The sequence below is a fragment of the Lottia gigantea genome (genome assembly GCF_000327385.1).
Source record: "Lottia gigantea unplaced genomic scaffold LOTGIsca_11, whole genome shotgun sequence".
In the NCBI taxonomy this organism is placed as follows: Eukaryota; Metazoa; Mollusca; class Gastropoda; family Lottiidae; genus Lottia; species Lottia gigantea.
Window position 1 is genome coordinate 4,080,151 of NW_008707001.1, and position 61,171 is coordinate 4,141,321.

General features: G+C 32.6%; 6 protein-coding genes across 6 annotated transcripts; 3 read left to right on the top strand and 3 right to left on the bottom strand.

The window, feature by feature from the left end:
• Window positions 1–9,568: 9,568 nt before the first annotated feature.
• Window positions 9,569–13,014, top strand: LOTGIDRAFT_185446 (hypothetical protein). Its single transcript, XM_009047269.1, has 3 exons — window positions 9,569–9,630; window positions 9,910–10,132; window positions 10,418–13,014. The coding sequence occupies exons 1-3, from the start codon at window positions 9,628–9,630 to the stop codon at window positions 11,542–11,544; spliced, it is 1,353 nt and encodes a 450-aa protein (XP_009045517.1). The 5' UTR covers window positions 9,569–9,627; the 3' UTR covers window positions 11,545–13,014.
• A 55-nt stretch (window positions 13,015–13,069) lies between these two features.
• LOTGIDRAFT_109899 (hypothetical protein) lies at window positions 13,070–14,808 on the bottom strand (the record flags this gene model as incomplete). Its single annotated transcript, XM_009047270.1, has 4 exons — window positions 13,070–13,257; window positions 13,582–13,641; window positions 13,956–14,060; window positions 14,124–14,808. 4 exons carry the CDS (start codon window positions 14,806–14,808, stop codon window positions 13,070–13,072), a joined length of 1,038 nt encoding a protein of 345 aa, XP_009045518.1.
• Window positions 14,809–17,426: 2,618 nt separating this feature from the next.
• Window positions 17,427–21,555, top strand: LOTGIDRAFT_109963 (hypothetical protein; the record flags this gene model as incomplete). The annotated part of the gene is made up of 7 exons (XM_009047271.1): window positions 17,427–17,553; window positions 17,832–17,910; window positions 18,150–18,193; window positions 19,989–20,111; window positions 20,398–20,615; window positions 20,850–21,078; window positions 21,356–21,555. Coding segments are annotated over 7 exons (1,020 nt in total), but the record flags the coding sequence as incomplete, so codon positions are not given.
• A 3,349-nt stretch (window positions 21,556–24,904) lies between these two features.
• On the bottom strand, window positions 24,905–27,319 carry LOTGIDRAFT_110263 (hypothetical protein; the record flags this gene model as incomplete). The annotated part of the gene is made up of 6 exons (XM_009047272.1): window positions 24,905–24,980; window positions 25,414–25,493; window positions 25,945–26,054; window positions 26,386–26,458; window positions 26,724–26,807; window positions 27,254–27,319. The coding sequence occupies 6 exons, from the start codon at window positions 27,317–27,319 to the stop codon at window positions 24,905–24,907; spliced, it is 489 nt and encodes a 162-aa protein (XP_009045520.1).
• A 2,510-nt stretch (window positions 27,320–29,829) lies between these two features.
• Window positions 29,830–36,214, top strand: LOTGIDRAFT_212244 (hypothetical protein). Its single transcript, XM_009047273.1, has 13 exons — window positions 29,830–30,059; window positions 30,400–30,573; window positions 30,992–31,171; window positions 31,569–31,683; window positions 31,915–32,025; window positions 32,234–32,459; window positions 32,961–33,098; window positions 33,332–33,535; window positions 33,796–33,894; window positions 34,290–34,419; window positions 34,759–34,942; window positions 35,233–35,351; window positions 35,614–36,214. The coding sequence occupies exons 1-13, from the start codon at window positions 29,965–29,967 to the stop codon at window positions 35,819–35,821; spliced, it is 1,983 nt and encodes a 660-aa protein (XP_009045521.1). The 5' UTR covers window positions 29,830–29,964; the 3' UTR covers window positions 35,822–36,214.
• Window positions 36,215–43,213: 6,999 nt separating this feature from the next.
• LOTGIDRAFT_110451 (hypothetical protein) lies at window positions 43,214–57,428 on the bottom strand (the record flags this gene model as incomplete). The annotated part of the gene is made up of 11 exons (XM_009047274.1): window positions 43,214–43,346; window positions 44,515–44,610; window positions 45,068–45,271; window positions 52,098–52,211; window positions 52,531–52,592; window positions 53,089–53,190; window positions 53,913–54,071; window positions 54,852–54,916; window positions 55,665–55,716; window positions 56,067–56,233; window positions 57,308–57,428. 11 exons carry the CDS (start codon window positions 57,426–57,428, stop codon window positions 43,214–43,216), a joined length of 1,275 nt encoding a protein of 424 aa, XP_009045522.1.
• Window positions 57,429–61,171: the final 3,743 nt, after the last annotated feature.

Consider the following 61,171-nt stretch of genomic DNA (forward strand, 5'->3'; position numbering starts at 1 on the left):
GGGCTTTAACTATCAACATTGTTTCTAGGATGGCCTAGAGCTAAGATCGTTTCAAGAATATGTAGCCAGGAGTGTATTTTTATTGAAAAAAAAAATTGATTTGAGCTCTGCTGCAATAATTTCAGAGTGAGAAGCATTGAGTGTGCTCAGTCTTTAGCACGACACGTTGATGCTACTCGGTGATCGTGTTAGTCATTTCTTTTATTGGACTTGATTGGTGATGTGGTTTTTGATGATGAAAATAAAAAGTGTTAGTTATTGTCATTGTACTGAAATATTAGATACCAACCCATCTCATTTGAAGAGTCTACATTGTGCATTTGATTATATCATTTCAGGACCAATGGTAGATGACAGTGATAGTGGTCATGATAGAACTCACGACAGTATCAGTAGTTTGAATTCTACTCCACGCAGATCCAGAACTCCCAATCCAGACGCGGGAATGGAGAAAGAGAGAAGATCCAGACCAGGACAGGAATATAGACCAGATCCTAATAATGTACCCAAACGCACTGACAGCGATCATCGTAGACAGCCATCTTTCTTAATTGCCATGTCTGGGAAAGAACGTCCACGAGCTCCATTGAGACCTGGTGGTAGTGCTGCTTACCTGGACAAAGAGAACATGGATTATGGCTACAATCCTAACATGGCATCCAAACATCAAAATGATGCTCAAGGTCAAGAACCTCATAGAGGTCATGTGGACAATTATACGCTATCAACTAGGGATCAGTATCGAAGACCTTCAATGAATGGTTACGATTCTAATGGGGCATCAATTCCTCCTCAGAACTCTCAACAGAGACCAAATGAAGCCCAAAGGAAAGAGCCAAATAAGAAAGGAGCCAAACAAGTTCGAGCGGATGTTATTCGATATGTGACCAATCCTAATGATTATGGACCCACAGGCTTCAATGGCCCTCCTCCTGGAGAAGGTCCACCCCCATATTCGGGACGACAACCTCATCACCAAGGTCAGAATTTGGATGATTCCCTCAGCATCCATTCGGATATCGTCAACCCAAATCAGCATCGACTTGTCAAATCTTCATCTGGTAACGTCAACTATGACAATATGAACAACTCCTCACACACGCCAGTTGATGTCGGAATAGCTACATTGCCTAGAAATAAAAAGAAACAAAGCCCTAGCGAACAAGGTTCAATGACTCGACAAGCCTCAATGGGGAATCTCTCAGTTCAAGGAACTCATTCTAGACAATCTTCGAGAGATTTAGTAGATGGTCCTTCATCAAAACCAGAACCTCCCAAACCAAAACAAACTCGGAAGACCGTAGCTCAGGTTAAAAGAGCTTCAGATAAGAAGAAGCCTCCACCACCCCAAAGAAGCAATTCTCTGCCAAGAGGAACTGATTCTGAACGTCATCCTGAAGAATTTGTTGATGACAAAGTGGTTTATATTGATAGAAGGATGGTGGCCAACATTCTTGATTATCAGAAGCAGAAGTCTGACCCTACTACAAGTCATAATAACAGTAATGGTAACGACAGTCTTATGAACAAGTTACTGGCTTCAAAAGGACTGAATAGAGAACATGGCTTAAGTGTTGAAATACCTTACGATAACGTATCATTAGGTTCCCATAAGGACTCAGGCTATGGTAGTAGCGATCGTAACAGCTCCAGTTCAACAGGAAGTGTAACCATGGATCCCTACAACCAGTTTTTCCTGACCCGTGGTATGATTGTTCCTACTCCAACTCCAGTCAACCATAATTACTGCAACATAGATGATGTTACTCCACCTAAAATCATGTCCAAAACTGTACCAAATGTGAAGCCAAATGGAGGAAGACAATATGGTAAACTTCCAGGAGACATTCCTCCACCAGTGCCAGTTAAAAGTAAGTGTTTTTCGGTATTTCTTCCTCAGTTTTAAGTCTGTGCACTTGATGGCTGTAGGACAAAGAGATCTATGCCATAGATAAATGTAGGCTACAATAGGAGGATTACTGGTAAATGTATAAAAGCTGAGATAAATCAAGATACAGTGTGTTTAGACACTAAGAATAACCTTTACTTTTTAGATTACAGTGTAGAGAAAGAATGTCCACAGTTAGATATGAATAAAGATGTTATACCAGGCTTGGAAAGAGAAGGTAGGCTAATTCTCTGTTTCACTGAAAATTGGGTTGATGTAATATTTAAAACCTCATTACTGCCTCAACTTTTAAGTGATTTTTATTCCAATAGATATGCCCATAGATATAGGTGATGACTCTCTATGAGTCAAAGAAAGATCGTCCAATTCTGAACTCCGAATTCTTAAGATTTAAGAATATAATCAACTTCACTTCTCCTCACTGGTCATGGTCTTGCATATTCACATGTTCATAGAAATTTTGTGTTATTATTTTGTAGCTATGAAGAATGAACAGTTTATGTCGTTAATAAGATTTTCAGAGGAATTGATGGATCAGTGTATGATAGCTGAAGCAGATAAAGATTTCTCTTCTGCTAAACATTATTGTGATACAGCTATTGGTAAGTTGCTAATTTCATCTCATGTCTAATCTGTGCATCAAATAGTTTTCCCTCGGATATTCTGCATGTTCCTTTATCAATTAATGTGAAAATATGACGTAATATTTTTTTTACAGGTTATCTGAAGAATGCTATGGGATTAAAGAATTCAACACATCAAATGTTAACATTTGCCTCGAATCTCCATAGTTCGTGTGTGGTAAAAGCAAGAAATCTTCATGCTATATTGTCCTCGAGATCCGACTCTAAACTTTCGCCAGCAAATGATTTAACAGGATCTACTGATAATAGGTATTTAGCTCGTTTATGTTTAAGAATTATAGAATTGTTAAGGTTAAGCTAAGGAAGGCTGATCTTCGAAAGCATTGGCTCTAGCACAAGAAATCTTTGGGGAGATTCAAACCTTAACATCTAGCTGAGAAAACTTCAACATGCTACCAACAGAGCTCTCCTGTTATTGTATAAAAAAAAAAACCCAGTGTTTGATTTGATGGTTTTGATGCCTGGTTTGATCATGGTCTTATATCATATCTTTTTTTTTCCCTTTCTCCACCTCATTTCATTAAGATACCAAATTGCTGACAAAAGTCAAAAATTCTGATCTTGAGAATGTTTCATTATTATTTTCTTTGTAGATCAAGTATCAACAGTACAGATTCTGATATTTCTAGAGCATCTCAAGACAGGACACGTCGCATCAACAGTTCCACAGAGACGTTAGATAGTCAAGATAAGGGTTACTCTGTTTCTCAATCAGTGAAACATTCTCCGTCTGGAGGACCTTTCAATACTGACCTGGATAGAACAAGACTACCAGATAACTCTCGCAACTTGTCTCGAACATTATCTGATCATAATTCATCTAAAAGTGCTATAATTCATTCTCACACAGACAGTAACTCATCTTCTCGAACTTGTGTTCCATCTGGTCACGTTAGTCAGGGCTCACGTGACTCCACAATTTCTGGTCATATGAGTCAAAACTCTCGTGACTCAACCATATCAGGACATTTGAGTCAAAGTTCAACATTATCGAACAATAGTGAAATGTACGGATCTCTGCCCAGACGGACAAAAAATACTCAGTTATCAAAAGAAAATCAACAAGACCTATATCAATCTTATTTAAGTAAACAAAAAGCATTAAATCAGGGTGTCGAACATTCGCGGACAGGATCTGGGTCAAGTACTTCTAATTCATTAGACGGAAGTGTTCATTCGGACAATAGTGGTTCAGATCCACAATTGCGTTCACATCTACGCAATCAACCCAGAATGAGCAAATCAGACATTCGCCAAATGTTACAGAAAAATATGGCAATTAGGCAAGCAAATGGTCAGGGTCAAAACAATAATGGCATCAAAAGTTCTCCACCTGTTCAAAATATTCGAAATCAACAAAATGGCAGTCCAGTTCCAAACATGGTACAGCAACAGTTTAGACAGCAACCACCAATGCGACCATTAGAGGTTGGTAAACCCCAGCAAGCAACCAGTAACACAACAACTACTTCTCTACCTTCAAACAATTTACATCCTACTGGTTTAAAACGTGGAGGACCAAAGCCACCAGTGTCTATTAAACCACAGACACCATTGAAACCATGTCTCAAACAAAAACCTAGTAAATCGATGTCGACTAATCTGTCGAAGAGTTCCAACTGTTTGAATGTGTATGGTGGGAAACCACTGGAACGTTGCACGTCTCAGCCAGATTGCCAGAAACTTGTAGAGAATTATTCCTATTATAATCACCCAGGTACTTTACTAACACTGTTTATATCTTAAAACAAGCACATCAAGTAATTCGGGGCAGAGGCTATTTCACAGAATCGTATAAATTTTATCAGTCAATTCTCTTCCAAAACAATTTCATTGATTTCAAATTTAGTTTCATTAACCAGTTAGGTTGTTGGATATTCTTAAAATCTTAAAATTTCATCTTCAAGATTTTGTGAAATTGCACCCTGGTCATTCGTCTTTTTACAAAAAAAAATTTTGACCCAAAGTTTTGAATACTTAATGTGCTAGTTTTTGTTTAAGTTTAATCCAAAGTTGTCTAAAGTCAAGTAAGCTAAAAGCTCAATTGCTTAAAGATCGATGCTCAGAGCTCATTGGATTTAACTTGAACAATGTTGAATGAATTATAGTTTAACTGGATGTTTTTGATGCTAGTCCAATTGCATGTGATCTAAAAGCAGAGCTGTTCATTTGGTTGCATTTGCAAGTCTTGTCTGATAGAACCTCCAAAATGTAATAGTTCTTGCTGAAAGAGTAGGAAGAATTGAAATGCATCATGATGTAGTTATTAAGGCTAGAAATATCACCCCTAACATTGAAATGAACTCGTCTAGACATACTTAACACTGTACATTATTGATTGAAGCAAGCATGCATGGAAGAGTTCATAGATGAGTTGAGGGATGTCAAATACTATTTCCAGCCTTGTTTGTTATTTTGATTGTCTTTCTACTAACATGTTCTCTAACTAACTAGCAATAACCTCATATATTCATAGATATTATCTTAGCTAGCTTAAAATATAATATACAGTATTATGCGCTAGGTTAGCTTAGAATTCTTAAAAGGCCCAAAGCTTAAAAATGGAAAAAAAAAAGATTTATATTTCAAATGAAAGCATTGTCAAAATTTCTAATTCAATACTTTTTCCTTGCTTTAGGGGATAAATTCTCAAATCCATTGTTTTTGACACGAGAACGAGGACTACGCTCCTCCTCAGCAGTAAGTATTTGATATCTGCATGTTTGCTGTAGTCATTGCCGCTTACTGCTTATTGGTTATTTTGCTTCCTTTTTTTTATGGCCAAGTTTTATTTAAAAGGAATTTAAACTTTTAATTGTATGTATATGTGTGAATTTATTTCTCTTATTTTTGGTTTTACCATTTATTTTTAAAACCAGGCTTTCTTAACATTTTTTGAAAATTGCAGATGCTTATTTAAATTTTTTTTTGAGTATCAAGAAGCTTTCACCCTGTCGTTTATTGCATGCTATGGCTTTTATTATAACTGTTCTTTTATGTTGTCTAACATTTAACATAGTCCTTTCTGTTTATCTTTCAAATGAGCCCCTTTACCGCATTGATAAATTTTAAAAACAATAGATGTGGGGTTGAATACTTGAGCCCTTTTTGAAACAAAGATGTGAGACACCCTTCCCATGTGTTCCATACTTTTCGACTCATTAAAGGGCACTTGCCACTGGGTTTGTTTTAACGACCCATTTGATTTCATTTTTGTGGTAAAGGGTCACATTTCTAACACCATTCATACAATGTTTCTGGCATCATCAGCTGGTAGGCTTTCAGTTATTTTTATTTTTGGATTATTCCCCTTTAACCAGAGGATGTTCAGGTTTGAGAGAAGTAGATGTTTTAATTACCTTTATTAATTAAATAGTTCATTAATCACCATCACTGCTTTGTCTCTATTTTTTAGCTTTTAAACTTGCTTTTTAAAGCTTTATTTGTCTCTAATACATGTTTCATTTGTCTGAGTAATCATTTCAATAATCAGTCACAAATTGGTGCAGGGATTTGGCACTTAAATTATGAAATGAGAAAAGAAATATCTGACAAAAACATTATTAAATTCAATCAAAAAAATTGAATTTTCAGTTTTTTTCTCTTTTATCATGATTAATGTGTCAAATCCTGTCATATTTTTCAATATTTAACAATAAGGGATATGCTATGATGAGGATAAACAGCTCCAAATAGTACCAGTACTTTAATGAATTTAATTGCTTTACTTATAATTTCATTTTATTAATTTCAGAGTCAGCCAGATCTTAGAAATATAGATGATGAAAACTTTGGAAGAAACGGATTAAAATCAGATAACATCATAGACTCAAGTGATGAGGATGCTAAAAAGTTAAATGTGCGAGCATTAGCATCACGATTCGAGACCACCACTAGTCTGACTACGAACTCTTCTAGTAAACCTGCGACAGACAATGTGAGGCCACACGTTGGTCATCGTGTTCGCAGCAAATCAGAATCCTCATCGACAGTGAAAAAACCTAAATCAGTGCTATCGAAAAATAAAAACAAGAATTCACGTCCGAGAAAATCTGTGACATTTTCGGAAAATCTTGCTTCAGTAGCAGGGATAGACTTCAGTGATTACAACACGGAAAAGTCGAACGCTTTGGTAATGGACGATCATGCGTATTTTAGTGATGATGATGATCGAAGGCCATTAGGACATCATAATGATGAAGATATAGACAGTAACAATAGTGATGAATCTCCCCCAATTGGCATGGGGCCAGGATTCTGTCAACTCTGTCAGAAAAAAGGAATTGAAATTGATGAAAATTATTGTTCCAAATGTCGTTTTTATATGCATCGCTTTATGCCATCCAGTTAAATATTGTGCCTTTTGTGGAATCTTTCAAAAATCGTCATTTCGTCCTATCAGAAATTATTCTTCGAATTTTTACATAAATTTTCTATTTATTGAAATTAATAAATTTTTACTATGCTACTGCAATATGTTGTGAATCCATGTTTTCTAATTTATTAGAGACTATTTGATAGCACTTGTTATTTTTGCACTGTGACTGTTTACTGTCTATAGAAATTGTATATAGTTTGAAAAATGAAATAGTACATGCCTGTAGAAGGGAGTTGGAGAGCCAATTGGACTAAATAATGTGACATTATATGTTAGGATGAGGGAATGATAACTAGCCAGTAATTACCCACCCAAACCTTGGCCCCTCATCTCCACCGTCAATATCCTTTAATGGGCATGTAAGATCTGGATTTAAATTCTGCTTGATAATTTCTGATTTTGAACAAAACAAAATGAAAAACCATTCAGTTACAATTAACATCATAAGAATAAATCTCAGAATTGTTAAACTGAATTGAAATCTGGGTCTAAATATGTGGAATCTTCTGCATTGACTTAAATTAAGTCATAAAGAACATAAAGAACACTATTTATCATTAATATATGTTTTGTTTTAACATAAAACATGTCATTTAATGACTTCATTCATTGTCTTTGTAGAAGGCCAAAGATCTGAATTATTGTAAAAAGGATGTAAAACTCCATTTTACTTCATTTCAAGAATTGTACATATCATCTTTTCAATTTGTTATATTTTGTGTAATTTTTGTCAGATTTTTTGTATAAATTTGCTAAATTTGTAAAGAATGTAAGTTATATATTATAAGATATATTTTCAGACATATAGATCATAATTGTTAATCAATTTATCAATGTGATCTAGTCTATGTCAATCTTTTGTCCTTTTTGACAGAAAAACGTCCAAGAATTTCCATTATCATTTGTTGGAGTGAATTTAAATTATTTTATTTATGTTAAATAGAAAAGAGAAATGAAATAAAAATAGAAATACTCCATTCTAAATGAAATCAAAACTTGGGATATTTTGTAACGTCACTTTAAAGAAAGGCAGCATTGTCCGATAAGGGCAAGATTAAAAACTTTGATCATCTAAAAACTGCCATTCATTCAAAAAATAATGTCATGAATTATTAAGAATAAGAATCATATCATTATTCAGCATAATAACATCATCATCGGGCTAAATTCAAACCTGTTACACGCCAAAAATGCCCTAAATATCACAAGTATGTTCAGACAGTTTTAAACTTCATTCAGACTCAGCTGGCAAACAAATGGAAATTTACATTTCAAATTCGAAATTTCTTGAAAATTCAAAGAATGATCCAAATTTTGATTCACATAATGGATTATTCCTTATATAAACCTTGTTTTTCATTCATCCATCCATTCATTCATTCCATGTTATGATCATTCCAATGTGTTCTGTCATATCATATTATCATATCATTATTATCAACCCAGCTGTTAGAATTTGTTGCTTATTTCAAATTTATAAATAAAATATATGAAAAATAGCCTACAGTTTGTTGTGGTTTTTGCAGATCAAATAAAATGAAAATGCAAATAATGAAGATCTGCCCTTTCATAATGAATATCCAATTTTAATGGACAAATGGTTCGAAAAGCAGCAATAAATTTGCTCCTCTCACAGAATAGGAGAGATTTATCTAACAAATTTCAAACTCAAAGGCCAATCTTCACTGCCTGCTCCAACTCTATATACAGTGCCTTCTGTTGGATAGTACCTTGTTACCTTTCAACCACACTAATCTCTATATAACTTCATTTACTTCCCCTTCATACTATACAAGAAACTGTCCAAATTACAAATCTAACTTTAAACTCTTAACTAAAAATTACCCACTATGAGTGAATACAGTTATACTGAGTTATACTTTGTCAGGGGGTTATTTCAGGGTTTTCAACCTTTTTCTTTCTTTTACCCCTTTCAATAGGAAAAGGTTGAAAACAGATTCATTTAACTGTATTCACTCACAGTGGATAATTTCTTGCAAAAGAAATAATTTTAAATTCACCCAGGTTGTATTAGTAAAAGATGACAAGTTACCCCAGGCTGAAAACCCCCCTTTACTGAGCTATATAGTGATTACTTTAGCTAGCAGTATAAGGGAGATAACTACATTTAATTAGTTAATTCCTGAGCACTAAATATGCATGAAAGTGCAGGATTTGATTTTAGCACTTAAAATAGAAAATAGCTCAAGAATAGCCCCAAAATAGCCTCTATGTGAGAAAACAGCAGAAAAATTGCAAAATTAGTTCAAACTTTTCTATCTATAGGTCAATTTTCAGCTATTTTTAATCCTTAGAATTGAAACAGAATCCCTACTTAATGATAATCAATTGTTCAATTGGACATGCTGTCATGTGTGATTGATATTTTTCTCGCTTGTTTGGGAGAAACCAGAGCATGAACTCCCATCATATATCAAATTTGATTACAGGTGTATAAACATAAACACGAAACAAATATATGTAGCTTTTGTGAGTTTCAATGACGTGTGACATTGGTCTTAGTTCCATTCGGTAAGCGAGGTTAACGAAGGTTACCAAAGGCACGCGCAAAATAGCACGTGACCTAGTCGACCTTATAAATACGACCAGCGACAGCGCACAGTTTAGTTCACTTTACACTCAAGCAGGCTTTCTCATCTGAAGCTACCGGCGAGGATATCTGAGTATTTTTGAAAATGGTGAGTTTAGGAAAGCATCCATTTGAAGACAGATGACTTACATCGATATTTGATCGTAGTTGAATAAACTTATACAGTGCACCGTATTGGCCAATATACCCCACCCGGCCTTTCTTTCAGATACTGTGGTGTCAGACAATAAGGCTCAATATTCGAGGCTGTCGATCAAATCGGCTTCATTATCACACTCCTCTAAATCATAATTTCATGAAATAGAAGGCCAAATCGTTTGATCTTTTGATAAATAATAAGACTATGAAATGCATACATTTTTTTCAGCGTGAGTGTATCTCTATCCATGTTGGCCAAGCTGGTGTCCAGATGGGCAATGCCTGTTGGGAGTTGTACTGTTTAGAACATGGTATCCAACCTGATGGTCAGATGCCTTCTGATAAAACTATTGGAGGTGGTGATGATTCCTTCAATACTTTCTTCAGTGAGACTGGAGCTGGTAAACATGTTCCCAGAGCTGTGTTCATTGACTTGGAAGCTACAGTTGTAGGTGAGTTCAGAAAATTATTGTTGGAATTGGTCTCCAATGGATGAATGTTCCTATGACTCCGGGCAAGTTCACCTAAATGAGGCTTTGATCTGGATTTATCAACTCAGACTTTTTTGTAGAGATTCCATTTATAGTTAACATATTTTTGGTGTGTTTGCAGTAAATAATAAATGTATAGCTCACAAAGTATGTATTCAACAGAGGGAATTTCAGAAAATTGGCATATCTAGTGTCTAGACCTTGGATCTTGTTATATTTCTATATAGGTATTCTTTTATTTTTTAGATGAGGTTCGAACTGGTACCTACAGACAACTCTTCCACCCTGAACAACTCATCACTGGTAAAGAAGATGCTGCTAATAACTATGCTCGTGGCCACTATACAGTTGGTAAAGAGTTGATAGATGTTGTCCTAGACAGAATCAGGAAACTGGCTGATCAATGTACTGGTCTACAAGGTTTCCTCATCTTCCACAGCTTTGGTGGAGGAACTGGTTCTGGATTTGCTTCCCTCCTGATGGAAAGATTGAGTGTTGATTATGGAAAGAAATCAAAGCTGGAATTTTCAGTTTATCCAGCACCTCAGATATCATCTGCTGTTGTAGAACCCTACAACTCTATTTTGACCACACATACAACATTGGAACACTCTGATTGTGCATTTATGGTGGATAATGAGGCCATCTATGATATTTGTCGCAGAAATCTGGACATCGAACGACCAACCTATACTAATTTGAATAGATTGATTGGACAGATAGTTAGTTCCATCACTGCATCTTTACGATTTGATGGAGCTCTTAATGTAGATCTGACAGAATTTCAAACCAATCTTGTACCATACCCAAGGATTCATTTCCCTCTAGCAACATATGCTCCTGTGATCTCAGCTGAGAAGGCTTATCATGAACAGCTGTCAGTATCAGAAATCACCAACGCTTGTTTTGAGCCGGCTAATCAAATGGTGAAATGTGATCCCCGTCATGGTAAATATATGGCCTGCTGCATGCTCTACAGAGGTGATGTGGTACCTAAAGATGTTAATGCTGCAATTGCAGCCATAAAGACTAAAAGAACCATTCAGTTTGTGGATTGGTGTCCAACTGGTTTTAAAGTTGGTATCAATTACCAACCACCAACTGTTGTACCAGGAGGTGATTTAGCTAAAGTCCAGAGAGCTGTTTGTATGTTGAGTAACACTACAGCCATTGCTGAAGCTTGGGCTCGTCTTGATCATAAATTTGATCTGATGTATGCAAAGAGAGCTTTTGTTCATTGGTATGTTGGTGAAGGTATGGAAGAAGGTGAATTCTCTGAAGCTAGAGAAGATTTAGCTGCTCTAGAGAAAGATTATGAAGAGGTTGGAGTTGATTCTGTTGATAATGGTGAAGAGGAAGAAGATGAATATTAAAGGTGGCAACTACAACTCTTTCGCTTTCAGTAATTAAAGAAATTTATATGCATTTATAATCTTTGAAGTAATTTTGAGAGTTTTCTATCCTAGCTTTTTTCATGTGTATTAGGGCACCCTGGCATCCATTTGCACCATTCTTATTTTAAGTCTTGACACCTGTGCCTTATAATTCCACTAAAACTAAACATTTTATACGTAGCTATGGCAAAGGTCCCAAGATATCCCAATGACAACTCTTCCTTTCTTGATACCCCAACATATATAGAAAAGACTTAGAAAAAGAAAAGAAATTTCTAGTTTGAAGTATATTTCTATTCTACAATTTAAATCTCAACCCATAAAATGTCTAAGAATTGTAAATTTGAGGGGGCAAATATCTGAGAGTTTACATATATAGCTCATTGAATGATCAACACTACCAGTTCTTCAGTTAAACTTTCCCCTGAATTAATTTCGTCCAGTGATTAGTACAAATGAATATCCCAAAGAATTTGAAGCCAGTCTAGACAAAGGGAGATAATATGGGAACTTAAAACTAAACGACCAGACAATATAACAATTGGTAAAGAGCAGTATATTAAAATGAAATTGTAAAGCATACCATATATAAATATAAAACAATACACAAAGGATGAAATTAATATATGCACTAAACAAACAAAACAGTTTTCATCTGTAGGACTCCTCTTCACTATTTCAAGCTATTGCAACCTTTGGCTTATATTGTTACTCAAATAGCCACCTTTCTTGTGTCACGCAAGTTTATGGATGCAGCAATTTAATTGTACGCTAGCATATACAGTAAGGCCTTGAAAAAAGAAAGTCTAAACACTAAGCCATGATGTTTAGTCTTTCTGTTGAGGGCACTGATTGGCTGTATTCAATGCTGTACAATCTAATTGTTGCATTCAGTGATAAGAAATGCAGATATTTGAGTTAAGGTATAAACCGAAATTCGAAATAGCTTGACATTATGAAGATGAGTAGGACTGAACATACTAGTGTTCAGTTAAGATAAAACAGTTCAAGATGATATCATACAGACACAGATTTTGCCACATTTTCAAATTTTTACTTCCCATGGGGAATTAACCTAAATTGTCATGTCTAAGTTAAGGACGTATCAAATAGACTAAAAACACATAGAAATAATGACCACAGCTACGTAAAATGCAATACACATTAGTAGATCAAAATGTGTACATGAATTTTGAGAGATTATCCAAAACTGGATAATATGGCTGTCCCAAAAGCACTTGTTCATTCATTCTTTATTAACCTAATGCACTCAATAGATCAAACCTTGGCAGTGAAAAAAGACCTCATTAAAAAATCTTTCCCAATCTGGGACACTTAGTATGTGACAATATGGATAAAATCTCTTATCATGGTCATAATTCAATTTCATTCTCTTCACAACACAATTTCACATACACCTTCGTTAAATAAACTCATTCCACATTCTCTATTTCAGAGTACCTTGTATATTAATGGTAATCCATGAATTCAAATTTAAATCGTCTCAGTTTTTGTCTCCTGGTTTTCTAGGAGGCGCTGTATCTTGTCTCTTATAGAACATTTCTAAAGGTTTATTCACTTTCCAGTAACGTTCATTGACTTGACTTAATGTCATACTGCCACCTAATACACTGTAGTTGTAAGGGGAGGAAGCAATATAAATGGAATATTTATCGTCTGGAGTTGCTGTTTCTGAAAGAAAAGGACACTAATTAAACAAGAATTTACTTATTGACAACAGATGACACAGACATTAAGCTTATAGAAGAACTCAAAGGTATCTGAATAAATTTGAACAGCATTCATTTTAGCAACTCAAACAGGCATATCTGTAACGGTACCTCAATATTTTCATATTTACTACAATACTTAAAATATCTTACGAGGTTAAAAATTTAAGAAATAAGTTTGAGTAAGGCGTTTTTGTCTTCATGTCTTCAAGGACAAAATTCACAACCCCATATTTTGGAGTTAATTATAACTGTTCAAAATTAATAAATACTAATTACTTACTACTGTCACTGGACTGTGCTTCCAATGAGAGACGAATAGCTAAATATTTAGACAGATGATCAACTGAAATTAAAAGATAATATTGAATTAATATTTTAGATTGAAAATTCACATAAATCAAAACTAGAGAAGATTCTAAATTTCCCTTTATAGCAGCTTCAATACCTTGCTTTTTTAGCACTAGGGTTCAACCCATTAGATTCAGCCAGAAGATTGATGGCCTAATATAAATAAGCAATATCAATTTTAGGACTATGATGGGCCTTCCTAGAATGCCTAAGCATATCAACTTAATCCATCATGTGCCAAATATTCCCTCTTATTTTGGCTTTATTAGTAGGCCTACTGGTATTTCAAAATGTCTAATGTCTACAAACCTGTAGCATTTGCTGTAGTTTTGATGTATCTTGTCAAATTTTCGTCTTCTTCTTCCTCCTCATCTTCTGAATCTGGATATGGTTTAAAAACTAGTTCAATGTCTCCTACAGTTGTCTCTGGGGGTAACTCAGGAACTGTTTCTGAGGTTGTACTTCCTTCCCCAGCACTTGAATCATCAGAGTAAATTTTAGCTCGCTTCTTTGGTGTTGTATCATTAGATGTTGAACCCTCTTGATCGCCATCCATGTCTGTTTTATGGCTGTGACTTGGACTTGAAGCAACTTCTGCATCAATGCTTCCATTTGAAGCACCATTGATGCCATTTTCTTCAGGCATGGGCTCACTCTCTCCGTCACCATTTTGACTGACATCTGGTGCATGTTTTCTCACTCTTTGGGCTCTGTTCATGGCCTGCAATCTCAACCCTTCTTCAATACTGAGGGTGAGGGATGCAGTGTTATGATGTTTTCCAATATTTGCCAAAACCATCTCTTGATGGGCTTCATATTCATCTCTGCTAGGATAGATCTTTGATATCAATGCATCAAAATTTGGATCTGGTCGCAAGGATCTCTTGGATACCAATTTCTTTCTGCACGTTGGGCATTCCTTATTTCCACTTCTCAAGGCTGTAATGATGCATTCTTGGCAGAATCTGTGTAAACATTCTTTTGTGGTCATCGTACTTTTCAACATATCCAGACATATTGGACACATTAATTCACTATGGAGACTTCTTGGAGAAACTGCTATCTCAGTGTTATCGGTAATTGCTTCCTGTGGGGTTCTATGAAGCTCATAGAGGCTTAATTCCCATGTTTTACTGGGAGCATTGGCTATTTCGTTAGCCATTTTGGATTTGTTGTTTTCGTCGATAATGGTTTGGAGCTTTGTTGACGGGGCTAATTCAAAATAACTTAAAAAATTCCTTCAATAAACTGAAAGAAATTCAAAATTTTTATGTCTGAGCATAATATAACACTGTATAAATAATGTGGCATTTATACAAGACAAATATTTCTTTACATTTCCATTAACTTATTAATGAAGAGGATTTATGAATAGTTATTTTTGAATTGCTCCCTGTCTATATTCTGACGGAGATTGACGGAAACTCACGCGGAAAGCAAACTTACTTCGTGGTTGTCGCAAAGCAAAATTGCCATGAATGAGAACGACATACCGAAAAACGACGATTTGAAGGTGTTGAAAGCAAGAGGTAAAGTAATGTAGGCGAAATCAGTCTTCTTCTGAGGTTTTTACAATTAGAGACAATTTATGAATGATACCATATTTAGAAATAAACGACCTTTCGTTAAAAAACTGAAGAACAAAACAAATCGGCCATTTTGTAGGATAATTTCATGTTATCGTCACAGCCACACTTGAGGTAAAAGTGACTGTAATTTGCCTACCACATCTGGTGGTAAAAGGCCTTCTGACAGTAGCAAAGGGCAACATAACATTCTTTTTTTTATCCCAGCATGAAGTATCTCCACACAATTACAGAGCTGTTTCCTCCTCACATTTCATGGTGCATTTGTTCTGTCTTGATTACTGTCATCTTAGAAGACAGATATGGCCATTTAGTTCCTCTAGGCCCTACCGGCCTACCCTACTGTAAAACTTAAACAAAAAAATACTTCTGTCTTGTAAAAAAAAACTTTAGAAGTTGTGTTCCATCGTCTTTAAGAAGTTAAACCCTAACTTTGATGGCAATAGAACAGGAGCTCTTGAAATTAAACCTGTACTATTAGCCTATATCTTTATTGTTGACAGGATAGTAATATTTTTTCATCTGATTAATCATTCAATTTCAGGAATTTTGACTGATGATGAAGATGACGATGAAGACATTCATTTTTGTAAAAAATGTCAAGAAGTTTTTAAAAGCATTGAGTCGTATTTGGAGCATAAAGTGAAACATGATAACTTTAAAGTGATCTACTCCAGATGTAACAAAGATAAAAGAGTTGTCCTTCCCAAATTAATTCAAAAAAAGAATAAAAAGACTGTCGCTGAAAAACCTATTACTTCAGAAACGACAGATGCAGAGGTTTTAAAGGAAAACAGACAGAAAAGTATGTGATATTGTCACTGTATTACTGATGGATCAGCAAAATTAAGGTTCTTAGCTATCTAGACTCTTTGGTAGAGATATGTTGGCTTGGTATAAGGTGCTCTGTAAGGATGAGCATTGCTATCCACTACTGTAAGCCCACTAATTTTAGTAAATCTGGAAATACATTTCAATCCTATGGTATATCTAGATAATCTAACAAACTGTAACAAGAAGATATTCAATGTGAAGAACATGGAAAATCAGACAAGAAAAAATGAGTTGTTCTTTATCTTATTGATTGAAATATATTTTGTATTTTAGAAAGAAAAAGAAAAATATCAGATATTGATGTGACCCATATTGTAGAAAGAAGTACCTATATCTGTAATGTTTGTGATAAGAAATTTAATAGGTAAGAGTAGTTACACAAAATATTTCAGTTTTATGGAAGTTTTGGCCTTTAATTGACCTTAAGGAGATAGTGTGCCTTAACGAGGTTATTTAGGTGTCCCAGGCTGCCAAGCTAGTTATGCAGATTAGATGGTTTGACAAAGAGGAATATTTTTGTTAAGGTATGCTAATCCCACTGACTTGGCAACATTTCTTTCATTGGTCTCTGCAAGGCATTGCCCATTTTTATTAGGTCACTGACTGAAGCCTGTATTGCATTTCACTTCATAGGGAACAAAACTAAAGCAGAAACTTAGGCTTCAGTAGGCCATTAAAAATGGGCAATAAGTTTCTGAATTTATATCCCCATGAGTTCCTACGTATTCTTATGTATTATTTAAGGGAAGCAACTCTGCGATGGCATATGAAATATGATCATGAATCTAAAGATAGTGAAGAAGAAGAGGAAGAAGAAGAAAAGGAAGAAGTAGTTGAAGATGATGAAACAGAGTATATACCACCAGTAGCTGAAGAAGAAGGGTATGATGAACCAATGGTGGAGAATGATCCATGCCATACAGAACGGATACAGTTAGATACAAAACGACAGAAATTATCTCAGGAAGAATTAGCTGTTAGACCATTTCATTGTGAAACTTGTGGGAATAGATTCAGAGATGTAAGTTTAAAGTGTTCAAAAATTTATGAGTTCAGTGTTCATTTCTTTGCTTATTTTTATGTAAAATGGAAATGATCAGAATAGGGTGTATTGGTTATCAATTTCATAACTTTATCATATTTCAGTTCAAGATAAACTCTTGACAAAAGCATGCAAATAGAATGATAAATCTATTTGTGAGTTTTACTTGTTTTATCAAGCTCAAAGTTACTGTCTCCACTGCTATCACTCAGGGGGGGGTGCAAGAATTGAATGCATGAATTAGAATTTCAAATTTTTGTGCTGTAAGGAGAGATAAATTTACTCCTTTTTAACCAAATTGTATTTATTTTTATATAGGCACATGTTTTGAAGTCCCATGTTTTAACTCATATAAACAGGAGAGACTTCCCATGTACTATAGAGGGCTGTGAATATAAGTTTAAAACAAAAGGATCATTGAAAAGACATCTGAGAAGACATACAGGTAAATAAGCTGAATTCCCTTCATTCCATACTCTCTGATATTGCCTGTCTTCATTAGCTCACAAAGGTAGAGTTCAATGTCATGGTCAATATGTTTCATTAAAGAAAAATTATGATTTTAACAACTTTTCATGTTCTATGAGGCAATATTTCAATACTATTTACCTTACAACTTACATATTTTTAGTCAAATTTTTTCTGTCATTCACATAACTGAACTAACACCCGTAAAACCACCTCTTAATTCATAGTTCTATGAAGTTTTTGTGTATTTTACAGGAGAAAGACCATATGAGTGTCCAAAATGTCATAGAAGATTTACTGAGTCTGGAGCATTGACAAGACATTGTAAATCAAGGTATGGGAACTGTCATATTGCTCATTCTAGTGTGTATATTAACATGTAATAGCATAATATTATGTACAAGCAAAAGGCCTCTTTGTTTGATGTCATTTTCCATATTTTGGGGAATTTGATTTCATTGCCTGAATGTAAAATGTGTAATGCTAAGTAATGTGTCAGTGGTACTACCCCTTAAGGCCTATCCCTTTTCTAATAACAGTTAAGGTATACAGTATATGTTTATAATTGTATAGGACATCATGTTTAGAGAAGAATGATTCAGATCTACCAAGATATGGTAAACAATGGAAGCCAGACCAGAATGTATCTAGCTCTGTAGGGGCCATTAAACAGGTTATAAAAGCAGAGGAGGGAACGTCTACATTGGATTTACAACAGGAAGTAGAATTGGGTGAAATAGCAGGAGATAGTCAGATAATTGGTGGTAATGAAACTATACAATCAGATTTAGTTACACAGGTTCGTTCTTTTATCACCTATCTATCAGATAACAAAATAACAAAACACAACCATTTTTTATAAGGGGCATAACTTAGGTTCACAAGGATCCCTTCCACCAGGATCTTTTCTGGATTTTCCACATCTGGGTCAACTGGAATAATGAGGAAAGATAACTCATTCTAGGTCATTTTGAAAGTGTTTAGCTTTGTACAACAAATTTTTATTAGACATGGCCCTTGTTTCCTGTTCCAAACCAGTTTTATGTACAGTGTTTTTCTATATAAAACAAACTAAGAACAGACTATTATAATTTTTCACAAGATCTGATTATGCTAGTGTTATCCAGTGTAATTCTGTTGATATTCTTTTATCAAAAGACGTAAACTAATATGATTTTAACATTTCTGTTTTCTATCATATTTTAGACAGCAGAAGAGTTAGTGACTTTAGATGGTGATAATTTAGTAGGGTTAGATAATTTAGCTATAGAAATAGAAAATTTAGAACCAACACAATGTCGTGTAAGTATAGTTATATATCCTATGATGTAGTCATATATTTGCTTTACTAACTAAAAGAGCTGAATTTTGAGCTATCTATAGCATTTTTCAGAATTTAATTAAGACGTTCAGTTCTTGTGCATCACTGAAATCCAAACTGTCATTACTAATATTAAATGTTATTATATGTAATGCCATATCACTCTATGTTGTTGTATGAATAAAGAAGTAAGAAGACAATGATGAAAGCCAGTAGAATAAATACATTAGTCACTCTTAAAAGGTTCTTCTTGCTTCTTTTATTAAATGATATTAAAAATTCATATTCAGATATTCTCGATATCATGGAGCCATTGGTCTTAATCCTTACTTACTACTAAACATAAAAAAAACATGTATTTTTCTTCCAGGTTTGTAAAGAAGATTTATTATCATTTGAGAACCTGATTGTACATTTACGGGTACACGTAGCTGATATGCCTCATAGATGTGTTTACTGTCATTTTGTAGCAGAAAGAATGGATGAATTGAATTCTCACATGCTTACTGTACATCAAAAATCTATTAAGGTAAGTTGTTGGTGGTTCATAGTTAAGGAAATACTTTATTTGAGAAAACAATTCATATTTAAATACCCTGTGAAAATATAATAAGAGAAAATGGCTAGTTTGTTTTTACAGCTCATAAAGACACAATATTAAAATTGATAATTTTATACTCTTGAGTTCTGTATTGAATAATTTCAGGGTTATGAACATCTACAGAACAAATTAACTAACAGTATTATAGCAGCTACGGCTTCTCCGGAAGAAGAGAAAAAGTAAGTCCAGTTTTAAATAAAATTTTTACCATGCAGGCCTATATTACTAAAGAAAGTCCACTGGTAAACAGGAATTTGATGCTGAAAGGTTCTGTCAAGAAGTAGTATGTGGAAAGGAGCCCCAGTTACATTGAGCTCATTTCATATTCTGCTGTCAAGTGCAAGGGCCTGTGAGTGTCAGAGTTGTGTCCCCTCTAAATCTCTTCAATGTTATGTATACTGTTAGTTATTTATTACATCTTATTTATGTTACATCTGTTTCCTTTGTAGAAATGCCCAAATAGCTGTTCGTCAGTTACTAGAAATACCAGGTGCCTTGTCTCTAGAGGAATTGCCGATTCCTGGAGCAGATAGAAACGGTTATAAATGTCCAGCTTGTGAGAGAATATTCAGGGGCAGTACTTACCTTAAACAGCATATGAGAAGTCATGCTGGTGAGTTGAATAATTTCATTGAGCTCCCTGTGTTTTTGTTTTCAATCAATCCTTGATACAAAGAGTAGATTTTGCTCCAGATGAGTAACCCTTTATATGTCATGAAATCTAAGTCAATTTAAGCGATCAACCAATGATTTGAATAACAATAAAATTCTCTTAAGTTTGGTATTCGACAATAGGACTCCTGATGAGAATTTGTATTTGAAATTGGTGTCGAGACAAGAGATGAGCTCTTGTTAATAAATACACCAAAACATCATGAATATTGTATCTTTATTTCCAGGTGTGAAGCCTCATAAATGTTCTCTATGTGAGAAATGTTTTATAACTAAAGATGCTTTAACAAAACATTCTGCAGTACATACTGAAGATAGAAATTATAAATGTGGGGAGTGTGGAAAATTGTTTAAAAGAATCTCTCATATCAGAGAACATCTTAAAGTTCACAGTTCAGATAGACCATTTTCTTGTGAACATTGTTTTAAAACATTTAAAACTAAGGTAAGATGTTTAGAATGTTGGTTTAAAAAGTAGGCAAATGGTCGCTTTCCTTGCATAATTTACCGTATTACTCACTGCATGGTGTTGTCTGTCCTCTTTAGTCTGAACAGGTGCAGAAAAGGAGTATGTTGTAATGCCATCATCAAGACAGTAATAAACATTAACTTTCTAATTCATCAATACTAAATTAAATTTTTATGTTTGTGTTTCATATTTCCTCTTTCTGTTTTTCAGAATTCCAGAATGGTTCATCTTAGAACCCACAATGCAGTCCTGCCATATCAATGTAGATTTTGTGATAGATTCTTCAGAGAAAAGGCTTCCTTACAGAGACACATTAGAATGCATACTGGAGAGAGGCCATATAAATGTGTACATTGTGGAAGAGGTTTCTCTGAACAAGGCACCTTACAACGACATCTTAAAGCTAAAGGTAGGGTAATTCACTTATTATCTTTATTCAGTTCAGTTTGTGAGGTTCGATTGCTCAGTTGGTTAGGGCATTCTTCACATGACCTCATGGTGGTCGCAGGTTCTAATCTCAGTCAGCATTTGAAAGTCCTATGACTTTGAATAAGTTATCTTCACTCATAATTCTGGTCAACCAAGCTGTAAATAGGCATAGGTAATCCACAAAGTATCAATGCAACAAGATTTGGTCAAAGACCAGCTCGTAAAAAGGATCCTTTGTGACCGTGTTGTTATCCGTGTAAAAATATAGTTGTTTCTTTCTGTTTCAGTTCCATGTACAAAAAATCTGTACTTGACTCGTAAAGCTGAATTAATAACAGAACAGTTGGCAGAAGGGAAAAACCAAGAGGAAGAGCCCACTGTATTAGCTGAGTTTTCTTCGGTGGTGGCTGATACACAGTATATTCTACCTGATGGTACAGAAGCTTTAGATATTTCGGTAAGATTTCTCTATGGTTTATCAGTTTAGGTTTATTGCAGTTTTGCTGTCATGTGACCCCATTGTAATTAATCAGTCCCAATTTAATCAACCATTCAAAAATGACGTCTACCGGGAAATACCCTTCTGATGAATTTCCACTGCTTTCTTCAATTGTCATATTGATCTATTAGTGTATCTTAGCTAGTCAAGTGTGTAAGTGTGATTTTAGACCTGGCAAAGGCTGAGATAAAAATTTCTGGATTTGTCAACCTACTCTTTGTCGTGATATAGGTCAGAGGGGAGTATGAGGAAAAAGGTTTAAGTTCCAGGGTTGAATAAAACCTAAGCCATTCTTGGTTATAAAGATCAAACATGTATTGATAAAGATTAGGCTAATACTCTGGCAAGATGTCCTTCATTGCATACAATTTACACACTAATTTGTATCTCAATTGCAGGGTACAGAGTATGTAGTTGTTCATGCTGACATAGAAAACAGTGAAACTATACAGAATCTAGAGATTGTAACAGAAGGAGAGATAGATCCAGCTATACTCCAACAATTAACTGGAGAAGGGTGTGTTCTAGTCAATGAGGAGGGTCAGAATTTACGTATAATAGACTCCGAATCGGGTTCCACTATCTCAGTCTTAAATCAGTTATCTGATAAATTGAATATGCAAATGGATAATGAAATAGAAGCAGTAGCTATGGCACCGTTGTCTGAATCTGATGCTATTCAACAAGCCATGATGGAAGCCCATGTGGTAGATGATCCTGTTGGAGTTTCTAATATTACTGAGGTCCAAGTCAGCGAAACAGATAACATTTAGGGGACTAAAGTATTTTGTTTGCTTCCAACAATCGTGGCAATTACAGTTAATGATAGCAGACAGTTAAGAATCTCCAGGACAGTTAGTATAGGAATACACACTGTAAATCATCCTTGTCCAGTTCTCATCCAAATTTTACTATATGGAGTTATCTTGACCATTGTCTATCATAGTAACAGATATGTTTCAGATATAATAGCAGTAATATGACACAATGTTTTATGCTTTCAAAATTTGAGACATTGCACACTAAACTTCATTTATCTTCAGGATAGCTAATTTATGGTTAAATTTCCAATATTTGGCATTAATGTTACTTTTGTTATATGTTCCATGTTTTGATAAATATTTATATTCAAGAGAAACTTGTTTTCTTTACTTGTGTAGTAGTGTCTGATTGTGCAGAAATATCTCTGCTAACTTATAGATTTGGGTGGCACTTGATTGGAGAGTTCTGAACAAGTTCTGTCAGTTCCAATTCTCCCACTTATCGAATGGTATGAAAGTGTATAAGTAACATGCAAAGTTTTCTTTCTTCATCATTTGAAAGTTTGTCTGCACCTAATATTTTTAGCGTTCTGAACTCTTGTTCCAACTTGTTTTATTGCACATTCTGTAGAATCCATGAATCCCTGAGCGTGCAGTGGAGGCCCCCAGTTGCTGTTCAGTATTAAAGTCTCTCAATAATTAATGACTTAAATGATATGTTGGACTGGTCCATTGCAAAGTTAGCTGTTATGGCTCTATGACCTTTCAACGAATATCAAGCTTTGGATGCAAGTTTAAGATATTGGGCCTTAATTTTATTTTTTTTCTTACCCAGTCTTAAAAGGTGGGGGAATAACAGACTGGGCACTGCAATACCACTTTTATCTGAAGGGTATTTAACCATGAAATTCTGCATCAATAAAATAAAAGTCTAAAATACGCGATAGATTTTACTGAAGTTTACAATAACAAATTATTAACAGTAAATTTATACAGAAATATTTGGAATTACACTGGTAGAGTCCCTGAATATAATAATCTTATGTTAAGTGTTATGTTTATATTATAGTTAAACAGGATATTTCTACCCATCTGAGTACCATTTATAACAAACACGGGCGGTCCACTTCTTTTTAGGTAGTGCAAGTAGTAAACACAATGTAAGTATAGTGTGTATAGTTTCAATTACTATTTATTCTACCTAAAATTGAAGTAGACTGCTTCTGTTTTAAATAAGACTTATATGAGAAGAAATATCTTAATTCAAACCATAGTACCATCTGCAACAACTTGGGAACCTCGAGATATGCATGGCACCTCATATTTATCATATGGTATATCAGTTATCCCTAGATTGTAGGAAAAAAGGCCCTGAAGCCTTATTTCATATCAGACCACAACGAAACCTGCCTTTAATTACAGGCAAAAGGTGTGCAAAATAATCACAATCACTTTTTGTATTCCATTTTTGAAAAAATTTTACTAAAAAATTATGACATGAATTGGTAATTCTGCAATAAAATATAAATATACAACTGAACTTATTCCCAAATCCTTATTTATATTATGAGGAAAATGATATTCATTTATATACAAAATGAATCGAACTGGCTACCACAGGCCTGTAAATGTGATGATCTCCATTTTGAAATATTAACAAATGATGACATAGTGCTGAGTTATTTACAAGTGTATCAACGATAAATATCCAGCAATCATGTAAACAGAATGTGCAAAAATAGGAATTCTAAGCATTTGTAATTCGTACAGTTTAGGGGAGAACCACTAAAATGTTAGTAAAATTGTACAGTTATGGGAGAACCAAAATTTTGGGGAAACCCCACTTAAATGTTGGTAAATTGTACAGTTCTGGGAATACCACTAAAAATAGCACTTTTAATTAGAGAAGTCAGTACACAACCAAAAATCAGTTGCGATCTGGTGAACACTGATCCAGATATTTTATTTTATGCTGATTATCAAATTCTATTTCAAGTTTGAGACTAGAAAAGAAATGCACTGGATGATTGAAAATAATTTGTACAACACCACAGATCACAATTCTATTGGATTATGTCCTTTTGTCCATCAAAACTCCCTTTTATACACTGAAATGATTGCTGCAGTATGATTCTTTGTTTTCTAAAAATTCCGCTTCATATTCTTCCTGTATCATCTAGTAATTTGATTGCTTGTGCTCGTACTTTTCTGTGATAAGCATCTCTGTCTTGACTGAAAAAGAAAAAAGATTCATTAGTACACATGTACTAGAAATAGGCTAACGCAAGGTGTGTATAGTCAAGCCAAGATATTTATGCATAATGTAGGGTTCATTTTATTTTGAGGTAGGAAAAGTAGTATTGAACACAATACAATACAAGTCTGGTTTATATAGTGCCAATAACTACTTGTTCTACCTAAAATCAAATTAGACTGTTCTTATTTCAGTTTTGAATAACACGAGATGTACATAAATATCTTCGCTTGACTAAAGAACAATAACTCGTGCTATAAACAAGGTGCTATCAAAACCAACTGTTCATTTAAAACTAATAATCCCTGAGAATAGACTAACTTCAAATTCCTCCTGAATCATCTAATAATTTGATAGCCTGAGCTCGAACTCTCTTTTCATATGCATCACGATTTTGACTGAAAAAGAAATGACAATACAGCAAACATGATAACAATTTCCCCTTGATATCAAATGAATTATATGGTGTAGAATAATATAGATGATGGTATTTTGAAGAAGGAGAGACATTTTGTCCTCTCGATTCTCAGTGATGCTGTGTTCCATACTTTTATTTCACTTACAACTGGCCAATTGGATAACAAATTAAAATACTATTTCGCAACAGTAATGTTGACTGACTGATGCAGATTAGCCAATTACATCAGACCTAACAGACTATCTAAATTTCAGCATTATGAAAGGAAATATCAGAAGCCATAGTCAAATTGTCCCTTTGACGGTATAGAGAGTATGAAATAGAGCATTACTTGAAGAAATCTAAGATGGACAAACATAGAGACAATGAAGCATACAATATTTAACCAACAGTAAATAAGTTAGAATACATACCAGTATATAGTGTAAGCTTCTGCTTGTGCTGGATCTTTTATATTTGGTTCATTTAATAACTCTTGTATTCCTAATAATATCTGAAATATGAATCATTTTATTAGCTATTTTACCTTGAAGTACCAGGATTAAATAGATACTATGGAAAGTAGAAGAAGCAAATACACAAGGCATGGGTTTGGACAGGATACTATCACATCATCAATACCATTTGCATCTTAGTCTAGGCAAACAAGTAATTATATTAATGAGGTACAGCCATTCAAATGTTTCTCTTGTCACCAAGTTCTTCATGCCAGAATCACGTCATTCAGATTTACAAAAGAAATTGTACTTTTGGAGTTAGATGCTTGCAGGAATACTGGCATAATACGGTATACATTGGACATTTTTATAGTCTATGATGCGGGCTGAAGAGGTGGACAGTTGGAAGTGTCTTGTTAGTCAGATTACAGATAGGACAATAAAACCTGGCCCCAACTACAGGCTGTGTACATTCAACCAGGGTTCTCAAATAAATAAATATCCCACCTGTCTGATTGTAACTGCTGGCCTCCAATCTTTATCTTCATCTAATAATGATAAACATACTGTGCCTGATGGATATACATTCGGATGAAATAATGGAGGTTCAAATTTACCTGAAAATAAATAAACATATTTGAAATCAATAATTTCTTTCATAACTTTCAATATATCTTCATGAATCAAAAATTATCGAATACAAATTATCTATCTCTCGTTACATGACCAACTGGAACAGGTGTTAACCTTATAAAGGTCTAATATATGAAAATGTTGTCCCAAACACATGTTGCAGGTCAAAATCAGGTTCCATACCAGTTGACCAAAGAATGAATTTTTCCCTGAAGATGAAACAGATAGAAGCTATTTTGTCTTACAGATATAAGTGAAAACATTCTCAGAAATAAAAGTGGAGATAAAACTAGATGGCTATATATTTCTACCTACATTTAGGTGGGGTACTTGGATAATCTTCTTTAAATAACATTCTTAATGAATATAATCCTCCTTCCCATGGTGTCTATAAAACAAGGAATTAAAAATCAGTTTCACCTTCATAGAGTCATTTTATTATCAAACTTGAAGTTTGTTATCAGCCATGCAAGAGGTTTCATTATGAGTAAAACTATTACTGAACATGAAGTGGTTATTGTGACTTTTTGAATAAGAGTGTCTTCCCAGCCTGAACAAGCAACAGGAAGCATTTTTTTGTACAGAAGAGAATGAGCATACAAGCCTCAAAATTGAGAATTTGCAATAAATATTTTCATTTAAAAGGTTCTTACCCCTTTTTTTCCTGGTATTTTGCATTCCCAGTTTAATAAATTTAGCGAACCATCTGGATTTTTTACTGGTTTAGCCACAAAACCCTGAAACAAAAATTAAATATTTAATCAACACCAAATTAAAAGTTCTGTTAATTATATAAAGTAGACCTCAATACATCAATACCAAATTAATATAGAAATAACAAAACAGAACCTATAAAACATGTTTTTAGGACTCAGAGTTTCAAGCTATGCGATCTCCAGACAAGTGACCTATTTTCAGTCAGCTGAAATATGACAAATAGAACTTATTCTTAAGTCTACATTTCGATGACAAGTTTGGAATGTTTGTTTAGAGAAAAACGAGTGGAGTCAAATAAAATTTATAAAAAATTGGGCTATTAAAATATCATTTAAGCTTCTAGGCAAAGGTTTAACCTGAAGCTAAGGCTCTATAGGACATGATTATGCAATTATTCAAACTAAAAACATCCTTTAAGACATAAAAACATAAGACAAGTCATTCTTCAGAGATGAACAATACTTACAAATGGATGGTCTTTCCTCCAAGCCTTTCTTTCTTCTGCCAAACGACCAAGAGCAATTCCTGACATTTTCAATGTATCATTCAATTATAAACTATCACTAGAAATAGACAATTTTGTACAATATAAATTGTTGCCATTGCTGCCTGTGAATAAACTTAAAGGGAATGTAAAGAATGTTTTTATACTTTTTATGTCTACCGGTATTGCTAAAGGCCTTAGATCATATAAGCAGATATTGGCATAGTGAGTCAGTTAGGAATGGTGCAAATCGATGCTAACAGTGTCCTCTATACACAAAAATAAGTTAAGAAAACCTAAAAGAAAAAAACCCTTTAAAATCAAACTTTTCTAAAAGATTAACTTATTAAGTAACAAATTCATAGAAAATTAGGGTTTTTAAAAATTGGCTTCAGGAAAATAACTCAGAGAACATTAGTATCTTCTGATCGTAAACTTATTGATCCAATAAGCATATTCAAAAGTTTAAACTAAAAAAAAACAATGGCACGTAATCAATTAAAATCCTTTTAAGCAAATTTTTTTTTAAATATTTTAATATACAGAACCAAAGAATTTTAATAGCTTATCTACAAAAGAAGAAAAAATTAACACACAGTAAAGCAATCTCATCAATTGATTTGAAATATATTTTAAATTGCTGCAAGCCATATCATTAATTGCTTGAAAATTCTAAAAATTAATTCCCTTTTATTTTTCATAAATTGATTAATATTTCAGTCTAGATTGTCTGTTCAATAATAATCCACTAGTCTAGAACTAGCCTAGCAATCAAACTCAGTTTTAGGCCTAACAAAGTAATGTTACTTAGTAATCTATAGGCCTACTAGTAATATACTAGATCTATCTTTATACAAGACTCAATACTTGATTACTTCACAGCTAAAAATAGGCCATTTAAATGAATAGTCCATTTGCCTAGCCTGTAAAATAGTCTAACCTAGATCAGAAGTAAATTCTAATCATAATTCTTTATTTCTATATTAAAATTTTAAACATACTTGACCATTTCAAAGAGAAAGAATATGAAAGATACTGACCGGTTTGAAGCCACCACAATAAGAAATCATACTTTACTTGCTAGTAAAGCCAGATTACTTGGACGAGTCCATTTAACCGGTTTACTAGTTGAGTAATCATTTCTCGCAACCGGTCGCGATATAATAATGGCTTCGACCGATCATTGATGATAGAGTGAAATGATTAGAGAAATCCGGAAAATTTAACACTGGATAGACAATAAACAGAAGGAATACTCTTTCACAATCCCTAAAAATAAATGACAAAGTAAACAATTCATAACTCACATTAAACTATGAATGGATAATGATCAAATCATGGACATTTACTAAATCGTTCAGTCGTACCGCTAGTTCTATTTTCTCCCACGAACCGCGAAATGTCGAGAAAGAACGAAACCGGTTACTTAAAATTCATGAAATTCTCAAAATAAAAGAAAAAGAAACACGAAATAATGATTAAGAAAACCAATATCAAATAAACGTCCTCTTAGTAATACTTTGTTTGAAGTCGAATAAATAAAATAAATTTCAGAATACACGTTTTTATTATAAAGACAAATACAAAGAATTCCAAATTTGTAAAACGGAAATTTAAATATTTCGTTTCAGAAAATATTATCTATTTTAGGAAATTCTGCCAACATGGCAGCGCCCATGCAACATTATTCGTCTGCTCTAAATGATTTTGTAGTTAATTACATCAACAACAATTTTGGGGAAAATCCCCGAGATATATTTAAAGCAAAGGACCTTTACAATGACTTAAAAGAAAAGAAAGAAGCCTTGGAGAAGAAGGTATTTGAAATTTTTTTTATGCATAGGCCTACTACAAACTTTTAGTTTTGCCACCCGGGTGGCGAATATCCTCGGCCCTAGTTCTAACTATTCTTACTCATAATATTCATAATCACATTCATTATTACATTTACGGTTACATGGACATGGAGACATAATAAACAGGCCTGGGCTTTTACTAGAGTTTAAGTCTGTATTCATGATTGCCTGATGCCACTGATGGTATTATTGACATTTGGTTGACATGACATTGAATCAATGCCATAATGCCATAGATCTAATGAATTTTGTTCAAGAAGTGATTTTATATGAAAGTGTAATAATATAGGAAATGACTCGTTATTGCACTTCAGCAGTAAACTTGAATGCCTTATGACTTGTTTAATGTAAGGTTGGGGTGACCATATTTTGTTACAATGTAGCTCTGAGCTGCCTTTAGGTTCTTTGTTAGGGTTAGTTTTAGGGCACAGTTCTTTACTACTGTCTTAAACAAATGCAAAAGATATGTGTTTGTTGTAATCATAGTAAATTAACTTCAAATTACTGCTTCTGTCCTATCATGTACCTAGATAATAAAACAGTTGTAATGTATTCCATTTAAACACTTGGGATGCTGTTGGTTTAATGAGATGCCACTCCGATTCCAGACAATGAAGCAAATGCTGGTCTGGTATTGATTTTAACCTGCTTTATAATAATTTCTAATACCAATACACGTTTTGCTTGTAGGTTTCATTAGCCAGTACAGAAGTTCCCTCCGAAATAAACAAAGCTATAAAAGTAGCAGAGGATACCAATAAAGATGTCAAGAAATTGGGAGAAAAACAGGAAAATCTTCATCACAAAATCCTTGATAAACTTCGTGATGTTGGTCCAATGTTGGATCATTTGAATAAATTAACTTATCAAGTTGAAGAATTGGAACAGTACTCTAAATATTTAACAGTCCTTTCAAAAATTGAAGACATCAGGTACTATAACATACTTATTTCTCACACTAATTAGTAGCCATCCTAATTGTTTATAATCTTTGGGATTTCTGAAGTAGAACTCGGTCATTTCATTGGTAGAAATACAAAACCAAAATTACTTATATGAATTTAATCATATTAAAGGACAATAGTTCAGCAATTTCAAAACTAATGAATTAAAATATCAGTAAAATATAGTTTGTACTTTAAGACAAACATCTAAAATATGAAATTTTAAATAATTAACACAATTATCACTAGGTAATTCAATTTCTTGTTTTATTTTATTGTATATTTGATACTTTATGTCAAAAAAACATTGTATTAATTTTTGTTTCAGCCATCAATTGCAAGCAGCTTTAATTACCCAGACCTCTCAACCAGCTTTAAGTAATTTTACTGATCTGATATTATTATATAAAAGTATTCAAACATCAAAATGTAGCAGATTACTGAAATTTGTAGAAGATACAGTTATATTCTGGAATAATATTATCAAATCTAGAATAGCTCGGTATGAACCTAGATTATCATTTTCTCTTTTACTCAGTGCATTTTAAACACTGATTCAGTCAATTTAAGATTTTCTATTAATCAGATCATGCCAAAATTGCAAGATGAAAGCAAATAGACAAATGTATGAAGACATTTTGTTATTTAACACTTGATAAAGACTTGAAACTTTTGAACTTTCTAATAAAGATATTCTCAATTTGATTTCATTTGTACTCTAGAGAATTGAAAAAGTAAAAATTAATTGCATTTGCATTGAAAATTTAAATTAAAAAAATTTCATCAATGTTTAATTTAGATTCATTTTCATTGAATGCATTTGCTTGAAGTTTGAAATGAAATTTCCTCCCTGTGTATATCAATAAAATTTAATTTGAATTAAATGCGTTTGCAATATTTTGAATTTTTTTTATTTCCAGTGAATTTGAAGAGGTATTAAAGTCAATGAGATGGCCTGTGGTTACATCAACAATCCAAACACCAACACCACCCAATATAGGTGATATCAAAAAACGAATGGAGATCATGTTTAAACAGATGCTTCATTTACAACTTCCATATCCTTTTCAAAATCATAATTATCAATATTTGGTATTTGAGTATCATTGAATTCAGGGGAGACTTATCTACTTTACTACCTTTACACATGCTATCTTTTATAAATGTATATAAGTGCAACTTCTAATGAATTAAGGTCATTAAGGTGTAGAGACTACATTGAATAACAATAAGCACAATATTTTGATATGCTATTGATTGTATGGTCAATCCATTGATCCCAACCATGCCCGTGTTGTTTTAGGAACTCCAGGCATAAAACGTGACGCTAAGTCATAAGTTACTTTAGAAACCGTGGTTAACACCAACAGTTTTGGAGAAAAAAATGTTCACGGCACACTTTGAAAAAAAGATCAGAACATTCCAATTGTTATATCCTTAACTCACTCCAACTGAAAAAATCAGTCCAGATAAAACTATTAAAAATCCAGAATTGAGGAAAATTGTAGAATTACCTCCCTTGGCCTACCCCATGCAGTTGATGTTGTTACCATTGAGGAAAAGATTCAGATTTCATTTCTATGGCAACAAACAAACCAACAGTTTAGACAAGGTTAGATAACTTATATTATATCAAATATATTTAGATCTCAGTATATTATTTTTATATTTAGACCATGCTTGGTCATAAGGTCAATTTTTCGTAGACTGTAGGAGTCACTTTCTATATTCTCCACCACACATGTTCTACAATCTATGCTAGAATAGATGGGTTTCTCTGCACTTTCTATGGTATAAGATCTTAATTAAAAGTAAATTATGTTTTATTTTGTAATTTTTCTAGCCTGAATGGTATTTTACCCAAGTTTTAACCTGGATTAGAGATCATGAGGAATTTCTTGATAAAAACATTCAACCTTTAATAAAAGAACAGGACAGTCAACTTAATGTTAAGGTAAATTATGTCTTTGAACTATGTGAACAAATTTAAACTTAAAACCCTCTTTATACAAATCTTTCATTGCTGGTAAGTAAGAATTGGGATGCTTCCTGATGACCAAAGAGAACTTCTGAAAATTTAAAACTTGCTTTACCTCCTTGTTACTATCCTAATGTCTTTTCTCAGAACAGATAAGATAAGTATTATCCTATGTAATTTCCAGGTAGAGTTTATGAGAGGATTAGTACAGTTAGTAATGGAGAAGATATTACATGATGTACCAGAATTATTATACGATGATCATCAAATATCTCATATGATAGATGAAGCCTTGATGTTTGATAAAGAGTTAAGATTGACCTATAGCTACCCTTATGATGAACCTGGTTGTCTACATGTTTTAGTCAATGGGGATGTTTTTAAAAAATGGTTGGTCATTGAAAAAAAATGTAAGTTAAATATTTTGAGGATTCCATCTTCTCGGTGGTTTTGGCAATTAAAAAATTCATGACTAGATTATGACGTCACTATCACTAATGGAATGGTTGAGGATTTTAGAATAACAGGATTCACTTGCGACTAGAAAACCTCTTTACAATCCCTTAAAATCAAGTTACAAACTGAAAATAAAAGTAGTCTCTTGTTGGAATTGTCCAAGAATGTGAAGAAGTCAACTATATTAACCTGTCTTTGAATGATTTTATGATATTTAATAATAAGATTTAACAGACATTTTGAAGCAGAGAGCATGTATAACAACACAACAAGAATATATCACTGCGTGATTCACTTCTTTAATAAAAAAGCACATAACAGAATGATCAGATTATTTAGTCAGGTATAAAATGTGTTGAAATGCTATGTGCAATGTTTATGAAGAAGTGTGATATACTATTATATATTTCTCTGGTTTTTGGTGATGTTTGATAATAGTTGGTTATATACTGTAGTTGCTGTAGAGAAGATAGATGGAATGTTATCATCACCTACAGCCTGGCTATCACAATATAAAGATATAGTAGATATTGAAGAATTAAAGGTACCAGAATGTGCTGAAAGTTTCATGACTTTACTATTAACTATCACAGGTAAATCTTATCGTTACAGGCACTCAAAATAAATTCACTCCAAAATTCCAAATAAGCTATTTAGTAGATGAAAAGCAGCAGGTTTATTTGATCATGAAAGTTTTGGAAGAATGGAAGATCATGATTACACTTGTTGGATCTACATATAGCATTTGACAACTTAAAGTCTGGTCATTGTCAAGCAGATATTTAGAGGAATTCCTTGTAATTTTGAATGAAATTTAAATTTTCAGATCGATATAAGCCTCTTCCCACCCCAACAAGTCAGTTGAAATTTTTAAAACTACAGCTAGAATTATTAGAAGAATTCCGAGTTCGTGTGGTACAGATCATGAAAGGATATACACATAGCCCTGTTGGTGAAGAATTTACAGCAATATTAAATGGTGTTCATTATGTCATAGAGGTGCTCCGAGAGTGGAGTGAATTAGTGGTAAGTTATTTGTGGACTTAAAACCTCTTTAATTATCTCCCTTTAGCCTTAAATATTTCTGCAGCTTTTGGTTCCTCTAAACCTTGGAAATGTATCAGCCAGTCATATCCAAAACTTTTATGATTGAAATTATTTGCTTCAAACTACCATAGTACATGAGGCAGGGAATACTAATATTTCAGAAATCCTGATGCCACTCTGCACTAGACTTGATTGTCAAAGTAAACATAGCTAACAGTTCTCAAAACCTCTCTAATTGATTAGAACTGATGTTTCAGATAAACTATCTTCATTTGGGTAGCTTTATTGAAAATTTAAACCTTTCTAAATTGGACTATCATATTTTTTTGCAGTTTTTTCTGCGTCTTCAGTACTTTCATTTAACGAAGAATTCAGAGTTAGAAGGCACCAAAATGTATCATTATAATCAGAGACTCTCTATATCTTCTGCTACAGATTTAACAGAAGAATTCAAGGTAAAATTTTGGAAATCAATGAACAAATTTCCTTCAATTCATTGGAATAAGTGTGTGAGGGACATTTGTAAGATTCCATGCAGATTTTTTTGGTTCCTGTAATTTCGTAATAACTTGACTAGATAATGATATTTTTGTTGCAAATACAATTCAAGCCAAGTTGGTGTCTGCACTAATTTTTTTGCCAGGGTAAGAAATGGTGCGCATGCTATTTACAATTAAACAGTATTCTCACTACATCACTTGTCATCTGTTAATTACAGGAATTTAACAATGTACCAGTGTTTGAAACGACTGTATTTGAAGATGTTATAGAGAAATATGAGAGTTTGAAGAATGAGATGATCAAGAATTGTGTCAATTATATAGCTATGGATATCCAGGCTCATAGTCAACCTTATAGAAAAGACAGGTAAGTCAACCTTTAAGCTATCTTTTGCTATATTTTAGAATAGTATTGATCTATGCATTGGCTCTTTTATTTGTCTTATTCCATACACTTAACAATTGTGTTCAATTTCACCGAATTATAGATATATACTGATAAATCTATTTTTAAGATACTACTTTTTTTTTCTTGAATTAGATAATTGCTGAAAACACGCCCATCTATTGGATGAATTCTAACGACCAGTAATTTGAATCAATGAAACAACAAATTAACATTACCAAGGTGGGGTCTCGAAAGAGAAGTCGATGACTACTTTGTGTTCATGGCTCAAACAAAAATCATGCTTCTTTTCTATTCCAGATGGTTGGCATTACCATCTCAGAAAGAATTACAGACTACTTTAGGACTGTCAGCTTCAGCTTGTGATATGTTCTTAGTTTTGAAACAACATCTAGCCATCATGGATCAACTGTTATCTAAACCATTATTTAATAAATTATGGCAAAGATTGACTGGTAAACTCAATAAATTCTTCATGGATGAGGTAGGAATTATTTTATTTATTGTCAGTCTCTCTAACTTTCAGGTTTCCACAAAGCGGTTTGTCCCTTGCTTGAAACATTTTGAGGTTGTGCCGTTTCTAATAAATGCAGACCTGTTTATTTTCCCTCAGTTTGATCTACCCCATAACAGATGAGTTCTCTGAATTTCAGAATTGTAAATGAGGCAAGATGGACGATGTTTGCTTTCAAATTGTTATTTTGTTATTCATATTTATATACATGTACTATATAACGATAAATGTATATTTTGAAAATTGTTTGTATTTTGTAGGTGATACTGTCAAACCATTTTAATGATGGAGGTGCTACCCAACTACAGTTTGATATGACCAGAAATTTATTTCCCTTATTTGGAGAGTTTACACAGAAACCAGAAAACTACTTCAGAGAGTAAGCATAAATTAAATAATCTTTCCACAAACATGTCCTTTATTGTAGAAAATGTTTTATTATCATTCATCATTAGCGAGCAGGGAAAATAGGAAAGGAAGTCAACGGTGTTAAGCTCCTTCAATATAAACTTTTACCCTTCAATTTTCCAAGATTTATCTATATTAAGTACTTAAAAATAAAACTTGGGACCTTCTTTTGCCTCCATGAATAATATCTACCTGCCTTTCATATTTAATAAATGATTTCTTTATAACTTCAGAGTAAAAGAAGCCTGTATATTGTTGACTTTAAAACCTGGTTCAGCCATTTTATTAAAAGAAGTTTTACAAAATGAAGGAAAGGCGAAGGATCCTAATTCGAAACATACTGATATTAAACAAACATTGGGTGAAATGGGTGTACACAGACTGCCCCCTATGACAGCTGGAAGAATACTGAGTTTACGTGCTGATTTAAATATATCCTGATGTCCTATATATAATACATTGTGATTCCTTGTGTGTGATACGAGAATGCCAGTAGCGAAATGAACCCTTAAAGACAGGTGTGTGCCCATACTTAGTGCATGGGACCCTCAAGAATGGTGTGTGCCTGTAGTACAAGGACCCCCTAAGAGTGAAGTGAAAGAGTAGGGGCTCCTTTAAATGTGTGACAATCCCTAATATTTTTACAATGGGTTCAACCCATTGGGTTGCGTTTGTAAAAGATTAGATCATATGATTATTTTTGATGCTTTAAATCTTTAATTTCAATGTAGCTCATCATTCCAGACATGAGATTAGAAATGTTTGTGCTTGACAAGTCTGTGGCTTTATTGTTGAAATTTACTGTTTGTTATATTGGTGATAAGTACATATGTGTTAATTTAAAAGCCCAAACCTCAGATTTTCAAAGCAAAGAAGAAAATTCATGTCTCATATAAACTGTAATTAAAAGGTGGTGGTCTATTCTGTAACTTAAAAGATTAATGATAGTGTTTATGAAAGTACCGTGGTTGATTCGGCAAGGGTTTATAGAGGTGTCATATGAACATAACCCTTTATACAGCAAGCTGAAATTCTTACCACTTATTCCATTAATTCAAAATTTTAATAAGAATGTACATCCAGGGTCAAATAGTATATTGTTTAAATGATGGGTGGCAAAGTAATACAATAATGCTTTATGTGACAAATACAATGCTCTTTGTAAGGCCTATGCAATGCAAAATTTGACTAAAATTTTAAATGGTTGTATTCAGAGAATATCTGAATTATCAGCAGAAAAAGATTGTGACAGAACACAGCTCGGAACCCGCAACAGTTATAATATTTCTATATCGCTCTACAATTGATGCATTTAACACTATTTTAACAGTGAAATAATTGTTACTGTAAATAATAGAATATATTATATTCAGCTTGCCATGTTTATATGATAACAGAATTATCTTTTATTATCAAATAAACTATTTGAAAATTATTGTAACAAGATTCTTTCCATCTAGTCAATATAATTGTCATTAATTTCAAAGGACTCCTCACTCTAATGCTGCCAAGGGAATATAACTCTTCCATTACGATTATCATTTGTGTCTTATCCTTCTAACAAAAAGTACATTCTAAAGGCATACCTGACATATTGCCCTTTCTAGTAGCGTTGAGAAGGAATTGACAGAAACAGGCTGGGGCTAGGACAATCTGCATCCATATCATAGATTAAGAAAGAAGATAAATTATAACTTGTGTTTTAATATTACACTCTGTTAATAATGAAATAAAATAAAGCCATAATTTATAATATTGGTCAAATTATCTGGAATTTTTTACAGAAATATTTTATTCTACTGCATTTCCCTTGAAAAGAACGAATCTTCCGACCAGCATCAGTGATAGGTTGAGAACAGGGTTGAAAATCCAAAAGTATTATTTCAACCCATGCCAGGATTGAACCCTGGACCTTCAGGCTAGCGAACAAACGTCCTATCACTGACCAACTGAGGCCCTCGATACATATAAGAAATGAAATGAATTTTACGTCCTACTCTTCTGCACCAATGGGGCTAATGAAGACAGGCAATGCCATGCAGTGCGCTATAAGTATACAGATACGAAATATATTAAAAATTATGGCTCATGTGCATTAGTATCCTTTCTCAACAATAATGTCTAGTAATAATAATAATAATAATAATAAATTCTCTGAGAAAATTAAAGAACTACTGTGTAATAAACCTAGTGGAATGTACAATTATTGATCAAGATGAATTAGTGAACTTAATTTGGTGTGATATGTTAGAAGGTCCCCAAGCCAGAAATTCTGTGGACTCGAAGAATTACAGTAATCTGATTGGTTGATGAAGTTCAATTTTTGTCATCGACCAATCAGATGAGCAGAATACAAATCTTCAATTAAGTTAAAAGAAAATTCTCTTAACTAAATAAACCAGAAATTTTGAATTAGAAAATGCATTTTTCTTGTACTTTTCAAATGACATTTTAAGTTCTCACACCTAAGAAAGAAACAAGAACAGTAAACAATTTTTGAAATATTTGAATTAAGAAGTCTTTATGAAAAATTCTAAATTCACAATAACTTATACAATCTTTAAAATATCACTCTAATAGAAATGACATTCAGAATTAAAAACAGACTGTACACGTATAAAACTAGAATAAAAAACAAAGAATACTTGGAGAAAGCCCTGGGTTATGCTAAAATATGAACAAAACATTAAATATTCTTTTTAAATATACCTCTTGACTGTGTCTTGACTCAAAAGAGCTGTGCTGCAGTCTACACGTTTTAATAATGGATTCTTCCGAACATTGGAGACTTAATTTCAACTTTAAACCCAACCTTTCAGATTCTTGGGACTTTTTTCAAACATTTTGACGCCACTGGAACATTTTGACAATCCACCTCACCAACTTGAAGCATGGTCATTTAGAAGACTGAAATATCTGCCTCCCTTACAGCCTCTAATTGACAATTGTCAGCTGGTGTAGAGACGGAAAAATTAGGCTCTATTTTGTGGAGATTTTCCGTACTCCCGACTTGGTCATTAAGGAGCCAAAATAGTCAATATTCAAACTGAATAGGGATCACTCGCTTGCACCCGAGATGCTCAAAAGTAACATCAGTGGCAGTAGTACCCAAGGTTGAGAACCTGGCTGCGTATTCTCCAAATGATCTTAGCGCAAGGATGTCCTAAAGTCTTATCTTCTAACACTGTTTCTAGAATGTCCTAAAGTCTTATCTTCTAACACTGTTTCTAGAATGTCCTAAAGTCTTATCTTCTAACACTGTTTCTAGAATGTCCTAAAGTCTTATCTTCTAACACTGTTTCTAGGATGTCCTAAAGTCTTATCTTCTAACACTGTTTCTAGGATGTCCTAAAGTCTTATCTTCTAACACTGTTTCTAGAATGTCCTAAAGTCTTATCTTCTAACACTGTTTCTAGGATGTCCTAAAGTCTTATCTTCTAACACTGTTTCTAGAATGTCCTAAAGTCTTATCTTCTAACACTGTTTCTAGGATGTCCTAGCGCCAAGATCGTTTCGAGAATACAAGGCCAGGGCTCTGTATCAAAAAATAGAATAAAACCATAACAAAACAGATGTATAACATAAACAGTAAGAAAATAAAAAAATAACAAAATAGCTAATAAACAAAATATAAAAACAAGCATGAGGTTTTAGTTATCAACAAAGCAATAAAGTCAACAATTGAAAAAAGAATAGAAAATGTCATCCAGTATTAACAATTATACAAACTATGTATATTCCTAGAATAATTATGGTCATGGGTCATTGAAAAATGCATCTTGGCAAAAAAAACAAAAAATTCAACAGCCATTAATGCAAGCATTCTGATGTTCGCTTTTTAAAACAGATGTTAAAAAAACTACTCAGAAGTAGTATACCATACAATTGAGTTCTGTTATTAAATTGTCACCTAAGGATTATAACATTGTAACATATTGTATTTTATTTTGATACTATTGTCCGTATATAAATTGAGCAATATAATAACATGCTTCAAAAGCAGTTTGCATTAAAAAGGCAGCCAAATAACAATTACAATAATCAGCATTCTATGCAAGTTATACTTAATATCTTATTTCTGGTAATAACATATCATCAATCATTAACACTATAAAATCACAATCTAGAACAGAATTTGAAGAGTAAAATAACGTCAGGTTCCGTCTTGATATTTACCATCAATTTATATAATTATAATTAATCAATTATAATGCAATTTATTATTGTTTTAAAGAGGTATTATTAAACTAAACAATATTATTTCTTTTTTGAAAGAAAAAGCTCAAAAACTTCAATTAATTAAACAGTGAAAATATATCTCCAACAGACTTAACCTTGTTGAATAACGAAATAAGTTTTACATGATGCAATATCTTGAGAAATGAGATCAATAAAATACTGTAGGGTTAGGGATTAAAGGTGGAATTCAGTTGTCTGGCAGTGTGGCATATAAAAGCTGAAGAAATAATGACAACAGAGCGTAAATTTAAATTAAGATATTTGCTGTACGATCCTTAACCAGTGAACCCTCCACAGGTTCATTTGTCTTTCAATATTTTTTCAACTTTTTCAAATATAATCCTGTGGATCCAAATGAAGTTGAGTTGTTCCCTTACTTCCTAATATGTATTTAAAGCCATTATGACGCTCTATTCTCAACATTTCTTCACTTTTAGCAATATATATTGTAATCTTCAATTTTACATCTTAATTTGTCATCGAAGACATTCAAAATATACTAAATTGTCAGAACACTGAACCCTGCCTTTATTCTTTGACTAGAAAATACTTCACTTAGGCCTAATAACCACATGGCAGGTACGTTAATAATAGCAGCCTAGAACACAGACTGCTGAAATAACATCGTATTATTGCACAATCAAGCCAGAACACAAATTTAATGTTAATATGCTATTTTGGTGTGATTTCTGCATAAACAAGAATGCCTAATTCACATTCTTGTAAAAATGATCTATATATTGAAAAAAAAAAACCATATCGTGTCAACCAAAATTGGCTTTCTAAAAAGATTCTAAAAAGAGAAGATTTTTTTCTGTGTATATCTGAATTGGCTTACTGAAAAAAGCACTATGTTCTAAAAAGTAGTAAGAAAAGATAATTTATCAGTGTCTATGGAATTTGCTTACTGAAAACAAAAGCACTATGTTTTATACAATAGTAAAATAGATTAAATGGTAAAAAGGTAAATTAGGTAAAACAGATCTATATACAATTAATAATCACTTATAAAATAAAAACTTAACAATGGTTTTCAGAAATAAAAACTAATATACAAATACATACATTTATAATTCTGTATTATATTTTGCATTAAGATAAATCTATGTTTTAGGGTGCCATTTCTCAAAAACTTTTACCAATTACCATGGTAACAATTTTTGAGATCTGACCCACTGATCCCCTTAACCAAGTGTGCACAAATCTTTTGGAAGAAAAATAGGATTTCTGCTATATCTTTTAAAACACTATTCTGAATATATATCCAATGTGATCTTTTGCAATTTCTAATCGTTAGTATAATGGAATGGTAATAATCTGCAAAGGGAGGCAGTCCTCTAAACATTTGCTCTAGTCTAGTGGCAGAACCTATTAATATGCCAGGCTGAGTTTTAAATGGATTCTAATTTCTATTTTTTTTTAAGTGTATCAGGGACACTGATAGCACAATTTCAATTTTCAATCAGACTTCTGTGGTTCCTTCAATTCTCAACAGTGTTTGATGACATCACTAATCGCAAAATATGCTTTGACACATATTAGTGACAATATCAAACAATTATAAATGCAAACGTTTAGAAGACTATATCCCTTTCAGTGAATCTAAAGAATGAATGATCTATACCCATTTGTTTCAATATATTTTGTACAAGTAAAGCTCTACTGTGATATATAAACTGTCTGTTATTATATAGCTAGCTAGTGTTTACTTTAAGTTCAAAACAAACTACTGTCTTTGTTATTTTGTTGGAAAATCAAATTGCTGATTACGTTTATGTGCATTGGAATATCAGCTTCGAAATTGTAGTCTAGAATGAATTTGCACTAATGAAGTTCAGTTTTAGTACTGTGTGTGTTCTGAAGCATATATTCAAATACGCTAAAAAAAATCATTAAAGTTTGATTTACCGACAAAGTAAGGAGACAGTAGATTAGTAGAATCCACATTCTTTAGTTACATATAACTCTAATCTGGTCCCTCCCATGGTGCTACGACGTTAGTTTTACTTGGTACTGTTAAAGCTAAACATGTTGTTCCCTCTGATTTGCCATCACTGAGATTGACTGATACATGTTTGGGTACCTCTAATTTACTGCGTCTAGGACTGTCGATTCTTGCTGATAATGCCGAGGTTGTTCTGTGAGACATTGCGGGAGATTCACTGAAATAAAACAAAAGTAAGTACATTCAAAAGATGCCATTTACAACAAAATTTCTGTTTTTTGTACATTTCTAGTACTTCTAAAGACTATTTACATATATTCAAGACTAATATCAACCCCAAAATGGCGCATCTGTCCCTTAAATTCTATACCTATGACTTATATAGTGCTGTCCTGTCCTTGCCTCAATAAATCTATGCTATAATGTTAACATTTTGTGACGTCACTTGGTAACACCCGCTAAGATATTATAAGACATAACTAGCCGGTGGGTGGAGCTCCAAGTTAGTATTGAAAGGCTTAAATAAAATATTATTTCTATTATTGGTACATACCATCTTGGTAAACTTGTATCTGAACCATTACTTCTTCTAAGATAAATAAAAAATTTGTATAAAAAATCAGTTCAAATATAAGCTTATTTTGAGTGCTTGATCAACATCTTAACCAAAAAGTCAAAGATATTTGGATGACATGACTTACCTATCCCAAGATGAATCTGATAAACTAATGGCTGTCACGGCTAAGGTAATGATCTATTTAAAAACTTTGTAGGTATCAAAGGGGTAATAAAAGTGGCGGAACCAGCCTTCCGACACTGGGGGTATAAATAATGGGAAGACTGACTCAATGGGGGGGGGGGGGGGGGGGGACAACTGCTGAGGCTGAATTCAAATTGTGGCTACTCTGTGGTGGTGTCATAGTCGCAAGCCTCTCATAGAGCGTCTTAGACGGTTCTCTCAAGATAATTTTTAGAAGAAATGAATTGATTTTGTGCATTCTGACACATATTTTGGAGAAAAAAGGTAAACATTTAGATTTGTTGAAAATAAAGTGGGGGTACAATTGGGGGTGCGAGCCAATTTACTAAGGGGGCATTAGCCCATCTTTGTCCCCACTGGGTAATAGAAATATGTTACAATATAAACAATGATCTACCTGAAAACAACGGTTCTATCATCTAATTCACGTAGATTACCAGTACTAAATGAATGGTGTGCTATAGAATTATTCTCAAAACCATCTTTCCCCTCACTACTTCTTCTCTTAGGTTGGGGACTCGGTGTTAAATTCAACTTCTTTCTACTTGATCCAAAGTTAAAAAATCTGTAAGACAGATAATCAATATTGAAAGGGTTGAAATGATTCTAGAAATGGACAAAACCATAATTATTAGCTTGTAAATATATCTGATTGGGCTAATGAAGATGGGAATGGTTAAAGAAGCTGAAAGTAAACAGGAAAGTAAAAATTCTATGGTTTTCAGTTAATTTCTTGACCCTTATCCAATACAATGAATTCCTTGTTAGCTTCAATTATGCCATTTGATTCTTCAAGTGAGAAAGGAGTACCAAAAAATGATGCATAAAAGTGGTACAAAGGGGTCAAAAGGTAAGGAACCATCTAACTAGCCCTAATTATTATGAATACTTACTTTTTCTTTGAGAAAGGTGTAAGAGCATTAGACAGCAGTGTTTTATAATGGTCTGATCGTAAAAATCTGGGATAACTATCTTTTTTCATCAATGTATATATATGTTCTTTTGCAGCTTCAAATGTAAATCTAAAAAAGTCAGATTTAATAATATTCAAACATAACATGTCAGGGATTGTAAAGAGGTTTTCATAATTTTTATGTGAATCAGGGACAATGATTTCAATTTGCACCATTCAAATTTTCAATCAGACATCTGTGGTTTCTGCAATTCCACTAAACCTGAGTGTTTGATGACGTCACTAATTGCAAAATATGCTTTATCACATAAAGCCCTTCGGTATTACTGACGTCATAAAATTAGAATGAATACAGTATGTATGGTATTTTGCAACTTCAAATCTAAATATAGTTTAATATAACAATATTGGTAGTTCATGTTTTATGTTTTGAAGAAATTTCTGTAAGTTGATGATAAAATGAATCAATAGAAATAAAATCTAGAGAAAGAAATTGTTATTTATATAGTAGAATTAACTATAGAATTAATCAATATTGCTCAACTCATTAAAATACAACTGTTATTATAACACATATTATATATTATACATCCCTATTATTTATTAATTCATTATACTCTTCTTATTTTATTGATTATCCTCAAATATCCTTTCAAATACAGGGCGTGCTCTCCCTTAAATTTTAATTCTTAGTTTCTAATTAGTACTAAAACTATACTGTGACCAAGGCCAGTGCTTTCATTGAGACTCGTCTCAATGCACTATACCAAACTCTGTTATATTAACACTGTGTTTTTGGCAAAGGCAAGCAAACAGTACACAGTAAAAAGCGTTCAGTTATCAGAATAATACGAGTCCAATGAATTCATTTATGATATTTGTACTTAAGGCATGACAACTACAATTACTATCTTGGAGATTGTTTGTCAAGGCAGAAGCATTAAGCTTTAAGCTGTCTAAATTCTTACAATATATTCAAATTTGATCTATAATGTAATTATTAATGCAAAAGAGCTTTTAGAAAACCTGGAACCAGGAATGGCAAATGATAAAATTAAATCAAACTTTTAAGGTATATTTTGGATTCTTGATAGAACTAAATTCAAAATCAAATTTGGTAATATCTAAGAGGGTATTTGGAACACTAAAATTATCTTTAACTATGCTTTTCCGAAAATCAAACCTGATCCTACTGTATTACTGAATTTTTTTTTCTTATCAAATGATAATAATGTGGTCGTGTAATTTCTTTGGGATAAATAGACCAAAGGTTTTACCTGCTTGGTTTTGCGGATTTTCGATTTATTTGAACACTTTCCATTGTTTTGCTATCGATGTTAACTTCATGCGAGGAACCACTGGTTAAGAACTCTCTGAAAGATAAACAATGATACAATGTAGCAATTATATATTCCCAGGTATATCTATTCAATATGTGTTAATAACACTGTGTGATAAATAATGTTATTTTCACATGTTATGTAACACTAGAAGTAATGTTTACTATGTATTATCTTATTATAATAGAAAAAGTAAATTTCCATCTAGAGTAGGTATAGAACACAACGTAATTAAATTCATTATTGTGCAATGCTAGGCTTAAGGCTCAATGTGAAGAGTCCTATTTCGAAATTGGCAAAAGCTTTTTGTCCTCGTGAAGGTTCACCAATTTGTTGCAAAGGACGAAAGCTGTGGTCTTTAAGATTCTTCATATTAGACTAATATGGTATAGAAATGTACAATTCTCACTTCATTTTGTCACAAAAGTAGGGTTGAAAAAATATATACATTATATCATTTATTTCCTCTTTTAGTCAAAATCTGACTTACTCATATATTCTCTCCACTCTAGAAGGTATATCAGAGACAGGACAAAACTTTAACTGTTCACAAGCTGCCCAGAATCTTATATTCTCCTGACTGTATTCCTTCTTTAAAAAATTCTCAAATTCTTGTAAACCAATAGGATCGGATAACAACTCGTGAAAACTCACAGACCATTTCTTGATTCTTTGTTCAGTTGGGATTTCAATACTGAAATATCAAAAATAAACTTTGGTGATCTTGTTTAAAATGAAAAACTTCTGATGCTTTAACCAATATAATTGTATGAATATTTCTATATATAGGTTGATCTGTATCTGTATCTCTATTCAGAATGTAAATCAAATGTCATTCATCTACAATTGCATAAAAACAAATGGAAGTCTTGACAATATTAATATCCATGGCATTATTAACAACCATACATGCAGATATTATTGCTAAAAAAAAAAATTAGAGATTAGACTATTAGACTATTAGAAGTGGACTATTCATTATTACATTGAATGGTGTATGTATGAGCTAAGCCTCATGTATTTGAAACTCAGAACAAATAGGTTGTTTTTATTAGGACATGTTATGTAACACATATCCTTGACCTCATGATGAGACTCATCTAATCATTTTATTAACCATCTGATATAATTAATTTTCAAAAATTGGGTATTACATTTCAGAGTGATAAGTCTGGGGCTTGTTGTGAGACAGAGAGTTACTTTGAGTTAATTCTAAATAAACATTACAATAGACATTTTGCTACAAACTTTAGGCAACAGATAGTGGATAACACCTGCTACGCCCACTTGCAACATGAAATGTTTGTAAGATGACTTACAATATGCTCATAAATCTACAGATATATCTCATCTAGAAACTAACATGAAACTTTTCCACTTCAATAACAACCTTTCTTCCGATTGGAATAAACCCTACATCACAGGAATTAGGATTTATCTTAGAAAAACAGGAAATTATTGAACCAAGATTAAAAAATTCAATCAAGTGTAAAATTAGTTCTAATTAAACCAAGTATTAATTAATCCATAATCTTATTAGTTAAGTTAATTATTGATTTTTTTTTTACTTCAAATGCTATGTACCAGCTGGTAGCTAGATAGAATGTTGTCAAAAGGTTATGAATTCTGTATAATATTTTAATTCCAAACCTAAAACCTTTTCTACAGCTTCAGAGATAGAGATAATACCTGCATATTTTTTAGAGTATATCATGTACTATATTATTCACTCAGTGATCAAAGGGTTAAAAGCAGTAATAATTTCAATTTAATATATATTTCCAATTCCACTAAAACTGAACATTTTGAAATTTCGCTATCACAACAGCTGCTAATAGTGATATGAAATACTTAGATTTAGTGGAATAAGAAAACCCACAGACGTCTGACTGAAAATTGGAAATCAATGCAACCAATGCCCATGAAAAAAAAATCTTTATACTCCCTTTAAAATATAGAAGTTTTCAACATACAACTTTTTACCGAGGGTACTATCTATTTTAATCATTTTCTAAATCAAATAAACTATCCAATAATTGTAGAGTTAACAACCTCTGACATTATGTCCTATGTATGTCCTGCACTAAACCATTTCCTGCTATATTTGGTGAATCAACAAGGAAGATTTGAACAATAAAATGTGTAAGTAGAATGCAGCCATGAATAATGAGCAATGAATTTAATTCTATATGAAAATATGTGTCAATATAAACTTCAACATCAAACCAAATAATCCATTAATGAAGGCTTTGTTATTCAAAATTAACTATGCCAAGCACAAAGATATATGCCAACAGAAGTAAATGAAATGGATTTAGGACCAACACTGGCTGATTTGTCGACTCTGATATTATCAGCATAAAAAATTTGTTGTCAATTAACCAACCTTTTACAAATAAAATAAATTACTAATACGAAAAGAAACGTATTTAATTAGTAGTTTATCTTTTTCTTATCTAGGTATATCAAATCTTTTTGATATATCAAACTATATTGTCACAGGCATTACCTATAGATTTTCCAGTGTAAAAGAGTCCGGTATTTTAATATTAATGAATAATAGATGTACTGTGAATGTTATGGTATCTGATCAATCTATATAAAGAGGATGACAGAGATTGTTAATCAAGACGACATTTACAAGACATTTTACACTAGAAATTAAATGAAGTTTTACATCCTGCTTTTCTGCACCTGATTGGGTTAGCCATGCAGTGTGCAGTGAGATAATGTCCAACTTGTCAGAAGACCTTTAATGTAAACAGCCTGTAATACACACAGCCTTGGTTAAGTGTTCCATCTGAACTTTAGTGTACACTCCCTGTGGTACATGCGACCTCAGTTTATTGTCCCAACCAAACCAATAAACCCTTTTTCCAACTCAGTCCGTAATTATGCAAATGTGCAATACCTCTTGGGCTACAGTTCCTGGATGTTGATGCTTATAAATTGATGACAATGTTTCAGCATACTTTCTCTAACTGCACTCAGAACATCAGAGATAAAAACCCCAAAAACTCAGAATTTCACTTTGCTTGATTCTCAGAAACATAAACCAGTATCATTTTACACTTTGACTAACTTATTTCAAATATCAATATTTCTATACCGTTCTGATGAGTTTCATTATCATCTAAAATTATATTATCAAAATATATCAATTCGGGTTTGCAATTGTAATCTGTGCACTCATGTCAGTGGTCTACAGCAGTCCTTAGACAAATTGAGAGTGATCGTGGAATATCTGGCATATTCCATAGCAAGACATCTTGTATTTGTAAAAGGTATCTAATCATATGAATCATTAATCACTGCAGGATGATGAGCAACAGTTTCACAATATATCATCAATCCAGTTTCTATTTAAATTAATTTTCAAAAAAAAGTCTGTTCAAATGTCAAAGAAATTACTTTTAAAATAATTCATTGTGACATTAGTTTACTAAGTGTTTGATGAATTCACTAATTGCAATGGCCTCATGTGATATGTGAAGTATATTTTGCAATTAGTGACATCATTAAACAATTTTTGTGGAATTTCGAAGAACCACAGATGTCTGATTGAAAATTGGAATGATGCAAATTGATGCCATCAGTGTCCCTGATACACATAAACAATTTAGTACATCCATGCGGAAGCAACTTCTCAAGAGCTTTCGCAATGAAGATGTCAACTTCAACATAATGATAAATGACAAGTTTTCCAATGTCAACTCCTCAAAAAATATACAAAATGCTTGAAACTTTACCCAGTACAAGAATTCCATTCCAGAATCTTTGAATGAGTACCAGGCTATTTTATAGATTTTATTTGCATTATTCCAAATCTTTATCCGTCTGAATTTTCAGTACACATACAAATGCTACAAAAGACTCTTTTGAATTTGAATCCCTTTAACAATTACAACAACAGTGACTGCTCTACAGCCACATCTTTTTGTGATTCAAACTCAGAGTTCAAAGGATTAAAATAAAGATATTTTGACCAGTTAAGAAGTCATGATCAAGTCATGATCAAGTCATGATCAAGTCAACAAAACAAACATAATGAAGAATAAACTTTACCCAGAGCAGCAAACTGGCATCATATTGTGTTCTTTGACCATCTTTAATATCAATCAGCCAATATATTAAATCTAACTTCATTGATTCTTATATCATTCTTATTATACCTCTACTTTCACTTTATTATTTCAATACATATAACACAAACTTCAAAGTCTAAATTCACACGGTAAATATCCTCATAAACCACGATGTCTAGATACAATGACGTCTTTTAACATGTTTGATTAGCAAGCAGGTTTATTTGAAGTGCCAGCTATCAATAACTTTCTCCAATATACATGAATTGACTTCCGGCGAAAACCATTCTCTCCAAATATTGGTCTTTTAACACGATCAACAATCTACACAGAGAACGACAAATACTTGAAATTATGAGTGATGGAAGATTATAGATTTTTGATCAGATTTCCTGTTATAACATCCACTTCATCATGTAACATTCCAGAAAATCAAATAAAATTTTCATATAATTACACAAATATACACTTATTAACGATACCAGCCAATGATATAACTCATATATATTGATCACAGTCAAGAAATATGTCAGTTTTATCTCCAACTTTTAGTGATTGATTCTTTCCTAATTTACCAATAAACTCATTTTTTAAAATTTTAAACCAAATTAATTCAAATTTTGACCTACTTAAACACAGTAAAAATATTTATTCTATATATCTAAATAGATATACTTGCATGGAAAACAATTATTCCAAACTAATTATAAATGGAATGTTAAGAATACTTTTAGTAATCAAGTTCAAACCACAAATTCAAAAGCCACAAATGTCTAGGTGCATCCAATATCTATTCTGAATCATTCAAGATGGAATACGATGCCAGTTGTTGATGAGAATGATTAGTTCTTCACAATAATAAAAGTTTACATTTTCAATATGCATGCCTGACGTGATAACAATCAAAGAATGTAAGGATGAGTCAACTGTTATTTTCATTGCACATAATAATTTTAAAGCACTTTGAAATAAACTTGTTGATTCCTAGGTGTTTTAGGAGAATAACATCATCATTTCATTTAATACAAATAAGATATATTGAACCTTGAATACAAGTACAGAAAATATATGAAAAATCGATTCCAATTTAATTTATCAAAAGAAGTTCATATAGGTCTGAAGAGAACCAGATCAAGTCATTTCTGAATAGATTACACTCAGGAAAATGAAACTGGCTTAATCTTTAAAGGAATATAGACTTCTAATTAACTGATGTACATCCAGATAGCCTTTTAGGTCCCTAATAGCATAACAATAATAACAGAGAAAATGAACATAACTTAATATAAAGGATAACAGACCAGAAATTCCAACATTCAGCAAAACTTTATCACAAATACCATTATAAATACTATAATTTCATAAATGGAACAATGAAAATTAATTTTTGACATTTTTTTTGGAAATCCTGCAAATTAATCTCGACTACAAATATCAACAATTAATAAATGAAGCAATAAATATAAATTTTTGACATTTTTGTTCAGAAAACCCCCTCAGATCAATATGATGTTAAAATGGAAAATAAAAGGGTTACATCCCTTGAATTCTGTGACCAACATTAGCTAATATGATATAAGTAAGTACTGATTCTATATGGATTCCAAATTTGGTATTAATTATAGTGAAGAAAAGATATTGATGCCAAAAGTCAATTGAGTTAATGAAATGTCGTGGCATACTGATTGGTATATACGGTAATTAAAGCCATCTGGTGGATGCTGGCTGAATGTCAACATCAATTCCTACTAATGAACCTTATATAATTAATAACTTAATTATCAGTATATATGTAATATAGTTCCTCTATTGTACCATCCAACTACTAACTACCATGACTACCAACAACTACCTAGTTTGCGATATCAGCATCCGCTGGAAGCGAATGTTAACTTGTCATCTACCTACATACCTCTATTGTACCATTCCAAATACCTACTTGGAACATGAATAGTTGATGTTTGCCCAGATATATAATTTTCTCAGGGTTACAGGAGGAGGCACTGACCCCCACCACACCATGATCCACCCCCAAAACATATTCAAATGCAATCTACTTTTCCATCAACCATGACTCTCAAATCAGACCATGTTTACTCTTTTCGAAACACCTGACACTACTATACAACTTTACTTCTGATTTTGTCATACTTTGGATGAGATTTTGATTTACTAAATTGTCTTGCTTGTACGAACTTATATTCAATAACAGTTCTGTGGGCATATAAAATTGGCAAGCATTAATGTCAATATATTGTATTTGGAATATACATATAATTCATTATTATGAAACTATTACGCCTTTTAATAACTATTTAATTTCTATTGACAATCAAGTTATCTGCACTTAGAATCATTACAATATTGGTATTTCAATCATTATGTTAAATTCTTTTAATTGGTATTCACATTCCAATGTTTTAACATGCCTGAAAGCAACTCTGATGGCAAACAATTGTTCTATATTCAATATTCATTTTATTAAAGTATCAAATATAAGCTATGTGGACTCTCCAAAAGGGATGCAAGTTTCAAAGTGGCATCAAGCTCTAGTAAAATTATTACTGTCCCACCTAGAACACCTATCTATATCCTTTTATGGAGAAAATCTACATGACTAATGCTGTGGTAATTTTCTAATTTATTACAGCATTCACATTATTGCCAATTTCAAGTCTTGTGAAATAGCTAATTGATTTGGTATTATAAGAATACAAAAGATACTATTATACTGGTGTATTGGTATATTTTAGTTTAGTGTATTTTCAAACAACAAAAATATAACCTAGACTTGTTTTTCATGTCAAAATATTTTTAAACAGAGTAAAATTTAAATTGTTGAGATATATACTGGATGGTTGTTCTACTACGTGTTTTAAATGCTACAATTTTTCAAGCTTTCAGGGAAAAGATATCAGATAATAATAAAGCATTAAAGGGTCACCTGTTCTACATGTGCAAGGAAAGTCTGGCCATGTATTCTCGAAACAATCTTAGCGCTAGGATGTCCTAGAATCAATATTAGAAGATAAGAACCTAGGACAGAGAGTAGCACATCCAAGCGCTAAAATCGTTTTGAGAATAAGCACGCAGGAGAAATATACCATAAGATTCTATTTATTTATTTTTAAGTTATCAGACAGAATTTATTATGTAATGTAAAAAGACAAGATGACTTTTTTTTTTCTCACGAATTACTCATTAAGGTACATACATTCATACATTTTACAATATTCAGATACTAACACTTGCAACTAAAGGGAAATAACCATGATAGGATCTATTCTTACCAGTTATTGTTATAGAAAGCTACAGAATGAATATAGAGGTAGCTTCTAGACTGGGAGCTGACCTAAGCCGAGATAGGACTGAAAGGTTTTATAAATCATATATGGAATTAATGAATAAATATTTAAGTTAACAAAATAAACTTACGTATCACTGTTCATATCAAAATATGTCGTATCTTCAGTTATCCATGGATTAGAGGGCTGTACTCCAGCAATAAAAGGATCGTTGTCTTCAAATTGTTCCAATCGACTTAAATAACTGAAAGAAATTTAGAAGTTTATTCACCTTACTAATATCAAAATTTAAAAAAAGCAATAAAGAAATTGCCCTTTTTAAAATTGTTGCTAGTATTTCATCCGATTTTTAATAAAAACGAAAAAAAATTGGACAGCATAAAAGGATGTCATTGATCATAAATGGAATAATGGATAAACATATACTTTATCTATAATATAAGTCTCATCCTACACTACTAAACCAAATTTGTGGATAAATTTTGGAAAGTAGAGATGAGGGCTCAGAGAATTTTCAAACCCTGAAAACTTAAAAAAAAGTCATAAAAATATCTTTGACTTACCTTTCTATGGCAGTGGAAGTTTTCATACGACATCGGTTAATAGCATTCCGCCAATGGATAACCTGCATCAAATTAAAGAAAAATAATTTTTAACCATGAGAACTAATTAGAGAGGTCAAGTAGAAAAGCCTAACTGATTTTTAATTAAGATCGACCTAGTGATGCTATGTATAGATAAAACAGGGATATTTCAGGTTTAGAATTTAACCAAAGAGTTATCTACCATGGAATACACATTTTCAAATTACGACAAAGTCAAAGCCAAAGTTTGGGACTTTCTATCAGTCATGGCTGGCAAATACAATCAAGCTTATTTAAGGCAAACATTAATCTGAGGCCTTATTTTTGAAAGCTTAAATTAATATGATTTAAGAGTTCCAGTAACCTGATTACTGTATTTCTTCAAATCTGGTTATTTAATTTAAGATTTGGAGAATAAGGCCCCTGATGGCTAATAAAACTTATTTCTAAGTCAATTTTTTTGATTGATCAGATAATAGAAACTCTTGAGTTAAGTTTTTAATAATAAGATCTCTGGACTACAAGGAATTTCAATACCTCTTTTTGCAATAGATCTCGATTCTTTCTTTTTCTTGCAGCCATTTGACTGGGTTGAAAATTTCTCTTGGGTCCATCTTCCACATATTTTGTTTGACCAGGCTAAAAATATATATACAGATGAAAGAGTTATTTCACTTCTTATGTAAGAATAACTTATCAGATCATTAAAAATTTAGGCGTTATACTTTTATGCTATTTGGAACTTGAGTATGTATGGCTTTGTACATCTCATAGACAACCGATAATATAAGAATGGACAGGCACTTAAAATATACAGATGATAGAGTTGTTTCCCTTCTAATGTAAGAATAAGATATTGGATTATGAAGAATTATGAATCAATAGCAGGAGACTAATTTGGCACCTGAATATTTTGGTCCTTTACTTTTGGACTTGAAGGCGTTTGAGTATAACTGGCTCTGCTCCAGATAATCTAAAAATGGACACCTTAGCACTTTGCAGAGTTCTTCAATTTTAAGATATGTTGAGAGGTTTTCAAACAATATCAAGTGGGTAAATCTACAATTTTATTTTGCACCATTCTAAACCTTACCATAATGTAAAACACTTTACGATTAGCAAAAGTATTAGGGCCATATGCAGCGCTTGTACTGTACTTAAACTTTGACTAAAGTTAGACTTAAGTCGAACTTTAGGTATGCACCGATCGATCTTTACGAAAGTCGTGCTTAAATTTGACTATCAAATGTAAAAAATGAAAGCCTTAATCCTAACTTTGTAAAGTTCGACTTTAGCCACAGTTCAACTTTAGTCAAGGTAAGAGCGCTGCATACGGCCCTGAGTATGGGGTTTAAACTTACAGGTGGTCTATGAACTTTCCAAAAAGCTCGTTCCTGACTGTCTAATATAGCTTTATCAGTTCTACGCCTCTCCTTGGCCAGCGAGACTTGCTCTTGAGCCTGATCACATATAAACTTCCATTTATCACATAACATCTTCTGTAACTTGGTTAAAGCAGTCTGTAATCATATGATAAATTATGTTTAAAGAGTATTTGTTTTGGTGTTATCAGGTCTTTTAGATGTTAAGGGAAGGGAGCACTTAGTTGCACAGGATCAAAGTATTTTGGGCATTAACATTTGAACACTGAGTTAAAATGAAATAAATTGATTGTTACGTCCTACTACTCTTTATGGGCTACTGAAGACAGACAATACTATGTAATGCACAATGAGGAAAATTTTGCCAACACAGCAGTTTCAATTTCAAACTGTCAAGGGATCTTTAACGTGTACTGCCTGTAGTCGCATCTGAACGACTACACTTTTTCCATGGCAGTCCCTTAAGCCTGATTCACCTACGGGGGGAAACAAGGTTAGGAAAATTGACATATGCTGGGATAAAACCCTGAACCTTAAGCCAATCTTACTCCCCTAAAATTGTTGAATGTTCTAGCCTATATCATGTTTATAATTATGTCTCAGTATGGAGAAATTTTACTGAATATTAAAAACTATTACATCACAATTCATCAGATGAATGAACAAACTAGTAGATTAATATTATATATTGTAACATCTGTTACTCATAACATTCATGTATATTAAATATATTATACACCAATGATTTTTATTGATTCATAATTCTAATTAATAACATGAAATAAAATATTCAGTACAATTCTTTAACTTATTATAGTTTCAAAATGACAGAGTAACAGCCTTATCCCAAAATCAATTGCATTTCTGAATTAAAATGTAGCCTATAGATAAACAGCCGGCTTAATCCCAATCTTTTACCTGTTCATAATCTTCTAAACCATGTTTCTGTTTATTTCGCATAGATCTTTTGGCTAAATGGATTGCTGTAAACAAGTAAATAAAAAAAATACTTTCAATGTAGGAATATCTAAAATCAACTGAGTAGCTTCTGGCATCAAAATGAAATGAAATGAATGGAGTTTTACGTCCTACTTTTCTGCACCATATGGGCTAATGAAGACGGGCAACGCCATGCAGGGTGCAATGAGGGAAATTTTTCCAGGACAGCAGCATTAGCCTGCTCTTTTTCGATTTCCAATTGTCAAGGGATCTTTAATGTGCACAGCCTGTAGCAAGTTTATTGTTCCATCTACTAGATGCTTTTTCCATTCTGGCATCATAATGGTTCACTAACACAAGACAATATTATGGAATAAACACACTTCTTTAACATGAAATCAAGAGTGTTAGGAAGTGTGCTTATCCATAATATTGTCTTGTGATTATCCTCACTTCTGAATATCATTAAAGTCTAATATCATAATGGTTATGAAAGAAAAATTGCTGCCATGATTTGGGCACTAAATCTATGAATTCAATGAAGTCATTATACATCAAAATTCAGGTCTATCAATGTATTAAAGGGTTCAGAGAAGGATTATTTAAAGAGGTTTTGTATGGAATTTGAAAAAATTTCATCCTCATAAGATATTAATGTATTCCTTGAACATTTTACTTCTTTCAATGACTACACCAGGGCTGTCCATTCGGCCATATTTTCCAGAAGAGTCTCAAGAATTAAAGTAAGCACACAATGTATTAATACTAGAAAGAAATTGAATGGTAGCTCACCATAAGCAACATTATTAGGTTCCACAGCTTGTGATGGCCAATAATATGGACACTGAAAAAAACACATCAATAAGACAATATAAGCTTATACTAATTAGAAACAAAATTAAAGGAAGTTTTCCATCTGCTTTTTCTACACTTGATAGGGTTAATGAAGCAGAAAATGCCAAGCAGTATGAAATGAGGGAAAGTTTTCCATGACAACAGCATCAGCCCAAACTCTTTTGATTTTCAACTGTCGAAGGATCTTTAACATGCTCATCGTGAAGCACACAAGGCCTCCATAGATTGTTTCATCTAAACTTTAGGCTTTATCCATGTCAGACCTGCTTCATCAATAGGGGAAACAGAGTTGAAAAATCAGGTAAGGGAACATTGTGGTTCCTTCAGAGCAAAGCTTACCTGGAATCTGTATAATGATGTATCTTCTTTAACAACAATAACTTTACTTTCATAAACAGGGAAAAAATATCCAAATTTACATAATAAATTAGCGATATGTGCGGCTTCGTTTGAGTCATTTTCGTCTATATTTAATCTCTTTTTCAGCCAGTTAACCACATCAAAACCTGTAAAAACATAACAATTTTATCAGTTGAATTCATCAATTGGTTAGCTTGATATCATTTGCATACCTTACTACAATTTACATTGCATGTTTTTATATGCACCTTGGGATAAATTATCTTGTTCAGTCACGTTTTTATACCCATACTGTGATATATTACAGATAAATATTGTAATATCAAACAATACCTCCCAGCCATAAGTTTAAGTTAAATTGGTAATGGAGACATAAAATTCCAATATTAAACAAGGACAAGGAGTAGGGTAAACTAAAAAGAACTAACTTGTAAATACTAATGGTGTAAAGATAAAGAACTAACCTCTAAATACTGATGGTATAAAGATAAAGAACTAACCTGTAAATACTGATGGTGTAAAGATAAAGAACTAACCTCTAAATACTGATGGTATAAAGATAAAGAACTAACCTGTAAATACTGATGGCGTAAAGATAAAGAACTTACCTGTAAATACTGATGGTGTAAAGATAAAGAACTTACCTGTAAATACTGATGGTGTAAAGATAAAGAACTAACCTGTAAATACTGATGGTGTAAAGATAAAGAACTTACCTGTAAATACTGATGGTGTAAATATAAAGAACTAACCTGTAAATACTGATGGTGTAAATATAAAGAACTAACCTGTAATTACTGATGGTGTAAAGATAAAGAACTTACCTGTAAATACTGATGGTGTAAATATAAAGAACTAACCTGTAAATACTGATGGTGTAAATATAAAGAACTAACCTGTAATTACTGATGGTGTAAAGATAAAGTACTTACCTGTAAATACTGATGGTGTAAAGATAAAGAACTAACCTGTAAATACTGATGGTGTAAATATAAAGAACTAACCTGTAAATACTGATGGTGTAAATATAAAGAACTTACCTGTAATTACTGATGGTGTAAAGATAAAGTACTTACCTGTAATTACTGATGGTGTAAAGATAAAGAACTTACCTGTAAATACTGATGGTGTAAAGATAAAGAACTTACCTGTAAATACTGATGGTGTAAATATAAAGAACTAACCTGTAATTACTGATGGTGTAAAGATAAAGTACTTACCTGTAAATACTGATGGTATTGTAGATAAAAATGTTTTCTGACATTTGATAGGAACACCAGTTGTTGCGTTCTGCATTTCTTGAATTAGAGCATCCATCTGAAAATATACAATAATAATCATTAGCTGTGTGTTAATTTGAATTGAAACATTTTTTTTGTGTCCCACTCTTCTGCACCAAATTGGATTTTCCATGTAGTCACATCAAATCTGCATCACTGACATGGGCAAACCTTATTGAAATGTCCAAAGGTATATCTCGACCAATGCCAAACCCTGGACCCTCAAGTTAGCAAGCAATCGTCAAACTCACTGAGTCTGTTGTTTCTAATGAGGAAATAAAAGTGCTGGTATAAAGGTAAAACATCAGTAAATATATATATATATATATATATATGGCCAAACGATGTAAATATATGCTTGGTAATAGGCATAAATTTGAATACATTAAAGAAAAAATCCATATTACTATGATAACAATTTGTAATGCTCATTAACATATTTATTGGTTACTATTTTTTACAGATATTCTTCTGTGGTTACAGCACATTTTGAGAAAATAATAACTGTTTAATAACATGCAATTCATATTTTGACATTTGGAAGGTGTGGTGCAATTCTAAACACCTAACACCTTTTCATAATGAAATATTATCTATGAGTGATATACTTCCTTGTTTAAATTTCATTTGCTGCATCAAAGTATTGCCAATATGTTGTTTCGGATTTTTGGTTTCCGGTTTCCGGTTTCGGGTTTGTGGTGCGGATCGTTAGAACTTGTTTTTTTTTATTCTTAACAAATTACAAAGTTTTGGCTCTTTGTTAACTGAGAAAGGTGAATAAAGTACAATTTTCAGGAATAAAACAGTATTTTTTTTTCGTTATTAAGATAAGAATTGATCTTATTGTAGCAATTTAATCAGTTTTAAGATAAACTGATAAAGAAGTTACAGACTAATAATAATTATTTAGTAGAAAGACAATTTCACTCAATTATTGATAAAGATCAATTCAAAGTAAATAATCAATTCTAAAACAGGAATTTTATGGATGAGATAGTTTGTTTCATTAAGAAAAGACAAAACAAAGAGTTAATATAAATCCAGGAAGTCAATTTTGGTTTGAAACTGTTTATTGTCTATAACTTTGAATAAACTTGTTTTAAAGAGGTTGTAAAGAGGTTTTATAAAAAAATTAATGTGTATCGAGAACACTGATAGCATCAATTTGCTTTATTCCAATTTTTAATCAGACATCAGTGGTTCCTGCAATTCTACTAAAACAAAAAAAGTATTTGATGAAATCACTAAACGTGAAAGGCTTTATAATATGATACAAGCAATTTTCATGATTAGTGACATCATGAGACAATTAGTTTTAGTGAAATTGCAGGAACGACAGACATCTGACTCCAAATTGGAATGGTGCAAATTGTTGCTATCAGTGTCCCAGATAAGCATAAAAATTCTAGAAAACCCCTTTAATGGACGATTGTCTAGAAATTTAAATTAACAAAAATGTACAGTATGTATTCATATATTTTTAGAAACACTAGTCTATGAAAGTATAAATTAAAAAGATATCAATTCTTGTCAAACACTTGAATGAACTTTTAAAAATTGCTCTTTTCTTTTGGCATTAAAGCAACCTTTTCTGATAGGAATTCTTGATCCCTAGAGCACTAGGGTAAAGATCTAACCTTCAAGTTTTTTATCCAACATTGGCACTACTTTAGAATTCTTCCAGATGAGAATATGCAGCTCTCCTTTAATAAAGTGTTTAAGTTTAAAAAAAGGCAATGAATATAAAGTCCTTGTATAAATGTTTTATCAATGAAAAGTCTGTATACATAATTAAAACTAGGCCAAATTTTGATTTAATGACCCTGCTTTTAACAAATTTCTGCCCTCTCCACCTCTGGGATTTTGTTAGAGTGAAGGAATTTGATTAGTTAAAGGTCAGATCAAAAGGTTATTGGGACAAATGTTCAAGAGGCCAGTATTTAGACCTTAACTGAGGTGGCTATATTAAAAATAAAAGTTAATCAAAGTATGTAAGAAAGTTTGATATAATTTCAATTAGGCTGAAAGAAAAGTTAAGAAACAGTACAAGAAAAATTAACATGGTGACAGTTTTCCTTTAAATAAATTGTTATAATGTCCAATATAGACAATGAATTCAAGTTCCTTATTTAATAGTAATAGTGAGGTCTAACATAGAGACAGTGAGTTCAGGATCAATAAGATGAGAGTAAATCATACAAGTGATACCCTCCAAATTGATGTCTACGTCACTCACAACCACCCTTTCCATTATATCTTGTCAATCTTGTATCACCTTGTCGCATGTTATTTCTATATAAAGAAATATTTAGCACGTAATATAGTAAAAAACAGATAGTCTAATAACTCATGGTGGGCCGGATTTAATTACTCTTCTTTCTACAATATCTTAATTCTATTATTTTTAAATATTTTTTTCCAACATTTTATAAAGATTGTTGAAAAGGTAGTCTCAGATGTTTTTTTTTCAAAAATGAATTTTCAAGGGCAGCTCTGATAAAAAATGATACAACGTATGAAAGTAGAAAGAGGCAAAAGTCAGGGTAAATTATTTTCTAGGTGAAGGGGGGTCATCCCCCTGTAGACAAGTTATTTGTCTTTCCTCTGAAATATTCATGTACAATACGCTAGATTAACTGTGATAATATCAAATCAATTCTTGATTTAATGTCTTACTGAAATAGAATTTATAGAAGAACTAAATCTCTAGAGATCTGTACACTGATTTGAAACTTTGTTTTACGAAAGGACAAGTAGAATCATCATTTACTTTATAGAACAGGGCTTTTGTCATGGCTGTACATGAACTTGTAAAACCAAGGTGGCTTTCTGCATAGCCTGAAGATTTCATGACTTCAAAATCCCCTCTACCATTGATCAAGATAAGTACTGGTTATTGCCAATTGTGCCATGATACGATAAGTAATGCTATATAGGGTAATAGACAAAACGATATAATCTGGATCTTGTCAAGTTATATTTGTCTATTCATGCTTCTATAGTATGTCTAGTATAATAGAGATCGGTATTCTGTATTGTTCCAGCACCAGGGTGGCTTGTTTTAAATATAGGTGGAGAATGCCATAAAGACACAGAGGAAGATGATTAAATTGTCTGGCTAGGAAACATTGAACATCATCCTTGCTACACCATAATTCCATAAACAGTCAAGTAGCAAGATGATTAATTTGTCTGGCAATGAAAACATTTAAACAACATCCCTGCTACAGAATAAATCTATGAACAGTCAAGTAGCAAGATGATTAATTTGTCTGTCAATGAAAACATTTAAACAACATCCCTGCTACAGAATAAATCTATGAACAGTCAAGTAGCAAGATGATTAATTTGTCTGGCAATGAAAACATTAAAACAACATCCCTGCTACAGAATAGGTAGGTAGGTAGATGACGTTAACCTTCGCTTCCAGCAGATGCTGATATAGCAAACTAGCTACAGAATAAATCCTGGAACAGTCAAGTAGCAAGATGATTAATTTGTCTGTCAATGAAAACATTAAAACAACATCCCTGCTACAGAATAGATAGGTAGGTAGATGACAAGTTAACGTTCGCTTCCAGCGGATGCTGATATAGCAAACTAGCTACAGAATAAATCCTGGAACAGTCAAGTAGCAAGATGATTAATTTGTCTGTCAATGAAAACATTTAAACAACATCCCTGCTACAGAATAAATCTTTGAACAGTCAAGTAGCAAGATGATTAATTTGTCTGGCAATGAAAACATTAAAACAACATCCCTGCTACAGAATAAATCTATCAATAGACTAGAAAGGAAGGTGG

Bases quoted from the DNA above. Each gene is read 5' to 3' on its own strand.
- LOTGIDRAFT_185446 (XM_009047269.1), top strand. The intron at 10,133-10,417 runs GTGAGTTCAGAA...TTTATTTTTTAG, and splicing joins CTTGGAAGCTACAGTTGTAG to ATGAGGTTCGAACTGGTACC.
- LOTGIDRAFT_212244 (XM_009047273.1), top strand. From the start codon at position 29,965: ATGTTGGATCATTTGAATAAATTAACTTATCAAGTTGAAGAATTGGAA. The intron at 31,172-31,568 runs GTATCATTGAAT...TCCAGAATTGAG, and splicing joins TATCAATATTTGGTATTTGA to GAAAATTGTAGAATTACCTC. The intron at 32,460-32,960 runs GTAAGTTAAATA...TATATACTGTAG, and splicing joins GTTGGTCATTGAAAAAAAAT to TTGCTGTAGAGAAGATAGAT.